The 72,089-nt window shown below is 34.5% G+C and overlaps 3 protein-coding genes across 3 annotated transcripts; all 3 read left to right on the forward strand.

Annotated features, from left to right (window-relative positions):
• The first annotated feature begins 19,711 nt into the window (after positions 1–19,711).
• Positions 19,712–22,018, forward strand: LOC127073495 (heptahelical transmembrane protein 1). The gene is made up of 4 exons (XM_051014652.1): positions 19,712–20,224; positions 20,305–20,394; positions 20,911–20,965; positions 21,042–22,018. Exons 1-4 carry the CDS (start codon positions 19,953–19,955, stop codon positions 21,720–21,722), a joined length of 1,098 nt encoding a protein of 365 aa, XP_050870609.1. The 5' UTR covers positions 19,712–19,952; the 3' UTR covers positions 21,723–22,018.
• A 19,858-nt stretch (positions 22,019–41,876) lies between these two features.
• LOC127073496 (probable glycosyltransferase At3g42180) lies at positions 41,877–43,825 on the forward strand. The gene is made up of 4 exons (XM_051014653.1): positions 41,877–42,166; positions 42,252–42,412; positions 42,576–42,942; positions 43,082–43,825. Exons 1-4 carry the CDS (start codon positions 41,939–41,941, stop codon positions 43,748–43,750), a joined length of 1,425 nt encoding a protein of 474 aa, XP_050870610.1. The 5' UTR covers positions 41,877–41,938; the 3' UTR covers positions 43,751–43,825.
• A 22,550-nt stretch (positions 43,826–66,375) lies between these two features.
• LOC127073497 (probable glycosyltransferase At5g20260) lies at positions 66,376–68,296 on the forward strand. The gene is made up of 4 exons (XM_051014654.1): positions 66,376–66,755; positions 66,833–67,002; positions 67,119–67,485; positions 67,596–68,296. The coding sequence occupies exons 1-4, from the start codon at positions 66,534–66,536 to the stop codon at positions 68,256–68,258; spliced, it is 1,422 nt and encodes a 473-aa protein (XP_050870611.1). The 5' UTR covers positions 66,376–66,533; the 3' UTR covers positions 68,259–68,296.
• Positions 68,297–72,089: the final 3,793 nt, after the last annotated feature.

Here is a 72,089-nt window from a genome sequence, read left to right on the forward strand (position 1 = left end):
ATAAATAGTAACCTCATCATTGTCCATGATGGAATCAACCCAATCATGGCTTCTCCTTTGATTAACTTTTTGGTGGAAAATTTTAGTGTTTATGTCCCCTTCCCTAAGCCAATGAACTTTTTCTCATTGAGTCCACCAAATTTCCTCATGGTGGAGGAGCTTATCCATTTTCCCTAGATACTAAAGATTTGCATGTAGTGTCTGTTTTAATGATTGGAGTCCTTCAGGGTTTTAAGGTCTTTATTGAGCTTGTTTATCTCTTTGGTAGGATTCCCAAATTTATAATTCCCCTAAATCTAGAGAGTATCCATGGTGAGTTTTAGTTTATCTTTTAGGCCAGGGTTTGAATTCTCATTCCATCACTGACTTATGGTATTATCAATATCAAAACATTCCATCCAAAGTTTCTTAAACCTCTTTGGCATGTCCTTGGTATTTCTTTTAGCTTTCTTAAGATTGCAGAGACTTAAAATAAGGCATATAGGACTGTGATCATATTTGATTCTAGGGAGATGATTGTTGGTGTAATGAGGGAAGAGGTTAATCCAACCCTTGGTACCCATAAACTGACAAAGTCTAACATATATACAATTACTGTTGTTGGTTGTTATTGTGGATCTATGTGCTTGCAAGTATGAAGATGATGATTCTGCTGATAACCTTCCTAAAGTTTTGATGACGACAATTGAACACCCCAAATTATTATTTAAACAATTTATTTAATTGTTTGTGTGATTTAGTTGTTATATGAGAATTGTGGTATTTTTGGAGTGTAGGAGTAATTTGGTAAATTACTAACTGTCTGGGTTAAAAGCCGTGAGAGCAAATAAATAAGTATTATTTTATTTATTACTTAAGTTTTCGATAATAAAATAAAATAATAGGAAGTGGAGAATTGTGATTAAATAATTATTTAATTGAATATTTATTTAACTTAAATATTTATTTGATTTACATATTTATTTAAAGGATTAATAAAAGAATGACCAATTTTGTGATTAATGGAAAGTAGAAGGTAGAAGGAGAGATAATTGGATTTATTTGGGAAAAAAGCATAATTTTGAAAAATGAGTTCATATAAATACTAAAAATTGTGACAAAATTAGGTGAGAATCCAATTTCGTTAGAACATAAAAGTGGCAGAAAGTTTCTGGGACCGTGAAGGATTTGGGAGCGAGGAATCAAAGGGGTTTTCAAGGAGTTCAACTTTACGATAAATTCGAGGTAAGAGGGAGATTGTCTACACTTAGGTGGTTCCAGGCTTGCAGGATAATAAGGGTTCCTTACCCTCCTATCAGCGTCCTTAGAGATTGTTATGGGTTTCCCTAATTTTCCTTTCTATGAATTATGAGCTAGGATGTTTTCTTGCATATTGGATTATGTTATTTTGAATTGTTGTTGTTCTGTGTTTGATCGTAGACCCAATTGGGGGATTTGGAATAAATCCCCTAAGGGCTCTATACCTCATTGTTGGAGGTAATAACCTTATGATATGATACAATTACATGATTATTTGGTTGTTTTGTTGATTTGGTTGTTATTGTGTTTGAACTTGTCCCACGGTTTCGAAACGACTTCGTTAGGGTCGTTTGATTTCCCATATTTGTGATTTTTGGATATGAACTGTGTTCCCAATTGTCTTTTTCTGAGTCGACCATTTTTTCCTGAGATTTCCTAAAAATTACAAAACTTATTTTTTAAAGCAGTTTTACGAAGAAAGTCACATTTTGGTGAAAACCTCAAACTATAAAAAAAAAACTTTTTTTTAAATAGGACTTTCGGAAAAATCAAAAATATGTTCAATATTAAGAAATACGCAAAAAATCGCAGGTAGCCATAGAAGGGAGTTGACTGCCTTATTTTAGGCATAACCTAAGTTTCGTAAGTCGGTTTGAGATGCCGTCAGTTGCATTGGAAAACTAAAGTGATCATCTTTCTTTTAAAGTATAGAAATTGGGTACTAGGATAAAATTTAAAGGGTCAAAATAAAATTGAAAAAAACTACGGGAATTAAACTAAATAAAACTTCATTCACTTTCAAACAACAACTTTGCAGCTATTTCTCTTCTCTTTTCTCTTTTTATTATTATTTTTCCAGAAGGAATATGTATCGCCATCCTTCTTTTCTTTATCCATTTTTTCTTTTTTCTACTTTCTGCCAACTTTTGATTGAAATATCACAACTATAATTGTTCAAACTCACACAACTCCAAACAAGACTCTTTCAACCCTTTGAATAAGGTGATAACATTGTTTTTCACTAATAGGCTTTTAACGAGTTATAAACAAAAAATGAGATAAATAGGCTCAAAGGGATTTTCAAACAAGTGGTGATATTGTTCAGGATTGACTTTTTGGCTAATTGTCTAAAAAATAAAACAGAAACAACTTGCATTTATCATATCAGTGTTGTCATATGGTGAACTGACTTTATGTGTTTTGCTTTGGAAAGCAAATGTCGCGGTTAGCAAGAGCCGCCACCGACTTTTCTTTTATCCAATAAGGAAAGGTGGAAAAGAACAGGAAAGACCTTAATTAGATTTTGGGTTCGGGAGGTACATTATACAAAGGGAAGGTGTTAGCACCCTTTGTATCCATGGTTATCCATGGGCTCTTAAATGCTTGATCACTTATGTTATTTTTTCTTGTCTGAAAAAGTGTTTGTGAATTGTTTAGAAAATGTTTTGAAAAAGAGAATTTAACTTTGTAATGATTCTCGTATGAATGTATACAAAGTGGTTATCTCGTTTAGTTTTGAAAGTTGTTTAGAAAAATATAACTCGGTAATGATTCTAGCATGAATGTATACCAAGTGGTGATTTTCTAAAAGATGTTTTGAAAAGGTGTGAGGTGTGAAAAGTATTTCGATTGGTGAGTAAGCAATTAAGAGTTATACCTACCCAAGGTCGTGATGGGCATTTCCTATCCTTGTGAGGGTAAAATCGTCCTTATTATTGAGAAATAAGTAGTTTTATCCTTTGGATGTAAAAGGGTCATCGTTGGGTCATCGATTGGTCATTGAAAGCAACGGTTGTAAGGATACCTTAGCATTCGAAGGGACTATCATCATTTAACCGTAGGCTACACCGAAGGGTCATCGAGGGACAAAATCATATATTCGAAGGCAACATCCGAGGGGCTATGATTTATTTTAGAGGGACATGATGATTTAATCGAAGGGTCTTGGCTAAGAGTATCCCTACATTCGCGGGACATGACCGTAATACCATAATATCGTAGGGTAACAAAGAGAGGTCCAAGATCACATATTCGAAGGCTATATTTTACCATCAGTTAGGTAATTAGGATGAATCTCCCCATTAAAATTAATACATTAAAATCAATGAAGTAATTTAGGGTGGATCTCCACATTAAAATCAATACATTAAAATCGATTAAGTAATTTAGGGTGAATCTCCACAAGGGTATCCCACAAATAAAGTGGAATACCTATCAAGCTACCTTTTCCTGGGATATGTGAACCTTTACAAAACTCAACAAAACATGTCAGAACACCAAATCAGGGTGCAATCGAGGATTACACCACAAAAAAAATCACAACAGTAAATAGGGTAATTCGAAGGCTATATTTTACCATCAGTTAGGTAATTAGGATGAATCTCCCCATTAAAATTAATACATTAAAATCAATGAAGTAATTTAGGGTGGATCTCCACATTAAAATCAATACATTAAAATCGATTAAGTAATTTAGGGTGAATCTCCACAAGGGTATCCCACAAATAAAGTGGAATACCTATCAAGCTACCTTTTCCTGGGATATGTGAACCTTTACAAAACTCAACAAAACATGTCAGAACACCAAATCAGGGTGCAATCGAGGATTACACCACAAAAAAAATCACAACAGTAAATAGGGTCGGGTAAATGATGCATGGCTATGATAAAACATGAGTGACAAATCAGAACAGAAAAGTCAGCTACTGTCACGTTCGCTCCTGCCTCGCCTAGCGAAGGCTTAGCGAATACTCGCTGCATGCTCGCTTAGCGATGTGCTAGCGAGCGGCTGCGGATTCTGGTTTTGATATCAGTACAATTTCAACCAATTTTATGCCTTATGGCTTTCATTACAGCAATTATATGGTTAATCATTTAAGGTATTCAAGTACACATTAAAATTCACATGCCAAACTTAAGATATTTTCATAAATTTAATCATAATGCCATATGCAAATTAAGAACATAAGGCAGTAATAGCAATGTAAACCTGTTTGCAATTGAATTGCGACTTTGAATCGGCAAATCGGATTGAATTGGGCAGAGGTAAACCTTGATGTCGACGAGTTCCTTCAGGGTTTGCCTCCCGTGAGTGTTAGAGTCTGCTTGCTAGGGTTCTCCTTTCTCCGTTTTCGTTCCCCTCTTCTGACTGAAGTTGGGGTATTTATAATACTCTTTTGTGACCTAATGGGCTCAGAATGAAGCCCAGAATTCTCTGTTATTCGCAGGTTTCGCTAGGCGAGCTGTATAGCGAAGGGTTCGCTAGGCGAAGGAATTGCTCGCCTAGCGAGCATGCCAGCTTGGGCCATTTTCTGGATTTGGCCATCTGTGAGCTGGGCCTTTGTTCTTTTGGGATCAATGCCTTGAAAAATAAGTTGGAGTGCCTAAGAAATGCCTTGTAATATTAATGGGCAAATTTTGGGGTATGACAAGTGTAAATAAGTAATCAACAGTTTCAAAAAGAGTCAGATCAAATTCTAGAGACTAACATACATGAGTGAAAACATACAAGAAAGAAAACTATGGATTTTTGGATGTTATCCATTATTAGGCTCAAAATATCAGATAGGTAAATGATCTACCATAAATTATGCATAATTTAGAACTTAGTCTTACTTAACATACTAAGAATCTAGAACATATCAGTCACATCACACCATAAGTCGTTTATCAAGAGAACTAATAAAATACTCACAGTTGTAACCCAAAAACCAAAGAAAAAGCATGCATTTATTTTAAAAAATATATTTAAGAAAACAAACAAAAACAATAAAAATAAAATGAAAGAAAACAAAGTAAATGGTTCCCTCTCCCATACTTAAGACACACATTGACCTCAACGAAAGAACATAAATATAAAATAAGAGTTAGATAAAGGAAGAAGGGCTCCCTGATCAAGTTACAGTGTAGGTGGGCTTTTCCAAGGAAATCTCTTATATGGTTGCATCTTCAGACACCAAATTTTCATGGAACATCTTCAAGCACTGCCTGTTAACTTTGAAAACCTTGTCAGTACCTGCACTTTTTATTTCTACTGCACCATGGGGCAAAACATTAGTAAGAACAAAAGGATCAATCCACTTGGATTGAAGTTTCCCAGCCATAACTTTTAGGAAGGAGTTAAACAGTAAAAAAAAATTGCCAACAGAGAATTCCTTCCTATAAATCATTGGAGAGATTTTAACCATAAAACAACGTGAGAAGAATGATGAGCGATATGATATTTCAAAATCATAATCAATGTAAGTTATTCTTTAAATATAACACAATTATTCATATAATTATTTTTCTAACCAATTTTTAGAAGTTCTATGTTCAGTAATAGGATTTAGTGAAATTAGAAATTCATATTAGATTTAATAAACTCAAAAATATTTTACCCCTCAGTTTTATGAGATAACCGAGGTAAAAATATAGTATATCCCATCGGTGAAATCACAAAATCGAGGAGACATGTGTTTTCGTCATTTCAGAATTCCAAAAAGGTCTCTCTGGGGATTGAACCCATGACCTTTTCACATACCCGTCGGTTTTTTTAAAATTAAGAGGTAAAGTTTATACTTTTCATGACGCCCTTCGTTACCTCTCCTATGTAACCGAGGTTAAATGTATTTTGCGTCCGAGGTTAAATGTGTTTTTTCTAGTAGTGTTGACTCAATTCCAATGCAAGTTTACTAAGCATAAGAAGGGAAGACTGCAATTGTTCTCCTCTCTTAGGGTTTCACTTCTTTTCTTATTGGTTATCGTTTACTTTATCGTTTTTAGTAATTGAGTCTCCTCTCAGTTAGATCATTGCACATCTCTTAGAATTGAACATTTTTTAATTAAAACACATTTTGCATGCTTAAATCAAACCATTTACTTAAATTCTATACAAAATGGTTCAAGGCAATAAGTTGAAAGGTTAAATGAAGAAGCTTATGAAATCATAGTACAAGTCAAACAAATTCTGTATTCAATCATGAGCGCTTTATTTTTTCTCAGAATTTAAAATTTTGGAAGTGTGATTCAAATCAAAATAATGCGTGACTCGAATCATGACATGAATGAGTAAAATATAATTTTCTTTGGGAAGTGTGATTTGAATCACAATATCCTCTGATTCGAATCAGGTAAGAGCTTAAATCAAATAACATGACATCCTGATTCAAATTATGGTCAAACTTCATAATTTGGAGTTCTTCTCTGGTTATGTGATTTGAATCAAGAATTTCTTTAATATGAATGACTCGAATCAAAGGTGTAAAATTTGGATTTTATGTTCTTGATTCAAATCATTCTCTTTTTTTACTTGAGTCACAACCTTTGCTCTTGACTCGAATAATGATAAATTTAGTCATTTTTAGTGTATTAACTCCAACACATATATAAATAAAATGTTTCCTCTCTAGCTCGTTACTTTTAAAAAATACTTTGAAAGAAATTTTGCAACTTAAAAAAAAACATTTTAAAATTTTGTCAATCACATAAAATCTCTCTCTCTCTCTCTCTCTCTCTCAAATCAAATTTTAAGAATAACAATTTCTTGTGTTGATTTTGTGAATTCTTGAGCAATGTTGTGTGAGATTTTATCTGAAACGATTCATCTTCATTTTCTAGAAAATAACCATTATTGTTTGTGTGCTTCTCAACTTTTTCAGAGTGTTAGATCTAGTGATAGTAAGGTCATTACGTATTAATGCTTTGTGAAGTTTGAGTTTCAGATTGCATAATCAAGTTTTGACAATGTACCAGGGATTGACAATTTAACAAAAGGAAAATAAGGATTTTCTTCTTCAAGGAAAACTTCAATAGGAATAAGTGAAGGTTCATGCACATGAAGTTTAGAGTTTCTGATTCCATCAGTGAGATCAAAGGCTCACACAAAGGACAAAGCGTTGGAGCAAACTTTGAATTCGAGAATGTGAACAAATTCAAAATCGAGTGAGAATGTGAACAAATTCAAAATCGAGTGAAAGATCTTGTGGAATTCAACCTCGTAAGCTACATACACCTAAAGAAGAAGAACGAGATTGAAGCAACTTATCTATTCATTTTAGTTTTCAGCATTATCAGACACTATGTAATTGTAGTAAAAAGACAAGAGTAAAATTGCCATATAATGGAAGATTAACAAATTTCCAATGATTTATCAATTGAGACTGGATTAGGTACTAGCGAGGACGAATGCACTCAATCAATATAAATCATACTTTTCTATATTCCTCTCTTAAAATTCATGTATAGATTTGTATGATCTTAATATTTAATTGTTTTCTAATTTTATATATGGATAGATTTATCGCTTATAGTGATTTTATGCAATAAGCATAGGGATGTGATAGATTAAGCCTACTAAACTATCTTTCTTCTAATTATAGTCGTAAAAACTTGTAGTATTATATTTCTATCAACTAATAAAGTTCAATTTTAACCAAACAATTTATACTACTGGATACTCCACCTGCATTAAATTTATATCTCACATGACCTTTAAATTATTTTAGATTAAACTAAAATTTTCAATTTTTAAAATTAAAATACAGCTTCAAAATCATTTGAGACTCTACAATTGAAGTTACTAAATAGATATAACTTTGATGAAATACAAAAATTGACTAATTATTTGTAATATAGACTCATTTTCCTTTGAAGTCCACTTTTCCCTTTCTCTTGGAGTTATGTAGGTGACATTTAAAAAGAATAAAATGTACTCAAATTCTCATTCCCATCATCCTTTCTCCTATATCTAGTATGGTTCAACTATATTACCAAATCAACAAAACCGACAAATTTTGTTTCATCACACGCATTCATTTAGTTCAGAGTGGTGGAATAATTCACAACCGTCCTTATCCTCCAAAATCGCATGTGTTTGGGTAATGTACAATTTCCTCCATTGGCGGTAGAGTTACAAGCAATCCCTACTTGCATTGTATTTTGCCATTAAATATCCCCTATTTGTGGTAATGTACAATATCTATATGTTGTAGTGTAGTAAAATCATATATTATGTCTAATTAATATTATAAGTAAAGATACATAATTTTACAATAATGATTGTAAAATTAGTTAAATGCTAGTATAATTAATTTTTTAAATTTTTATAAAATAAATATTAAATTTAGAATGAAGACCCATTTTAGTCCTCACAAAAATATGTAATATAAATTAATCTCGAGAAAAAAAACCTATTTAATCTCTTATAAAATTTAATCTGACCATGATATTTTTTTCAAATTAATTTTTTTCTACTTTTAAACCGTCATTGAATTGTCACGTTATTATTTATGCATATTAAATTATATTTTTTTTATGTTTTATTTTTAAATATTAAATTAATTTTTCTTTTTAACTTTAATTTTATTTTTAAACAATTCAAATTTAAAAATATAAAAAAAACAGAATTTGTTTGAAACTAAACCCAAAGACCTTTAAGACAACTCCTATGCTTTTATCACTAGACCAATATACATAAGTGACAAGATAATTTCCATGATTTCTAATAATATTAAATAATATTTTTTTAAAAAAATATATATAATTTGTATATATGGGATCTCAGTTAAATGATAGTCACTTTACAATTAGAATCAATCAATTTCTATTAATATTTTAATGATGAACACTTAATTTAATAATTTAAAATAAATATTTATTTATCTATTTATTTTAAATAACATATAAATAAATACTATTTTTTTTAAATAATACAAAAATATAAAAAAAGATTAATAAAATTTAAATCTTAAATATAATTAATCAAATAGAAATAAATCAATTAGTATTTAATTAAATTACTATTAAAATAATTGATTATTATTTAATAGGCTTTAATTAAATACTTTCAAAACTTAATTGATTATTTAACATGAATTAATTAAATATTTTAATAATTAATTGAATTATATTTAATTAATTGATTATTATTTAATTTGAATTAAGTTGAAATAAATACATATTTATTTGTGTGTTATTTAAAGTAAATAAATATTTATTCTGAATTATTAAGTGAAGTATTTATAATTAAAAATACTAACAGAAATATTTTATCTAGTTGTGAAGTGACTACTGAAGAGATTTGTCTTTACTCTTACATTTATTAAAGAACTTATTGATATTTAATGTCAAAATATTATTCAATTAACTTTATTAAATATTTTTAAATTACAAAAATGATATATTAATGATACTAATATTAAATAGTTTAAAAAATATAGTTTAAAGTCTATCTTTATCACTTTAATGTTATTATTATTATTATTATTATTATTATTATTATTATTATTATTATTATTATTATTATTATTATTATTTGTCCCGGTTATAGAAAACCATTAACCTGACAAGTGATTTATAATTGTAATGGCTATTATCTTTATTATTACGTGATCCCTTGTTATAGAAAAATGGCAACCCGTCAAGGGATTTATAACTAGAGTGATTATAATTGTTATTATTGTTTGTTAGAAAATTGAATTATAAATTGAATGGATCGAGGTTAGAATCGTGATACTTTCCTTATAAGTATTTTAAGTACTCTCAAATGTTTTAGAGTTGGAACACAAGAATACCCAAGATAACTCAGCATATACTCAAGTTTGCACAAGATCGATGAAAACTCGAATGTAGAGAAGCTGGAATCTGAAATTTTGTGTGAAGAAGATAGGTTTTTCTAATGTGTTTTTCTGAATCTGGAATGCTTAATTGATAGGTCAAACTGGTATTGTTTCATAACGTTGCAACCCTTGATGAAACACACACTTTCAACAACATATTTTCTAAGTGTTGCATTGTTTCGCCTATAGTAGCACTTTTCAAACGTTGCACTATTTCACCTACAACAACATTTTTACCAAATATTGCATTATTTTGCCCATAACAATAGTTTTTCAAAGGTTGTATTGTTTCGTATTCTGCAACACTTCACGAAGTGTTACCTGTTTCCGAATTTCAAACCTACTGTAACACTTCAAAGTGTTGCTTAATTCTGAATTCAAATCCACGGCAACACCTCACAAGTGTTTTCTATTTTTGAATTCAAAAATTAATCTTCACTTGAATATTTTTCTTGTCATTTTGGAATACACTCAATGTTATTAATTATTAATAATTTACAACAATCCCTCACTTGTTCTAACAATGACTAGACCAATTCATGAAAAAGAAAAACAAATAATATTAACACAGTTAAGTATCTTTCGATTTGAACTTAACCTTAGTAAGGATAATGCAAAGTCTAATTTGAATGTTAGGTAGAAATGCTTTAGACCATTGTCCCTTGTGATTAAGTCGGTGTTACCTTAAACTCACTCTTCAGTGGTTATTCGCCTACACCTCTCGCATAGCACTATTTATGGCCATGTGCTTTTCTTGTTTTCGTGAATTTTTCATGAGAGAAACTTTAACTCTCACTTTGAGACGACACCATCTCGAAATTCATATAGGTGAATTTCATTTTGTATCTATTTCTTGAGATACATATCCTCGATATAGAACTTCATTAAGAGTTTGAAAAAACTCAACCCTCAATATGTAATAGTCAACATTGTCACATTATGTTGCACAAACATCCAAATCAACGGCTTGTTGTTACCCATTGAATCTTAGGTTAAGTTTTGTTAACTTCAGATTGAGTTGCTAGCGTTGTCGGAACCCTTATTCAAGGAGTTTCAATCTCATACCTCTCAAGGTAGTCTTTACTAAATCTCTGGCCAATGGTTTAGTAAATGGATCAAGCAAATTATAGCTTGATTGTATATATGTGAATAAAATTATTACATCCTTAATCAATTTTCTCACAAAAGAATGTCTAGGTCCTACTTTCTTCGACTTTTTGTTATACATTTTTTGTATACTCTAGGTAAAGTAGCTCGACTACCGCAATGTATCAACATCTTTTGAAACATTTTCTTTAGAAAATATTCTTTAGAAATTGGAACTTCCAATAGAAGGTCCCTTAACCATTCAACTTCTTCACCAGCGGAAGCAAAAACCTCAAACTCTGATTTTATGGTTGAGAGAGTGATCCCCATTTGTTTCTTCCCCAAGGAAGTGCACCATTGGCCAGTATAAATATCCACATAAATGCAAATTTATGATATTTATCACTTGATATTAAACTTACATCGGTCTATCCTTTTGATATGGCAAGAAATCTACCATAATGAAGTCTTTTGAAGCTACTACTTTCTTAATTTCACAAATACACCAACAACTATGGTGAACTTTGAATCAAACCAATTCAAAAGAACTTTTTCCAATAATCACCACCACTATGATGATTATCACATACATTTAGAAAACACACCACTTTTTATTTACAAATAATTGTCACCACACACTTGATGATCAAGTTACAACAAAATGATATTTTTGAATAAAAAATATTTTGGACAATTTTCAAGAATAAATAATTATTCTTTTTCTTCAATATAGAATTGAACAAATAATATATATAAATCTCAAGTGTTTAGAATATATTATGAAACTTTTTAAATAACTTTAAAATTATGCACAAAATTAACATTTTTGACAAAATATACATAGAAAAAAGAAAATCACAATATTTTGAATTTATCATCAAAGACAACTATACTCTCTTCTATTATCTTTTGACCTATACCCCTTAAACAAATGCATAAATTAATAAATTAGTGTGATAGACAAAAAAATGTTATCCATTTTATGAGAACTTTGTCTCTTTGAGAGAATCTAGTCATTTTGAATTTGAAGCTATAAATTTGATGTATATCATAAACAAAATAAAACGTGGTTTAAAATTTGTCCAAATGTGATTTATGGTTTACTCATTTTGATTAATTTACGAAACCTATGGTTTAGTTGCATACTACAAGTTTATTTATTGATTTGGAAAAAAAAACATAGGTGTAGGTTGGTAGATTAGACAATACAGCAATGATATTAATAACTTTGTTTTGGTCACCGCTCAAACCGTGACACCTCACGAGCTATTGGAGTAACGTTTTTCTTTTCACACCATAATTTTTTAATTTTTTATATTTATTGATAATTATTATATGAAATTCAAGTGTTTTATTATTAAATTATGTCAGTTTAATTATGACAATGATACAAATATCTATGTTTTTTATGCACTTCAACTAGACATGGTTAATCACAATTTTTACTGTAAACTTTTTTTTGCTTATAATATCAGAAAGAGTAAAAACTAATGTATGCTATTTTAATTTGTCAACATTAATTAAAAGTATAAATTATTTTTCTTGGTCAACAAGATAAATAGCATCTTTGACGTATCGGATATTAACTACTACTTCCTCTATTTCAAATATTTGGTAACCTTATCAATTCATTTTTGCTTCAAAATAATAATAACTTTTCTTAAAGGTAACAAAGACCATTTTAAAAGTCAAGATATAATAATGAGTGATTGGATTAACTAAGAAAAAGGGAAAAGAAAAAATGAGGACATAAAATTAATCAAAAATGATAATTGAATATCTTAATTTATTTTTTAATTAAAAAAATTCAAAAACACAAATAAGAAGAGAATCCTACCAAATATCATAATAATAAAAAATCTACATTTACTAATTTATCTGTACATGTATTTCTCTTTTTAAAAATGTGAGATGTCTTCGATATAAAGAAATGTATAGTGTATAAGTTATTCTTCCATTTAATTAAAAGATATCAAGAGATAGTATTCACATTCGCAAATGCACGAATCACCAACATTGAGTCAATTTTAAGTCATAAATTTCTCCAATACCTCCTATTAGTATATTCGATAGCAAGCATGAATCCATACAATTCAGATTGAAAGGAGGTGTAAATTTCATCTTAGTTGAGAAAGCTCCCAAGAAAGTTTCTAAGTCATCCCTAAATATTTCACCACAAGATTTTAGAATTTCTTCTCGAAACTCCGTCATTGTTGCATTTAATCACTACGCCAAAAACTGGAATAGACAGCGCACCTTAGAGGGCGCTTTATTACAAAAGCGCTCTCTAAAGTGAAGCGAAAAAATAAGGAGCAATAGACAGCGCACTTTAGAGGGCGCTTTTGTAATAAAGCGCCCTCTAAGGTGAAGCGAAAAAATAAGGAGGAGATAGAGGGACAACAATACATGGCGCTTTTTAGAAAGCGCCCTCTAAGGTTACCCTTAGAGGGCGCTTTTAATAAAGCGCTGTTATAAGTCCATGTGCATTTCCAGTTTATAAAGCGCTTCTGGAAAGCCTTAGAGAGCGCTTTCATAAGCGCCCTCTTAGGCCCCCTTTAGAGGGCGCTTTTTTTCCACAAGCGCCCTCTAAGGTCCCCTTTAGTAAACATTAAAATTATAACATACTGCGCGTTTTGTTATTTCACTCTCTGTTATTTTCGTTCTTTTTCACGTTAGGGTTCTCACTGCTACGATTTTCGCTACTTCTAAGGCGTTCTCCTTCCACCTCTGTTAGATCTACGACGTTTCCTCCTTCTACCAATCAAAGGTACACGATGCAGCTTATGAGTGTATTTATTCTAGCATACATTATTACTTGCACTATTGCTTTGTTTTAGCTTTGCCCCATTTCAGTTTTATGTTATTGTTGTCTATGCTACGTTTGTTTCGACCTGTAAAGTTTCAATATTCATAGTCATTTAAATAGTTTGGGTTTATTAGGCAATTGACGGTTGGTTTTTAAATTGCTGAATTTGATATCGCTATGAATCACATTCAAAGACTGTTGTTAGGGTTCGGTTATGGTTGCATTATAGAGACATTAGAAACCTTTGATTCTAGTAACTTAGCGTACATAGCGTAGCTAGTAACTTAAGAAGTTTAGGTATGGATGTTATTTGATAGAGTAAATGGAGACATGAATGCCCTGCACAAAGACTAACTCAATAAAGAGAAATTGTTTTGTCTCATCCCATTTTTGGTTTCTCTTCTGAAATTGTTTTTTGTTTATTCTAATTAGTGATGGATAATACATGGATGTCTTCCAATCGATTGTCGAGAGAGTACGAGAATGGGGTATCAGAATTCGTTAAGTTTGCCGTTGCGCACGCCGAAGACCCCAGTAGAATGATATGTCCTTGCTTGGGTTGTTGTTATGGGAAACGGGTTGACGCAGTTCAGTTGACATCGCATCTAATGAGGCATGGAATTGATCGAAGTTATACATGTTGGAATTTGCATGGTGAGAAAAGTAACGAGAATGTTGAACCGGGGGATAGTACGACCTATGCCTCAAACTATAGTGGCGCAGATACATACGATTGTGATCGAGTTGAAGAGATTGCAGAAGCACTTGAAGGAGATCTTAAGGATTGTCCCGAAATGTTTGAGAGGTTGGTAAGTGATGCAGAGAAACCTTTGTATGATGGTTGCACTAAATTCACAAGATTGTCTGCGGTATTAAAGTTGTACAACTTAAAGGCGGGCAATGGATGGTCGGATAAAAGTTTCACAGAGTTATTAGCCCTTTTGAAAGATATGCTTCCTGAGGATAATGTTCTTCCCAATCGAACATATGAGACCAAAAAGATGTTGTGCTCTATTGGCATGAGCTATGATAAGATACATGCATGTCCAAACGATTGCGTTTTGTTTCGAAATGAGTATGCATCGTTAAATGAGTGTCCTAAATGCGGTGTCTCGCGATATAAGAACAAGTTGTCTCCAGCAAAAGTCTTGTGGTATTTTCCTGTTATTCCGAGATTTAGACGCATGTTTCGTAGTGAAACCGATTCAAGACACTTGACCTGGCATGCAGATGAAAGAATTATAGATGGAAAGTATCGACATCCGGCAGATTCACCACAGTGGTTGAAAATTGATAATGATTATCCTGAATTTGGAGAAGAATCAAGAAATCTTCGCTTGGCATTATCTACTGATGGAATGAACCCACACGGTATCCAGAGTATCTCACACAGTACATGGCCTGTGATTATTATGATTTATAACCTACCTCCATGGCTATGTATGAAGCGTAAGTACATGATGTTGGCTATGTTGATTTCTGGACCTAAACAACCAGGGAATGACATAGACGTGTACTTGAAGCCCTTAATCGAAGATTTAAAGATTTTGTGGGAGACCGGTGTGGAGGTTTATGATGGATATAAGAAAGAAAGTTTCAACTTGAGGGCGATGTTGTTTGGCACAATTAATGATTTTCCAGCATACGGAAATCTATCAGGGTATAGCATAAAAGGTCAATGTGCGTGTCCTATTTGTGAAGATAAAACAGATTGGAAGCGCTTGGAGTTTGGTCAGAAGAATGTCTTTCTCGGTCATCGGAGATTCTTAAATTCAAATCATCACTACCGTGGATGGAGAAAGGCGTTCAATGGAGAGACAGAACAAGGCAGAGCTCCACCTATATTGACGGGTGATCAAATTTTTGAAAAGGTGAAAGATTTGGATACTCAGTTTGGCAAGCCTTTTGCCCAGACACTTGTCAAAAGTGGGTGGAAGAAGAGGTCAGTTTTTTTTAATTGCCGTATTGGAAGTCCTTGTATGTGAGACATTTTCTTGATGTTATGCATATTGAAAAAAATGTATTTGAAAATGTTATTGGCACGTTACTCAATATACAAGGAAAGTCTAAGGATGGCCTTAAGGCAAGAAAGGACTTGATAGCGATGGGAATAAGAACTGAATTAGGACCCTTGAAGAAAGGAAAACGAACATATCTACCGCCTGCTGCTTATACTCTATCTAGAAAGGAGAAAAAAACATTGTGTAAGTTTCTAAGTGAAGTTAAAGTTCCAGAAGGGTACTCTTCAGATATTAGAAGACTTGTGTCTATGAAAGACCTCAAGTTAAAGAGTTTAAAGACCCATGATTGCCATGTTATAATGGAACATTTTCTCCCAATAGGTATACGTTCTATTCTTCCAGAAAAAGTAAGAAGCTTTATAACTAAGTTGTGTTCTTTCTTCAAGTCAATTTGCAGTAAGGTGATCAATCCTGCGATCTTACCAATGTTGCAAAAAGAAATCGTTATTACTTTGTGTGAGCTTGAAATGTTTTTTCCTCCATCATTTTTTGACATAATGGTACATCTAGTTGCTCATCTTGTGAAAGAGACACAATTGTGTGGACCAGCTTATATGAGATGGATGTACCCTGTTGAACGTTATATGAAAATATTAAAAGGGTACGTGAAGAACCGAAGTCGACCAGAAGGTTGTATGGTTGAAAGATACATTGTTGAAGAAGCGATTGAGTTTTGTATTGAATATTTGTCTAATGTTCAGTCAATCGGACTCCCCAAGTCTCAGCTTGTCGAAAAGAAAGAAGGAAAAAATCTAATTGGAAATAAAATCGTGGCAGTATCAAGGGTCGAACGGGATCAAGTGCATTTGTATGTTCTGCACAATGAGAATGAGGTTGAGCCGTATGTTGAAATTCACAAGGATGTTCTCCGAGGTTTAAATCCCAATAGAAATGAAAATTGGATAGTACGAGAGCACAATCGATGTTTTATACCTTGGTTTAAGGATCATATTTATTCAAAGTATTATTCAGATCCCGCTTCAATAACAGAAAGGTTGAGATGCTTAGCATATGGTCCAAGTTTCCATGTTTTTTCTTATAGCGCATACGCGATTAATGGATACACATTTTATACCAAAGAACAAGATGATAAAAGTACTATGCAGAATAGTGGTGTCACCGTGGTAGCTGAAGCAATGCACATATCAAGTGTGAAGGACTTAAACCCCAAATTTGCAAATCTGTCGTATTTTGGTGTTATCGAGCGCATTTGGGTGTTTGATTATGAGAAGTTTCAGATTCCTATATTTGGTTGCAAGTGGATTGAAAATAATAACGGCATTCGAATGGAAAAGTCTGGATTTTTGCAAGTGGATCTTAATAGGGTGGGATACAAAGATGAGTCTTTTATTCTAGCCTCTCAAGCTAGACAAGTGTTCTATGTCAATGATCCGAAAAGTACGAAATGGTTTATAGTTCTTTTTTCCAACAAAGTAATTGATGAAAACACTGGAGATCAAGGTGATATTGATGCTGAGATTGAATCGTTTACCAGAAATGATCAAGATGAGAATATTATATCAAATGATTCATATATTAGAAATGATCATAATGAGGGTATTTGGATCAATCCAACCGTCCGTGTTGTTAAGAGACATGTAGAACATATTCCAACCAAGAAAAGAAAGAGAACTTAGTGAAAAAGGTACAGGTCAAATGATTTTAATTGTTTTCTTTATTACAGGTAAAATGACTTTTATGATTTTAATTGTTTTTATATTTGTCATCTGATTTTAATTGTTTTCTTTATTACAGGTAAAATGGCTATTATGAAGTCAATCATTCGTGCAAGGGGCAAGGGATACTTGAAAGTATCAATTGATATTTGTTTAGATGGAGATGTTCCATTGTCGTCAAGCCTCATTCGCGTAGATGATGATGCTGGATATTTGAAAGTATCCCTCTACGACAATGGAACATGTCCATCTAAACAAATATCAATTCTATCTTCAAAAGATAAGGGACCAAAAATATAAGGGGATTACGCAGCAAATCGAGTCAGTTGCATAAAAAAAAAAGGTATAAACACAATTATATGATATTTATGCATAGAAAATGTTAATTCTTGATCTTATACTTCACTTAACTAATTTTATGATATTTTAGGTTCATGCTATTGATATTGAACAAAAAGAGGTTGTTGCTAAGAAGACTGCTGCTAGCAAAAAAAAACATACATCTCAGAGATGCTTTTGCTACTTAGTTTTATTTCTTTTTAAGTTATGAATTGGTTGTATATTTAGAATCTTTAGAAGTTAAACGATTATATATCAGTGGATTGTTGTATATGTATGGATTGTTGTATATAAGGCTTGTTGAATGCAATGTGTGAAAAAGGGCTTCAAATTATACAGTTTTGGGTGTACTGCTTCAATATACAGGTTGTCTAAAATAAATAAAAAAATATAGCGCTTTTTAAAAAAAAAAAATTAAATAACCACCCACTTTAGAGGGCGCTTCCCAAAATAAGCACCCTCTAAACCCTTTAAATTTCCACTTTAGAGGGCGCTTTCCAGTAAAAGCGCCCTCTAAACCCTTAAAAGTTTCCACTTTAGAGGGCGCTTTCCAGTAAAAGCGCCCTCTAAACCCTTAAATGTTTCCACTTTAGAGGACGCTTTCTTTAAAAAGCGCCCTCTAAAGTGGCCCTTAAAGGGCTTAAAGAGCCACTTTAGAGAGCGCTTTCACCAGGAAAAAAAGCGCTGTCTTTACCTATGCCAGCGCCAGATTAGAGGACGCTTTAAAGCGCTGTTATAGGCCAAAAAAACGCCCTCTTTTCCCTTATTTGGCATAGTGAATCCAATTATGACTAGAAAAAAACCAATTAATGTATGATTCTAAGTGTGGGAGAGATCGATATTTGATGTCAAAACATTAATAATTATAAACTTGTGAAAAATTGAAGAGTACATGAATCACTTGAAAGAAGTAAATGTCATATAGACCAACTGATTAACATGAGGAATGTCTATATCAAAGTCAATTTTACTAATCTAAAATCTAATAGCATTTCATGTGTATCAAATTTTCGAATGAATTATTAAGATGAGAGTCATGATCATATTCTAAATTTGAGAGCTCAAACTTCTACTAACAAGTTTGAATAAGCTTTCGTAATTAGTTTATGCTAAACAATCACTCCATTAAATGCCAAAAAAAAGTAAGGTGCACCTGCATCTAAGAAATAAGTGGTCAGTAGTTTTCACGTCATGATTGTAGAGAAAACACATTCAAACCATATGTATTCCCCTTTGAATCAGACTTCCTTCTATTGCAATAACATTATGCATTAACTTCCAAATCACTGATGACTTAGCATGTGGTATATATGGTTGCTAAATGAATTTTGTCAAAGAATGCTCAATGTGACTCCTCTTGATACATTCATAAGCATCTTTAAAAGATAGATCCCCATTTACAAATCTTAATCAAATAAAATTATCAACAGAAATATTATCAAACGACAAATTAATCTTCAAAATATCTTCAACAAAAATCAAAATAGATAAACCATAAAAAATATTTCAATTGATGTATTCGATAACTGAAGTAACCTTATCAATTTGCATATATCCAAATAAAATAAACTTTTAAATTCACTAATAAACCAACCAAACTTTTGAAATTGCAAGTCTAAAAATAAATTTATGACAAACTAAATACTTTAATTTTCTTAACGACCAAACTTAAGATTTGCAAAAACCTAACTCGGTCTACTCAATTCTTACCTTTAATTAATAATAACCTTTCTTTATATTAAAAAGTAAAAAAAAAAATGATAAAAAGATACTTCAATATAAACAATACTACTAATTAAATTATTTCTTAATCTACTTGAAAAATCATAATGATATAAAATCAAGGCAATATAGTCACATTTCTTTATTTTACCTTTCTCTAGCACCACACGTGTGGGATGATGATATATTTGAAATATAAATATGTATATATAAATGATGTGAGTCTCACATGAAAGCAAACGAAAACGAAACCTGTTTATTTGAGCTATCATAATTTAACAAACCCCACAAACATAGTGCCAAACCATACGGAAAGAGTATCCCTTAAATGCTTGCAGTTGGTGCAGTGCAGCCCTCATTACTCCATCCTCAACAATTAGCCACACAACAACTCACACAAATATATCTTCTAACATTTTTTCTTTTTTCTCCATCATCTTCTCTTTTCTTTAGCTAGCTAACAGAAATGAATTATTGTGCCACCAAAAGTGTTGTCAAGAGAAAAGGTAAAGAAACTGATGAAACGCTGTCGTTTACAAACAATAACAACAAGATGTCGCATCAACATGATCTTGATCGGAGCGGAGGAAAACGGCTTCCTCTTGTGTCGTTTTGGGACCTTCCCAATTATATGAAGGATAATGAATATATTTTACGTTATTATAGAGCTAATTGGCCTCTTAAAGAAGCTTTCTTCAGTCTCTTTCGTTGGCACAACGAAACTCTCAATGTTTGGACGTGAGTTTTGCTTTTTCTTTATCAAGATCTGTGAATTTTTGTCTCTTTTTTCATCTTCATTTCTTTTCATCGTGTTTCAGACATTTACTCGGGTTCATTCTGTTTCTCGGATTGACCTTGGCCAATTTGATGAAGCCTCATGTTGTTGATCTCTTACAACAATTTACAAGGTAATAATATATTATTGATTCTTTTTTATCATCGTGAAATGGAAGTTAGAGGATCCAATTCTCCTCAACATTTCTTGGAAAGCATATGCCACCTGTTACCAGCACTTGGTTGGTGCTGTGTAGAAATTTTCATGATAAACAATGCCACTAATACAAATTCTAATGTTAATCTATACATTTTAAATCCGCTAAACTTGCTTAATAAATTAGTTTAATTAACAATAACAACTGGATCTTGAGAATTCGTTTAAATTCAAGTTTAGGTAACCGTCCAGTTGACATATATACCAATTAACAAATTTTCTATGCTGTTGTTAGTTGTGGACAGGTAATTAACTTGAACAAGGATACTCAGAAAAAGTGCTTTTTTCAAAATCTGTTCCATGAATTAACAACTTAACTTTAGCTTCTACTTTCTGTTTGTCTTTTTTGTATTAGCTGAACTGTCTATAGCTCATAATAGTGTCTTTTACCAGATTTTTCAACTGATTTTTCTTATTATTATTTTCTGCATAGGTCTCTCTCTTCAGGTACTGAAAAAAATGTCTCTGATACCATCAAAGATTTCCTGGTAAGTCTGTTCATGCTAAAAAATGAATTACCGACGAAAAAATGAAATCGGCTTCTAACAGTGTAAGATTATGCAGGGCGCGGCGTTACTGTTTGATCTTAAACATCAAGTACCATTGAAAATGGAAGTTGAAGCTTTAGAATTTGTTATAGCAAGATGGCCATTCTTTGTTTTCTTAGGTGGTTCTATGTTCTGTCTCCTCTCAAGCAGTATCTGTCACCTTTTTTCTTGTCACTCCCATGACTTAAACCTGTTTCTGTTAAGACTCGACTACTGCGGAATCGCTGTCATGATCATAACTTCATTTTTCCCTCAGATTTACTATGTTTTCCTATGTCAACCTCATTGGCAACTCCTCTACCTGGCTGGTATTACAGCCATGGGACTATTCACTATAGTAACGTTGCTTTCTCCAACTCTTTCTACTGGAAAACATCGCGCGTTTCGTGCTATGTTGTTCTGCTCGATGGGACTTTTCGGTATTGTGCCTGCAGTTCATGCGTGTATTGTGAATTGGGGAAATCCTCGGCGCAATATTACACTAGCATATGAATGTGCCATGGCATTTTCTTACTTGATTGGAACATTGTTCTACGTGACGAGGATACCGGAACGATGGAAGCCTGGTTGGTTTGATTTAGCAGGACACAGTCATCAAATATTTCATGTTTTAGTTGTGGTTGGTGCATTGGCACATTATGCAGCTACTCTTAAATTGCTTGAATGGCGTGACAATTTTGGCTGTGACATGGTTTAGATTAAGGATCTATGTTTCAATACATATTTATATCTATGTATATGCACCATGATATGGATTCTCTACATTTGTTGGATTTGAAGCAACTGTGAAATAATTCACTAGTCCAATGCCAGAAGAGGCTTATGTTATTGTCATTCATTAAAATGTTAGATAATATTTGTCTTCTTTTTTGAATTTGTTATTCATTGTATTATTGTACCTAGAATTTATGACTCAATGTATTATTGTGTTGTTCCTTGAAAACATTGTTTGAAACTGATATGGATTCTTTAAGCATAAGGTCTTGAAATCAATCTTTGCATTCATGAGTATGGAAAGAATTTGGTGAGTTGGTAACTTTTTCTTTTTTCTTTGGAGATTGACTGTATTCTTATAGAAGATTGAGGAAATGACATTTGGAACATGCAACTCTGGAAGTTGGGATTGAATCCATGATGCTTCAATAGATATAATGAGTAAAAATCTTGAACTCCAAACACTAGATATGGCACTTCAATCCACAACAGAACCATTCAGTGAGTGTGGAAGAATGGATGAATTGTATTGAATGAATGAAAATAATTTATTCATAATTCACAATAAAAATAAATATCTAATTCATTCGCCATCGTTGAATAAAAATTAAATCAATCCTTTTGTAAGATACATCGTTAGATTTTCACCGTTTAGATTGTCGAAACAAAGTTTGAAAGAGATATCATGTTCGCACGACATCAATTTTTTTTGGAGATGCTCTGCTAGAGTGTGAAAGAAAATATACTCGGGTGGGCTTCTACGGGCAGACCATCGGCATGGAGACCTTCTATGATCGACTTTTATTCCTCGAACGACTCGTATGTCTCAATTCCAGTCCCAAACACAAAAGAAAATATTTACAAAAGCTCTTCAAAATGTGTAACATGTCAGTTTCTAATTTTGTCCAGCCTTGCCTCAAAGGTAACCGTCTCTCGATCAAAATACTTAAAGAGGCTTACAAAGCAAGACTCGAATGTTACATGAATAATTTACATGGGATATTGGTCACTAGTAAAGATAACATGCCAACGAAGGCATCTAAATTATGTGACAAACTCATGATATTATGAAGTCCAATTACAAATTAGAATTTAACTCCTTTAGGAGATGACTATTTTAAATTCTCATTCAAATCAAGGGATGATATCAATAAAGTTTGGAGTGTAGGGACATAGAATGTTAAGCCTTCGCTACTGTACTTCTCTATGTGGATGCCATATTTCAGAACTGAAAATTTGAATATTACATATATTGAAGTGTGGATGAGGATGCATGGTTTTTCTATTAGAGTATTGGAAACCAACAACTTTGTTTGTGAGAAACCTTATTTTGCAGGTCATTAATCAAAGAAGTTATCTTAAAGAAAAACATGCTTTTGATGATGATAATTAGTTCTTGATGACAACAATATAAGTCAAGTGTAAAGTGGTTAAACATGCAACAAGATCATAAGGGTTTGATGAACTTGACTATCCAATTATGGCACCTAAATGTAATATAACTCAAGAAAGTGTCTACAAGAATGAAGCATCTCACAAGTCTTGAAGTATATGAAAGTCTGCCTCAATACACATGAGTGAATATTACATATATTGAAGTGTGGATGAGGATGCATTGTTTTCCATTAGAGTATTGGGAACCAACTACTTTATTTGTGCGGAACCTTGTTTTGCAAATCATTAATCAAATAAGTTCTCTTAAAGAAAAACATGTTTTTTATGATGATAATTCATGACAACAATATAAGTCAAGTGTAAAGTGGTTAAAGATGCAACAAGATCATTAGGGTTTGATGAACTTGACTATCTAAATATGGAACCTAAATTTAATATAACTCAAGCCTCGTCTCAAATTAAGACTCAAGCAAGTGTCTACAAGAATAAAGCATCTGACAAGTCTTGAAATATATGAAAGCCTGGTATAATATCATAGATTCTTTGTTAGCATAGTATAAAACAAAGTTTCGGTTCAAGTTCAACCCGATACTAAAAGCTTGTTTCGGTTCGAGATCAACCTGACGGTAAAATCTTATAGGTTCTTGGTTAGCCCGATATAAAACCAAATTTCGGTTCCCGAGCTCAGTACGATGTTAAAAGCTCTCCAAGGTTCGTGCAAAATCTTCATGTGAAGCTTGAAGACTAACCACTCCAGGTTTCTTGTGGAAATGAGACCAACTGCTTCGATCCATCATTTGGAAGGAAGACTCACCGTTTCTCCATGTGTTTACTCTTTGATTGAAATTTAGCCACAAACTTCATTTTCCTTGTATAAGGGGGTTCTAGAGTTCAACCTACTAAAATCTCTTAAGTTTAACTGAAAATTCTCAATATCAAATCTTGGGGACACGACTAAGTCGTTTTTTACTGAACTTGTATAATTCATGGTGTTCTTATCTTTTCCCTTAAACTCTTAATATTTCCGTATTTTACCTTTTGCAATTTTATTTTTCATTGCTTGTTTTGAAAAGTCTTCTAACATATTTTCAAACTCTGATTTTGATCCAAAAAGTCTTTCAAAATTAAGTTTTTCTGAAACACATAACTCACCCTCTCCTCTTGTGTATGAAGTCGCATGTCTAATAATTTGAAATTGCTTCTGGTATTGGCATTCCTTTATGAATTGACGAGCTTATAATAAAAGAAACTTAAATAAGCGTGTAAGAAATCTCTATGATAAAGTGCAAAAGCAAAAAATAGTATTGGTTCAAGGTTGATGTTCCTTACATAATCTCCTGTCTTGTAACATAATAAATTATTTTTTGTAACTAATCTTTGTTAGTTTTATACCATAAACAACTGCATGCAAAGACATTGAGAATATATTCAATCCGGGTGTGCAACAAAACTTTACATTTGATCTCACCAAGGTTCATGTAATATTATATTTGTAAAGGACTTGGCTAGGGTGATGACTGTAGGTCGCTGATGGACTTAGCTAGCAAGTGTATCAGTCTTGTCGAAGTAATAAAATAATTTGTCTCCACAAGGATTGCAAAATAAAATAAGGAAACAACGGTGTGATTTAAACTAAATAGTTGAGGGGGAGGGGGGGGGGGTTCAATAACGATTTGTTGTAAAAACAAGAACGAGAAAATTAACATAATAAGATTCAATGAGGAAACACAATTAGTTATTTCTATCAAATCCCCTAACTATACTTGTTGATGAATTGTGTATCATGTGAATTTCAATTGAGCTATGATCTCACAACGAATTAATAAGACTATTGCACTTAATTCCTTGGTGTATAACTCACTAACTTATACAATAATTCCCTAGTTCCTTAGGCAAATTCAGAGTTAAACAAGGAGTTACTAAGTGCGTTATTTCAAAAGTCACAAATTATAATTACCTATTCCTAGTTAATTACTAAATTGAATAGTTTTTCTAGTTCAGATCGGTAGACTTAGGTCAATAATCCCTACTCATCTGATATCAATTTGCATGCTTGTCAAATCACAAAAATATAAAACATAGGAATAATTAAATAAAGATTATAACATAAAAGAGTTCAATTAATATCAAACAATAATATGATCCAACATAGTATAATTAGGTTCATCTTAACATGCTTAATTTAAGTAACTTAGATACTCATAGTGACAATAACAATTACCATGAGTTGATAAAATTCATCTTTGAAATTAATGGAAAAAATACTCTCCAAATTTGTGCTCCAAAAACTCTTGGCCATCACTTTGTATCTCAAATTTGAAACCCTAAGAAAAGTAGCGAAAATCCCTATAATTAGCCGCTAGTGTAACACCTCGAATTTAATTAAGTTATTTAATTAAATTTAGCTATATTTCATTTTATTATTTTAATGGTTTCATATGCTTTTTATTATTATTTGGTGAAACTATGTGGTATGTGGCATTATTGGGTATGTTGGTGGTAGTTAGGAAGACTAGAGGTAGAAATTAAAAAAATTTAATTAATTTTAAAATGGGTAGAATATAGAATAATAAATAAAATAATATAAATAGTGATATTTGGGTGAAAGTTAGAGTTTTTAGAAAAATTAGAGAAGGGAAGAGTAAAAGTGGAATAACCAGAATAGGGGAATTAGGTGTTATTGCATGAAGAGTAGAGATAGATCCTCAGTCTCCTCTAGATTTTTCATGTTTCTCCACCATTGTTGAGGGTTATGTGTTCTTGATGAGGATTTATAAAAAGTATGTTATGAATACTCTAAAATACATGAAATCTGTATTATGTTTGTGTTGGAATTTAAATATGATGTGATTGGATTCATTCTAAATGTTTTGTTGTTATCAATGTGTTGTTGTTTTTATGAACATAACCTTAATTCCATGATTGATTGATTGATGACTATTTGATGTTGGGTCTGTATAATTTGTGTTGTTTGTTGTATAATTGTTATATAATTATTGTGTGTCGAATTCTGAGTTTTTTACTTTTTACAGAATCAAAATCGGAGGTCCGAAAGGCATCTAATGGTGAAAAAAAGTAGAATTTTGCATTCTGTAGCAGTGACAATCGTCACCCTTGTAACGGGCCTCCCGTCATTGCTTCTAACAAGATGAAGGTCGTCACTTTTGTGACGGTCCACCCGTCACGACCAGTTTGACCTTGTTCAAATACGATTTTTATCATAATTTGAGTTTCGTGACTCTGTTTGTGGCGCGGTTTGAAACATTGTAAAGTTAACTGATAACATCATCTCACGGTGATGATCTGAGAGACTAAATATGAATTTAAGAGTGTTAATAAGTTGTTTTCCTTAAGGTTTAATATTATGTGATGGTTAATGATGATGAAATAACTTTTAATTATTGTGATCGATTGAATTGATGAATACCTCATGAGGAGTGATGTTAATGTTGATGTTAATGCTAATGCTGATGCATACATGATTGTTCAGAATTGCATGTATAATTATGTGAAGTTTTATAATTAATTGCATAATTATGAATGGTGAATTATAATTATGAGTTGTGATGTTGTGAATTATGATCATGTACTATTAAGGTAATTATAATTGATTGTGTTGAGGTGAGTAGTTAAGAAGTGGGGACTACTATGAATGATGTATTGCATGTTTCTTATGGTTATAAGTGGATCCATGAGTGTTTTTGTTGTTGCATTACTTGTATGTCATGCACCATATTGTGTTAGGGTGTTGAAAGAGGCGAGTCATTGGTTCAAAAGTGGGGACATGTGATCTTTTAGGGTTCAGATGTGGGGACTCGGGTTTCAGAAGTGGAGACCCAGTTCGAATGAGGAACCATTGTTGAGTGGACGATATCAATAACAAACCTCTGATGTCCAAATCGGTACCACATGCATAGAATCGAGTTGTGACTCATATTGCATACATAAAGGCTATGTGAATTGAATTATTGTTTTGTTGTGTAATTGATGTGTGTTGTTGATCGCGTGAATTAAGCTACCCTTGCATTCTTTTACACTATTAATATATTTGATAGTATTCTCACCCCTTTCTTGTTTTTTGTATGTTGCTCTATATTTTATTATACAAATACTCAGAAGGAGTAAGTGTTGTTGTCAGTTGGAAGATGTCTTTGGAGCTTTTCTTCTTTTATTTTATCGTTTATTTCTATTTAGTTGGTATGTTTTAGGAGTTTGGTTCCTTGTACCAAATCCCTAACATGCATTAACACCTATATTTTTATTGCCCGACCTCAGATAGTTGTGACTTCTACATAAGTCCAATTACGATTGTTTAACATTGAGATAAATTTGACCCTCAATGCATATCATTCTAGTAAGTGAGATTGTAAGCCTCTCATTCTTCATGACATCGTGTGGAAACTTTACCTTTTTTCCATTCATGAGAGCTAGTGGCATACTTGTTGATTTATCCAAGTTGGAGCCCGTCTCATGGATGATACCTTGGTTCATGGATTCATACTTGTGAATGAATGGTTGAGTGTGCTCCAAAGAATGACTTAAGTAATTAAAACTCTTCACTAACATTTTACTAACCATTAACTAACTTTTATTAGTGTTGCTTTACTTTCAAGTCACTTACTTAATGCAATTTAAATTTCAATACCTTTATCATTCATTGTCATTTACATTTCATGCAACTTGTTTATGTTTCAGTCATTTCCACTTTGCTCATTTGAGACAATATCTTATGATTGTATATATTATTTGCTTGTATTTTTTTATTGTGGTCTTAGGACCTTAAAATACCTAATAACAACAAAAAAACCTAAAAAGCATCTTGGTGGACTATTGGATTTGATCTGAACTTTTGGACTTAGAAGTAGGCAACATTCCCTATGCTTTGAGGACTTGGCCAATGTCACTATCTGAGACTGATCTATCTTTGATAGTGATCTTCATCTGATGCAAGACCTTGAGTGCTCTTGATTCATCTCTTACTTTGTCTCTATGCTTAATTGTTATTATTATTGATGTCTGATGATTTCTTTTGTGTTGATCAAGAAATATTTCATCTAATGCATTGAAGACTGCTAGCTATTGGAGTGCTTTCTCGGATATTATAGCTATATTTATTTGATGACTTGGTCTTCATATAATTGCTTGGATTGCTTGTGCTTGTTGCTTGCTAAAGCCCAAAAGAAAATGGGTTTCTATATGACATTCTTGTCTGTTGGATTGCATCCTCATTGGTCAGATATTTTTAACTCTTAACTTTTAATTTTTGTTTAGGATAATCGCTTCATCTCCTCCTACTTCTTTAATTTCAAAATTTCTCCCTCTTTTTCAAAAACTTTCCTTGCTTGTGATTTCAAACTTAGACATGTTTTAATGATTAAAAACGTTGGCCTTATGACAATGAATTTTCAAACTTTTTCTTAATCAAACTTGTAAATTAACTTAATCATATTGACTTAAATTTCAAAAAGACAAAAAGAACTAACAACCCCATTCAATCTTTGGCCCTTTGTTCCCTTTCACTTAAAGTTTTATAAAATCAATTCACCAACTTCTTTGAAATTATTACCATGAACTACGGGGTTTTGATCCCTCACTTTTATGTTGGTACGTAGACACAAGACTGGAGGTCTTGTCAAACACAAAAATATAATCAATGAATTCTTTTCTCATCTCCTCACTTTATATTTTTATCAAACATCATTTTGACCAAATCACTTGCACACAAAAAAGGGCTCCCTAGGAGTACCTAGGACACTTTGGGTGCTAACACCTTCTCTCTGTGTAACCAACCCCTTTACATGTAATCTTTGACATTTTATTAGTTTTGGTTTGAAAACTTCTTATCTTTGGATTTTGTTCGTACTTTTTCCCCTTTTCTTTGGAAACAATAAAAGTGTGGTGGCGAATCTGGTTTTATCAACGTCAAGTTTATCCATAGCTTGATGATCATGAATTTACCGCTACACTAACTGCTCTTTGGAGATATTTTCCTAATCTTTACGTGATCATCCCATACTAACTAGATCTTGAAGTGGCCTGCTCAACGGAGTTCTCAGATGTCTTCCCCCTTGGTGAGATCAATCTGAAAGGATGGCCTTTTCTCATCCGAGTCCTTAGGAAATTTGCCTCTTCGGGTGACTGAAACTTCTCAAGTCATGTTCGTTGTGAAAATGCTCTTGATATCAATGCTCAATCACAATTAAAACTATTTATTTTGAAGATGATAATTCTAATGTTATGTTTATGTCAGTTTTAAAATTCAAGTCTATTCACTGAAAAGATGACATATAGTGAATGGATCACTAGTTACAAATGTCATAGTGATACTAACAAAACAATTAGGAGTCAGTTTCAACACAAATTCTAATGCAATATGCTTTCAAAATAGACCTTGTTTCAATTAGGTCTTTTAAGGGTTGTAAGGTGTCCTGGTTCACGATTTGAGAAACAAATGATTTATGGCTCACAAATTTATTTAATCCGCCCATTCTCCTTAATGTTCTTCCATTCCTACGTTCAGCTAGTTTGACACAGACGTTCACCTTTCAAAAGGATTAGGCTTGTAACAACATGAATCCATGAAGTGTATCTTGTCTTGATACCATCGGTGCTGCTGTAGGCCTGAACAACGGTTCACCTTGATGGAATTGTGGAGTGGATCAGTTAAATGGGAAAAGATGAACGAGATCTTAATATGGTGAAGTATTAGTGATGAATTGATCAACACCGCTTTAAGGAGAAGACAGTGTATCTCTTGCAGCTTTAGCAGTAGTGACTCCCTCACATAGAGTATCAAAGCGAGTGTCTTTAGAACTCGCAATTGTTATAAGATCTAGAGGACAGAGATTTAAAAAGATGAGAATGGGAATAGAATTATGATCAAAGTAGATCAAGAACAAAAGAGTTGTGGATGGATTTAAGGATATCCAAATTTCTAGGTTGAAAAGCTCTAGTTCCGTGAATCGAGAAGTGAGTATTCAATTGTGGAAAATTGCGGGAATCAAATATTGATTCCCACTGAATACACCATTGTTCTGCTAGGGAACCAAAATTGATCAAATATCGGAGGTTACGGGTTGCAACGGTGGACTTGAGCTTCCGGTACACTAGGAGAGAGGCTGACCGACAAGGTTAGCACTCCAACGCTCAAGTCACTATGTGAGTAAGATGAGTGAATGAATTTTGAATTTTGTACCTGGAAAATGGAGCACTACCTCTTTATATATTAGAGTAGTTAAAAAACTTACTAATCTCCAGGCATAAGATGCAGGGAGCCATTGGATAGATCTTGGATTAGGACCACCTGCAATATAATCCAGGGAAATACTCTTACTCCTTGAGTGAATTGATGGATTGTTTCGATCTCTAGGCCATGAGAGTCGTTAGATGGATGTTGGATTAGGATCGCATATGCTCTAACCCAAGATAATACTTCTAATCCGCGAGTGACTTAGTGGTTGTTGCATTCTCTGGACCTCCGCTGTTGGGCCATCTAATCGGGCCAAAAAAATACATACTTGCACTCACGCACACACAGACATGTGTGTCCCCACGCTCTCTCTCTCTCTCTCTCTCTCTCTCTCTCTCTCTCACACACACACACACACACACACACACACACACACACACACACACATACACACACACACACACACACACATATATATATATATATATATATATATATATATGTGTGTGTGTGTGTGTGTGTGTGTATGTGTGTGTGTGTGTGTGTATCAATTCTAGCTTTGCATGTTGTTGTATGTCACAATTATTCTCTTGTAATGCTTTCTTTTGGCGATGCAACTCATATATATCGACTAGCATCTTTGCTATGGCAACTTAGTTTTATCTAGCCCCACGATGGGTGTCAAGTGTACTCGTAAAAATACATCAGTGATTACTCTACTAATGATGGACAATAAAGTCAATGTCGTCTCTTGATTGAATGTCTACTCTATGAATTATGTATCTTTTTTTCCTTGTGCCCTCTTATATAATAATTTTAAATCAAACTATACTAAGGCCTATCAAATTCCATTTAATATAGTTTTTCCTTATCAGTGTGATCTCTTAATGGTAATTGACAATCAAACTTGATTGTCAAACTCCGAGCCATAATACTCATATTGAGCCATAAATACATTATCTTTCGTATCTCAATTCAAATATTATTTCCATATTAGTTTTTAGCTGATATAATCAATCTGGTCTATCAATTGCCTTAGTTCGATCACTACTACAAATAATCCATCCCACCTCGAATAAGAAGAGGATATAACCTCCGTTACACAAGCGAGGTAACGAATGACGTCATGAAAACTCTTCCTTATACTCCTCGATTTTAGAATAACCGAGGAGATAGTTGAAATGATCATGAGTTCGATCCCCAAGATCAACATATTTATATTTTCAAAACTACCGTCACATACCTCTCAGTTTTTGTCAAAAACCGAAGACAAATTTGTTTTTAAAATATAAATTCAAATGTTTACACTAAATATTAAATTTCATTGTTTACAATAAATATTAAATCATTTTTTTAATAAGAATAATTAAATTATACATAATATTAAATTCAAAGTTTCTAATGTTACATTGTTTTGGTTTCAATCTGCAAGTACAAATTTTTGACAAATTTGATTCATCATCGTCACTTTGAATAAATCCAAATTTACTCAATGCTTTTCAGGCTGAATGGTTTGAATGCTTCCAGATTCTGATATAACATAAATAACGTTAGATATATAACATAAAATTCAAGTAAAAAGTTAAGATATTATGTAAGAACATCAACCTTACAACAAATTTTGTTGCACTTGCAATCCATCTCAGAGATCTATTCCAAGCTTTCATTTTTAATGTTTTCATGGAAAACGTTTTCATTATAAATGTTTGATTTTTACAAGATAGTGTCCAAGATATATAATGACGATGTTCGCGTTTTTATTGTATATAGAGGATTTCTGGTGGATTGATGTGTTGGCAATATCTTTGGCGTTGTTACATTATGAACGTTGGGCATAGATTCGTTGTTGGTTAACTGAGTAACTATACCCCTCTATTCTTTTTAAAAATCCATGAAAAATGTTATTTCAATATTAATTAAAAAATAAAACAAACTAGTTGGATTTTATATTAAAATCGAGGTAATACATTACTTGCAGAAAAAAATGGTAAATGGTGAAAAATTGAAAATAACATATAATATTTTTTTTCTTTCAATTTTTTACCACTCACCACTTTCTTTGTGTGAAATATACAGTATGTTTACGAATAAATTTCTCAATGTTATCAATTGAGGAAACCAATAAATCATGGATTGTTCTCTTTGATTGACAACATATGAAGGTTGTTCCAAAATATAACAATGACCTTGTAAGAGAGGTGAAAACAACAACAACAACAAACAACAATAACAACAACATAAAAACATCATTAATTCATTATGTAAGATGAATTGCAAAAGTTAAAAAAATGTTTTGTACAAGGATGGTGTTAGAAGTACAACATACAACACACAACCATGAAGATTTTTTCAGGTTTGCGATCCATCGTAAAGAATGATGTATACGAGATTGATGCGGTTAGGTTTAGGATAAAATTTAATTAAAGAATATTTTTATAAGAAAATCTAACCCCTTGATTATTAAAAAATTGAAGGAATAGATTAATTAATTAATAAATAAATAAAAAAGAAATAACACTTAAATTATTTTTGTTGGGATTCGAAGCATGTCTTGGATTATTTTTCATTTTGTTATATTCAATATCCGAGAGAATATATATTATTTTTAAAAAAAATCATGAAGCATTCTGAAAATATATACCAATTTTCTACTAAAATGGTGAAAAGGGTGTTATAAAATATATTATTTATAATACTCCCTCCGTTTCTTTTTAAGTGTCGTTTTAGAAGATTTTTTTTTGTTCCTATTTAAGTGTCGTTTTGATGTTTTAATGTTACAATTTGTCAATTATACCCTTACTATTTAAATAACTCAACTTTATATTTTCCATAATGAAAGCAGGCAGTAATGAAAATGCAAGCAATACGTATTCCTATAGCAAGCAATATTAATTCCAAAAATTTAGGAGTAGTTGAAAAATGCAACGGAAGAGAGAGAGTTATGTGGAGAAAATTATGGAATTAGTTATTTGAAGTAAATAATTTAATGAGTACTTATATTAATGAATTTTATTTAGAAAGAGAAAGTATATGGTGGATTAAAATGAGGGTACAATGGGAAAAAAATTATAACAATTCATTTATCTTGGTTGGAGAGCTTTATGCTAAAACGACACTTAAAAAGAAACGGAGGGAGTAGTAAATTCTATTTTATTAGACGAGATTTCTAACGAGACTAACTCGTAAGATTGTTTTTGACTCGTGATATTGTTACTTTCCTTTTAAAATAACAAGTACTCCTTCCTTATAATAGATGGAGTATTTACTATATACTAGTGTAGGGGGTACTTCAGTGCTAAACGTTTGCAAAATCAAATGATAAGATTTGACAACTACTATATCAAGATCATGGATCTCTTCACCATTCGAGGAGGTTGGATTTCAATGTTCAATGCTCACACGCCAATATAAATGTGTGATCCAAGAGATATTTGAATTTTGAACCCCATGCATTCATTACGCTTTTCTATTGCCGCATTCTACGTTGAGGCGTTGACATGTTTTGGCAGCTACAATGGATGCATTAACTTTTCTTTGTTTTGATATAAGGTGTATTCGTATTCACTCCCTTTTTCTTTTCTTTTTTGATGTAAGGTTCATTCACTCCTTGAAAGAAAGGAACAACAAGCTAGTACTTTGTGACTAATTGATTTTTAATTGGCTCATTCTGCCACTTTTAATGATTGAGTTAGTAATATTCGGGCATTTCAATACATATGTCCGTACATTGAATTTCCGCTTGGCTTCTTGACTTCTTATTATAGTATTTTCCACCCATTCTGCAAAATTGTGAGATATTGTTAAGATTTAGTTTCACTTGAAAAGTTCTTGAAAATATTTAACTGAAGGCGATTGAGTTTGGCATAATCTATTATTTAATTTATTTAAATTTTAAGGGTTAAATTCATCTTTCAATCTATAATTTTATAATCAAAATTGATTTGATTTATTTGTATCATCTGCACTATTTCAGAGTTTTGAGTGTTTTAAATTTTTTTTGATAATTTTATAATTAGCGGAATTTGAGAAAAATAAAATAAGATTTATTTAAATTACTAGGGATATTTAAATAATTTTGATTATTTAATAATAATTAAATAATATAAAATTATTAAAAATAATTCACATTTTAGAGAAAATTTATTAAAATTTTATTTAATTTAAAATTTTATTTATTTAAATAAATAAAATAGGAATTTTAAAAATTTGGATGGAAACTAAAAATATTGAAAATATAAAGTGAAGTGGTGGGATTAGGGAAAGTTAGGGTCATCGTGTAATATTTAAGAGTATAAAATTAGCTTAAATAAATAATGAGTTTTGGTGGAGGCTAGATTTTACCGTGCGTGAAATTAGAACATTTGGAGAGAAGAGGCAACCAAGAGATTGGAAGAGGGATAGTTAGGAGGAGAAGATATAGTCAAAAGCTTAAGAGATTATGCAATTCTAAGGTAAGGGGGAATTTCTTTGTTGATGGGTGATCATAGGCAACCAGGATGGTGAGGGATCATTACCCCCATCAGCGCCAGATTTTATACTATGTTTTCTTTCTGTAATATGTTTGGACAACTAGGGTTTGGGCAAAACCCTATTGACATCGAACGATAAATAACTTAGTTTCTTTATGTTACTCTTGGTGACCACAGGGGTTTAGGATAAATCTTCTATGATCACCGTAAATGATTTGTTATTAATGAGAATGTACATTGTTGTATTACTTATAACATGTGTTAACATGAGATGTAGTGTGTCAGAATTGTGGTAAGTTACTATGAAAATTAGGATATTTTGATGTCTATGTTTTTGGTCTATTCCTAGAAATTTCACTATCGATATTTTTCCCTGATTTTTCTAAAAGGTCAAAAACTTTTGTTTTTGAAAATTGGACTATTTCACGAAAATCGAAAAAATTGACATTTTTGAAAAAAAAACAAAAAATCAGATATTTTTTGGGTGGGGGGGGGGGGGGGGGGGGGGGGGGTCAAAGTCGCTTGCCGGAGAGCTGCGCCGACAACGAAATCGGGTCACAACAGTAAACGGAGACGTGCGGCGGATCAACGATGATGGCAAAGGTAAGTCGTGCGTTGGGTCAACATATGTGGTAGAGGTAAGTCGTGCGTTGGGTGTCGTAGCGGCGGGCCACCCCGAACGTCATCGGTGTGATCTACATTTGAGGGTCGCACCACGGGTCGACGTCTACGATGGTACTGCGGCGGCGGCGGTAAGAGGGTGGTCGGGGCAACAATTTTGAGCCCGGTGACAGGTCAAAGCATTTCAGGGAGATTTTCACTGATTTTTGAGAAAACTTTGACATTAATGACCTTTTGGGTAACCTTAGGGTCATTTTAGAATAATTACAGTTAAACTGCCATCCCTTAGAGTTAGTAGAGTTATCATCTATGAAGAGTTGCCCTAAGAGCACTTTTGAACATTTTAGAGTACTTTTGGACACTCTAAGGTCATGATGAGAGTTAAGAGATGTTGTTGGGTTGTTTTTGAGTTTTTTGTGAACTCTATTGAGTTACAAAGAATATAATAAAATTTTGAGATTTTTTTGAGTAATTTTGATGATTTTAGAGTTGTTGAGTAATAACATAACGTTACTCTATTTGAGGTGTAAAATGAATATTTTTAAACTACATTTTTTAGATAAGTAATCTGGTGGGATTATAGTGTGGCCAGTTTATTGATAAAATTATATTTTTGAGATAAGTAATCTGGTGGGATTACATTGAGGCTCGTTTCATTTGCATTATAAATTGAATTGTGATTCTGTTTTGTGATAAGATTATACTTATTGTTGTTGTCGTTTACGTTTACCATCCTACTATTAACTTTCACTGTTAATATTTGTAAGGTGTATTCTCACTCATCTTTATTGTTGTGGCATCTGTGTTCCTCTAGAGCACAGATAATCAGGTACTCAATAGGAGTAGTTGCTTGTGAGTTGAAAGATGGTCTTGGAGCTTTACTTCATTATTTTATGGCTTATATTTATTTAGTTGGTCTAATTGCTATGATCTCTACCATTGGGGAGGGGGCATATTATTTATTTTGAATTGATGTTAGAGTTTATTTCCTTTGAGTATTTTCCTTTAAACAATTATTTTAATGCTATGTGGTATTTTAAGATCCACTACAAAATTTACAAAATATTCATGAAGTTGCATGTTGTGTTTGGAGTAGCATCTTAAGTTGTGAATGTTCTCTTTTATCTTAAGCACCGAGGTTTAGGGTATTACATATTAGTATCAGATCCTGATTGGTCCGTCCGACCAGGTTTTGTGATTTTTTTATTTGTATCCTAGTATGCGACATGTGTGAAACACTGTCGGTACTCATTTATTTTCTAACCCTTGCCAGCAGAAGCGGGATTGAAACAATTGAGGGAGACACTTATGCTTCACTGAGATGCTTTAGGTGTGGATGGTTGGTTCGTTGATTGCAAGAGTGCATGTTTTTTGGACGAGGTTGTGTTGTTTCTCGAACCCTAGGAGGGTATGGATTCGAGATTCATGTATGTCGTTCAAGTTGAGATATCTTTGAGGGAGAATGATCAGGTACTTATGATGTTTGCTTCTTTAAGAGTGGAGAATGATGTCGGTGCTAGTGATATGTCGGTGATCTGTGAATTCCTGATGTTTTTCTAAAAGATATTGGTTACTGCCTCTGTGATGTGAGACTGAGTTCACCATAGATTTAGTAATTGGTACTAGACCAGTGTCAATTGCACCTTTTATAATGTCTCAAGCAGAATTGTGTGGACTGAAGAGTCAATTAGAAGATCTGCTTGAGAATAGATTTATCATACCAAGTGTATCTATGTGGGGGATAACTTGATTGTCGAGGCGTCCCCCATGAGGATTGAGAATCGAGAAGTGAAACAACTCATGAGTAAAGATATTTCTCTTGTGAAGCTTGTTTTAAAAGGGGTCCACTAGGGGTAGCATGATGTGGGAGCTGAAGAGTCAGATGAAGGAATCTTATCTGGATTTGTTTTCACCAGGTAATTTTTTAGGGGGGAAATATTTTTAAGTGGGGGAGAGTTATAACACCCCAATATTTAAATTAATACTTTATTTAATTATTAAAGTGTTTATTTGTGTTATATGCGCTATTTTGGGGTTTTGAGGATTTTATGAGTATTTTGGTCATTTTATAATTACTGGAATTATAGAGTTGAAAGAGGAAAAATAAAATAACATTTATTTAAATTATTAGAGATATTTAAATAATTTTAGTTAATTAAAATAATTAAAAAATAGGAATTTTAATAGTTTAGGTGGAAACTAAAAATTTTGAGAATATAAAGTGAAGTGGTGGCATTTGGGAAAGTTAGGGCCATAATGTAATATTTAAGAGTATAAAATTAGGTTGACTAAATAGTCAAGTTTGGTGGAGACTAGGTTTTATAGTACGTGAAATTAGAACATTTGGAGAGAAGAGGCAACCAAGGATTGGAAGAGGGATAACTAGGACGAGAAGCCAAAGTCAAAAGCTTAAGAAATTATGCAATTCTAAGTTAATGGGGGGGGGGGGTGTTTCGTTACTGATGGGTGATCGATCATAAGCAGCCAAGACGGTGAGGGGTCCTTACCCTCCCATCAGCGCCAGGGTTTATACTCTATTTTCTTTCTGTAATATATTTGGCCAAATAGGATTTGAGCAAAACCGAATTGGCATCGATCGATAAATAACTTAGTTTTTGTGGGTTACTCTAGGTGACCTAATGGGATTTAAGATAAATCCCCTATGGTCACCTTAAATCGTTGTGTTTCATTGTTATAACATGTGTTAACATGAGATGTATTGTAAGAGAGTGGTGAGTTACTGTGAAAATTGGGATATTTTGATGTATGTGTTTTTGGTCTATTCCCAAAAATTTAATGATCAATATTTTTCTTTGATTTTTCCAAAAGGTCAGAAACTTTTTTTTAAAAATTGGATTGTTTCACGAAAATTGAAAAATCGACATTTTTGGAAAAAAATCGGAAAATCAGATTTTTTTTGGGGGGGGGAGGCGGGGTCTGCGACGAATCGTAGCGACAACAACGATCAGAGGTGTAGGAGCCGTGCCGCGGGTCGGCTGCGGAGGATGGGAGTCGCAAATCGAAGGAGGAGGTCGGGCGGCGCCAAAAGTCACACTGCAGGTTGACGGTGGTGCGCTCGGCGATGGAGAACCACTCAGCGGGTGCTTCAGCGGCGGGTCGCGCCGCGAGGGCGACATTCGGAGCCATACCGCGGGTCAGCGGTTGCAGCGGAGTGGTCCATCGCAGAGGCAGCCGGATGATGGTCGACTTCGACGACTTCGGGCCTAACGATGTGTTCAGGCTGTTCGGGGCATTTTAAACAGTTTTCGAGTTCATGGAGTTTTTCGCTGATTTTTTTAGCAAACTTTAACATTAGAGAGCTTTTGGGTAACCTTTTGGTCATTTTGGAGTAATCAGAGTTAAACTGTCAGCCCTTAGAGCTAGTAGAGTTATCACTTGTGAAGAGTTACCCTTATAGTACTTTTGAACACTTTAGACTCCTTTTGGGTACTCTAAGGTCATGTTGATAGTTAAGAGATGTTGTTGAGCTGTTTTTGAGCTTTTTGTGAACTCTGTTGAACTACGAAGAATATAATAAATTTAGAGATTTTTTTGAGTAATTTTGATGATTTTAGAGTTGTTAAATGATTTTTTTTAGTAACCTTTTACTCTATTTGACATGTAAAATGATTATTTTTAAATTATATTTTTGAGATAAATAATCTGGTGGGATTACAGCGAAGCCTATTTATTGGCAAATTTATATTTTTTAGATAAGTAATCAGGTGGGATTAAAGCGAGGCTTGTTTATTGGTAAAATTATATTCTTGAAATTTGTACTTCGGTGAGAATACAATGAGGCATGTTTATTGAAAATTTTATATTTTTGAAATTAGTAATTTGGTGGGATTACATGGAGGCCTATTATTGGAAAACTTGGTTCAAGAGTGCAACCTATTTTTGATGATGATTTCTTTATGATGATTTTTTATGATGATTTTGATGATTGCTTGAGTTGTATGCCTGTTACTATACATGATCATGCATGCATATATTTTGCTTGAGTTGCATGAAGTTGCATGTTGTGTTTAGAATAGCAACCTAAGTTGTGAATTTTCTCTTTCACCTTAAGAGTCGGGATTTAGGGTGTTAAAATAGCCCTCTCAAAGAGCCAACTAGTAGACCAACTAATAAGTAGAGAAAACCATAGTCAACTCATATCCACAAAGAGGCAGCTGCTAAAGCCTAGTAACAAGGCTAAAAATATTTCAGGGTATAATCCTCGAAAAAGAAAGGTGATGACAAATTGCAACCCAAGTAAGAACTAAGACACTCAAAACCGCTATTGATTCAAATACATGATATGTTTCTCCATTTAACCAGAGAAAGGGTAAGAATAGTTCAAGAACTTCCCATGGTAATATTTCTGGGCCAGAATAATGCTCATGTCTTCCAAGGGCTTCTCATCAGCAGATGTACCTGAAAAAAACCAAAATTTTCGGGGACTTCCAAATAGACCATACCACTGCATGCCAAACTATAATCATGCCAACTTTAGGAAACACGTCTAAGGTATGAAATCTCAAAAAGAGACATAATATCATTTAGGATGACGAAAAACCAACCTAGCCACCTAAAAATCATATACCACAGGGTCAAAACCACCTGGCAAGTGATAAACAAATGAGATTCTGACTCTACTAAAGCCCCACAGAAACAACAACAAACCCCCATATGAATCCAAAAGGACCTCACGCTAAATAAATTCTCTCTATAATAAAACTTGTTAAGAAGGAGTTGACAAGAGAAGACTATCACCCTGGACAAAGCCCAACTAATTCAAATATGAGAGAGAACCCAATCTATCCTATTTAAAGGAAGAAAAGAATAAATTTTTGCCTTGATAATGGAGCTGTAGACCAAAGCTAATGAGTAGATCCCATCTTTAGCTACTATCCACCACTAACAATCACTCTCTTACAACAGAATAATATGTTGAAGGACATGGAAGAACATATCCACTAACTCAAACTCATAAACAGAGAAAGATATCCACTCCAACAAAAATTCTAGCTAACCAAACCACCCTCTAACACTACTACCTCACTGTTCCTTCTACCATGATGATGATTGCTAAGATAAAGTCTCTCAAATCCCTCTATAAGAAGAATAGTCCTCACCCAAGGATCATCCCAAAATGAAGTAAGACTTTCATACCTGACTAATCTTTGGAGTCCTTTAATAAACTAGTTAGTAGACTCTCCTACTTTAGATCCCTTTCCATCAAGATGGGACATAACGATGATTGGAAGACCTACCTCCCCTTAAAGAAGAAACCACTTGGTACTCATACCCAACAATAAGGATATCTATAATCCACTAGTTTGAGAAAAAAAAGCCTTTAATGCCACTTACCTAGCAAAATCAAATTAACCAAGCAAAAATCCCAAACTCCCAATCCGCGCCACCATTTAGGTTTACGAACACCAAACCAATAAACTTACGGTATCTTAGATTCACCTCACCCTCCCCACAAGAATCTCATCTAAATCCTCACAATCTTCTTCTAAACCTTATCAGGCATCTAAAGAAACAAGATATATAAAATCAGAATTGAATTAAGAACCGAATTTAGCAAAATAAATCTCCATTTAGGCTAACATACCTATTAAGTCAGGTAAATAACATTTTAGATATAACACTATTGAGAGGAAAACTCAAGGCAATGGTTAGCACTCATAGGAAGTCCTTGGTATTTTAATGAAAAGGTTTCAATCTTGCAATGGAAAAATTCACCCGCTAAATCTAAAGAAGAAGAGTCATCATTAATACCAATAAAACAATTCAACAAAATTGACGTGGAGTCTCGATACGAATTTAAAAATTTGAAGGATAACTTTTGATAAGGCAAAGATAATCTATCGACGCTTCAGACATAATTTAAAAGTTTAATAAAAAAAATATTTTTTTTTGTGATTGAAGCTAATGAGTTAAATTGAGTTACATTTAAATTAAAAAAAAAAGTTTTTATTAAACCAAGATTGAATTTTAAAATAAGGTAATGTTAACTTCTGTCTTTAGGGGCACAAGTTAACAAACTCACTTATAGAAAGTTTTTATTGGAAATATCAATTAAAAAATTAATTTTATACTTTCATTATAATCAATACACAATTTTCAAGATAATATTTCTTTATTTAATTCTTAATTTATATCCCTAAAATACAAATTAACATTATTCTTAAAATAGATATTTTTTTAACTATGTGTATTATATCCCTCTTTCTTGTATCTCAATTCTCAAGTGGTTAAAGTAGAATTTCCTTTTAAACCGGCACAAAAATAAATGTCCTAACTTCACATCCATGTGCAAGGTTGTAAATCTATTAACAACTACACAAGCTCTACTTTTGAGGATGATAATACATGCCTTCAACCTCACGAACACCTAATACTAAAACTTTGTTGAATAGTCTTACAACAATAGCTTAGGTTTGCAACTTCTTAGACATCCTCACATGACTTCATTACCTTAAATATGAAGGTACATATTCATTCAACCTGCACCATAGAAACTGTCATGCCATGGAAGCCTTTCGATTCTTCACAGCATCTTTGTTGTTGCTTCCATTCTTTTTCCTCATTCTTCTCCACAAAGGATACCATCTTAGCTCCTTCTTCGTTTTTCCTTTCTTTCTTCCTACCATAGAAGATACTAACAACATAACACAAGTAATAATTAAACCTCATCATCAGTTACTTGCAAACTCTGCATATAGAAGCTTTGAACATAAAACAAACGGTAGCATTAAGGTACTATTATTAATCATGAAGAAAAGTTTCAGCTCAAGTTTTTGTTTATCCAGCTTTTTTATTTCTTCATTTTTGTTGCATGCAGAAAATTATGACTAGCTTGGATAGAGTTGAAGAAAGTTTAGCAGAAGCTCGAGCCTCGATTCGAAACGCAATTCTGTCAAGGAATTACAGTAGTACTTCACAGAAGCATAATATCTTTGTCTCGAAAGAGTCCATCTACAGAAATCCATATGCTTTTCATCAGTTAAGTTCGAAAGATTCCGAAGTTAACTTTCATCTTCTTTACTCATCATAATCATGGTTTAAAATTGCGGTTACAGTGTAACCTCCAAATGCGGTTGAAATAACAGTTATATATTGCTAACAAGTCCTTGTTTTATTTTGTCCATAAAAATATGAAAATTAGAAGCCACGTGGAGATGGTGAAGAGACTAAAAATTTGGGTATACAAAGAAGGGGAACAACCAATAGTACATGATGGGCCAGTGAACAACATATATGCAATTGAAGGACAATTCATTGATGAAATAGACAATAGCAAAAAGAGTCCCTTTAAGGCTAAGAACCCTAATGATGCACACATTTTCTTTCTTCCCTTGAGTGTAGCAAATGTGGTTCAATATGTTTATAAGCCTATTGTTTCCAAAAAGGATTTCAAACGCGACCGGCTTCAAAGATTGGTGGAGGATTATATAAATGTTGTTGCAGATAAGTATCCTTATTGGAACAGAAGCAATGGTGCTGATCATTTTCTTCTTTCTTGCCATGATTGGGTAATGTATCCATGCAAATTTTCTTGTCACTTCATTTAACCTCTAAGCACCGATATCACTGAAAAAAGATGTGTCCATGTCGGTGTCTGTGTATGAAAGTGACACTGACATTTTATTCATTTTTTAAAATTTCATGCAGGCACCAGAAATTTCAGATGCAAATCCAGATCTCTTCAAAAGCTTCACAAGAGTCCTATGCAATGCCAACACTTCTGAAGGATTCAAGCCCAAAAGAGATGTTTCCATTCCTGAAGTGTACTTACCTGCTGGAAAACTAGGCCCACCAAATCTGGGCCAAAGCCCAATAAACCGAACTATATTAGCCTTCTTTTCTGGTGGAGCCCATGGTGACATTAGAAAACTGTTACTAAACCATTGGAAAGACAAAGATACACAAATTCAAGTTCATGAGTATCTTCCAAAGGGTCAAAACTATACACAGTTAATGGGACTAAGCAAATTTTGTTTGTGTCCAAGTGGATATGAAGTGGCTAGTCCAAGAATTGTGGAAGCAATTAATGCTGGTTGTGTGCCTGTCATTATTTCTAAGAATTATTCTTTGCCTTTCAATGATGTGTTGAATTGGAGTGAGTTTTCAGTAGAGATTTCTGTGGAGAAAATATCAGAGATTAAGACTATATTACAAAGTGTTTCAAAAAATAAGTACATGAAGTTGCATATGAATGTTAAGAAAGTTCAAAAGCATTTTGTTATGAATAGGCCTGCTAAGCCTTTTGATGTGATGCATATGATACTTCATTCAATTTGGCTTAGAAGGCTTAATTTCAGACTCATAGATTCACCATAAAAAATGTTGTTTCTACATAGAAGTGCTTAAGAAGTTGTTAACTATTTTTGGTTGTGTAACTCGAAGCCTCCCATGTTTTTCTAATAGTAATTGTTAGTGGTTAATATGTTATAAAAATGAGAAAATTGATAGGAGATATCTGATCTAGATGTTCCCTCTTTGTAATACTCATCACATAAATGAAATATTGAATTGAATTTCTTTAATTTTGAGTGATTTTATTTATAGAAATTTACAGTTATAAAGACTCTAAAGAAGGTAAAGAAATATTTGTTTGAGGAGTGTCAGAAATATCAATGGATTAAACTTAATTTAAGAGATCTGATACCACATATCCACCTAAAACCATAAGGTATTAGGGTTATGGGTCATTTCTCTTGTAAATCCAATATTTTCTTCTATTTCTAGTCGATGTGTGACTTAACCACTCACACTTTGAATCACAACAATCTTTCCTAAAAGTGCGAGTCAGTCACATCATTAGTCTTGATCCACACTAGGATCCACTTCCGCTTCTCCACTGAGTCTCACCAGGCTCTGATACCACTTGTTGGGGAGTCTGAGGAGCGAAACGCCAGAAGTATCAATGGGCTAAACGTTCAGGATCCAAGAGATATTTACATCACATATCCACCCAAAAACTTAAGACATTAGGAGTATGGGTCCTTTATCTTATAAACTCAACACTTCCTCCATTTCTAGTCGATGTGGGACTTAACCACTCACAATTGAATCTCAACAATCTCTCCCACAAGTTTTTGTATTTCTTGTCTTCTTTTATCTTCTTCTGTCAAGTTAAATCAATGTCTTATTGCATTGAAGACTTATTTTTGCTAAAGGGCATTTATTTTAGTTGTCATTGTTCTTTGTCCCCACACATCAAATTCCTTGGTGTGAATTAAACTTAAGAATTTTACAACAAGTGGTCGTGCGATTATATAAGTCTGTCGGATTACTAACTGCAGGTGCACAATCTATCGTGTAGTTTTAAAAGATATCGAACTCACAAGGACTAATAATCAAACTAATGTTATCTATCGGTGCTATGTAAAACTAAGGCGAATGATTTCTTTGATTAAACGAATAAAAATTGAAACTAAAGTTAACTTAGAAAATATGATATGAGAGAGAGAGAGAGAGAGATACCGGAATGTGGATTCTGTAACACCCTTCTAAAATACCCCAAATATTTAATTAAAACAACAAATATATATCAGAGTAGATATGCAATTAAGGGTGTCACACAATCACTTCACACCATTCACCAAAATAAATGTCATGCTCTTTTATTAATTCAAAACATAAGCATTTGCATAATACGCAGTGGATAGAAATCTCATCAATCATTGTAAAACATGTAACACATTACATGTAAAATGGTTCAACAACCAACAATAAAACAATTAAAAACATCCCATCCCGATGTTACATCTATCAGAGCATGACCCACTAAGGAACTACACTAGACTCCAAGCACTAGCTCCTACTCAATCATTGCTCGTTACCTGAAACATAGTTGTAAGGGTGAGTTCCTCAATCGATGTAATAAGCATTATAAAATATCATGTAATGCTAAGTAATTTAACACATATCACCACCCTAATCAGATCTCACATATTCAGCAACGGCAATATCAACTCATAATCATCATCATCATCATACTCAAACTCATCACAACCATAAAACACACGTATAATATTGGAATACATCCATTCATATTATACGTCATACATACATACATTATGCAATGAGACTCCATGCATGTGGTACCGACTATTCGTGAACATATAGTTCAACCTCACCGATCAAATCCAGATACGGCTACCAAGCTCACTAGTCCCACTCATTTGAGACCTAGTGACTCACTCACTAATTCCTCACCATGGGAATTAGCTACCACCCCAAGGGCTATGATATGCACGCTAATCACCTAGCATGCAAACATCAACAACAATCCACAATACTAACTCACTAATTCCTCACCATGGGAATTAGCTACCACCATAAAGGCCACAATATGCAAGCTAAATCACTTAGTCATGCAAACACCAACAATCATCCACAATGGACATATGCTCACACTCTAAGCCATAAACAGTCCATTCATAATTTCATACATGATAGATACATTCACAACATTATGCATATCATCATACATCATCAACATATTCACCACATAATCATATCATGTCATACCACATAATCAATCACAGCATTAGCACACTCTACTAATACCTATACTACTCAAAACAACGGGAAATGATCCCTACTCTATCATACATCAGCTAAATTACATTACTCAGCTGAACAACCAAAAACTGCACAACAACAGCACAGAAAAATCACAATCCTGCCCATACGCGTATTGCCTAGTCCCATACGCGTATGGCCCAATTCTCAGCCAATCCCATACGCGTATTGACTGTCTCATACGCGTATGCTACGCGTACCACCTTCTCGTACGCGTACCAACAGAGACAAAACTACGTTAAAATCATCATCTTCCTCATCCATACGCGTATTGCCTAGTGCCATACGCGTACCAGACCATCTCATACGCGTATTGCCTAGTGCCATACGCGTATGACCAGAAACCAGAATTCCAGATCTGCTATGGTTTTCTCTGCTACGAGATCTCCCAAATCCAACCTCCTACAATCCAATTTTACACAGTAATCGTTCATATCATCTAACACGAATCATACCTTATTCGATTTCACAATTGCTAACATTATTACATCTAATTCCTACGAATTCCTCCAATTAAAACCCATATTTCGTTCATCCAATATTTTCACAATTTTTTCAGCATACATCATTCTAATCAGGGTCAAATCAATGGTTTATCACTACCCACTACATGTTATCCCATAATACCCATTAATCGACGATAAACCCCCCTTACCTTAGTTAATCCGGCAATCCTTTAGCTTCGAGCTCTTCCTCTCTTCAACCCTTGTTCTCTGGCTCTTTTCCCTTTTTCCACTTTAGAGTCGTTTTTCTGTATTCACGTGAAAACTCTCTTTTACCAAATGGGACCTTTTCTAATTCCAACTTTTATTCCATTAATAATAATAATAATAATAATCCAATAATAATAATCCAATTATTTAATTAAATTAATAAATATTATATTAATTTAAATTAAATAATTATCCTTATTTCATCGGGGTGTTACAACTCTCCCCCACTAAAAGAGTTTTCGTCCTCGAAAACATACCTCAAGCGAATAACTCAGGATAAGACTCCTTCATCTGACTCTCAAGTTCCCAAGTCACATTGCCACCTGCTGGTCCTCCCCAAGCTACCTTTACCAAAACAATCTCTTTACCCCGCAACCTCTTCAACTCTCGATCCTCTATCCTCATAGGTGATGTTTCAACAGTCAGGTTATCTCTCACCTGGACATCATCTACTTGGACCACATGCGACGGATCATGAATGTATCTCCTCAACTGAGACACATGAAAAACCTCATGCAAATTCGCAAGTGACGGCGGTAAAGCGATACGATAGGCTACCTCCCCTATCCTCTCCAAAATCTGATAAGGACCAATAAGTCGAGGTGTCAACTTCTTCGACTTCAAAGCTCGACCAACCCCAGTTATCGGAGTAACACGAAGAAACACATGATCTCCCTCTTGAAACTCAAGTGACTTCCTCCTCTTGTCGTGATAACTCTTCTGACGACTCTGAGCAATTCTCATCTTCTCCTGAATCATCTTAATCTTTTCCGTAGTCTGTTGAACAATCTCCGGTCCAACCACAGCACTCTCACCGGACTCATACCAACATAAAGGCGTCCGACATCTCCTACCATACAAAGCTTCAAACGGTGCCATACCAATGCTCGAATGAAAACTATTGTTGTAGGTAAACTCAATCAAAGGCAAATAACAATCCCAAGCACCTCCTTTTTCCAAAACACAAGCCCTCAAAAGATCTTCCAATGACTGAATCGTCCTCTCAGTCTGACCATCAGTCTGCGGATGATATGCAGAACTCAATCTCAGCTTAGTTCCCAAAGCCTTCTGCAAACCTTCCCAAAACTTCGATGTAAATCTAGGATCTCTGTCCGAAACAATACTCGACGGAATACCATGCAAACTTACAATTTTCTCAATATACAACTCAGCTAATCTCTCCAATGGATAGTCCATTCTGATCGGAATAAAATGAGCCGATTTCGTCAATCTGTCGACAATCACCCAAATAGCTTCAAAATTCTTAATTGTCCTCGGTAAACCAGAAACAAAATCCATACTGATACTATCCCACTTCCACTCTGGAATAGCCAACGGTTGCATTAGCCCTGACGGCTTCTGATGCTCAATCTTGGACTTCTGACAAGTCAAACAAGAATAAACAAAACTCGCAATTTCTCTTTTCATTCCCGGCCACCAAAATAACTTTTTCAAATCATGATACATCTTCGTAGCCCCAGGATGAATACTCAGGCCACTACGATGTCCTTCCTCAAGAATACTCTTCTTAAGCTCGGTAACATCCGGAATACACACCCGATTACCAAATTTCAAAACACCATTCTTATCAACTCTGAATTCACCACCTTGACCTTGGTTCACTAGAGTCAACTTATCAACCAAAAGCACATCGGATTTCTGACCCTCTCTAATATCATCCAGAATACCACTCGTTAACTTCAACATTCCCAATTTAACACTATTGTGAGTACTCTCACACACCAAACTCAAGTCTCTAAACTGCTCAATTAAATCCAATTCCTTAACCATTAACATAGACATATGCAATGATTTCCGACTCAATGCATCAGCCACTACGTTTGCTTTACCCGGATGGTAATTCAAACCAAAGTCATAATCCTTCAGAAACTCTAACCATCTCCTCTGTCTCATATTCAGCTCTTTCTGATCAAACAAATACTTTAAACTTTTATGGTCACTAAAAACCTCGAATCTTGACCCGTACAAGTAATGCCTCCATAACTTCAGAACAAATACCACAGCTGCCAACTCTAAATCGTGTGTCGGATAGTTCCTCTCATGAACCCTCAGTTGTCTCGAAGCATAAGCTACAACCTGCTTGTTCTGCATCAACACACCACCCAAACCCAACAGTGAAGCATCACAGTAAACCTCAAATGGTTCCGACGAACTCGGTAATATCAGAATAGGAGCAGTAGTTAACCTTCTCTTTAACTCTTGGAAACCTTCTTCACACTTTGAGTCCCAAACAAACGCTTGCCCCTTTCTAGTCAACATCGTTAACGGTAACGCCAACTTAGAAAATCCCTCAATGAACTTCCTATAATATCCTGCAAGCCCAAGAAAACTCCTTATCTCAGAAACTGACTTCGGAGCTTCCCACTTAGATACCGCTTCTATCTTAGAAGGATCAACAGCAACACCACCTCTTGAAATCACATGACCAAGAAAACTAACCTCTTCTAACCAAAATTCACACTTGGACAGTTTAGAAAATAACTTCTTTTCTCGTAGAACTCCTAAAACCATTCTCAAATGCTCAGCATGCTCTTCTTCAGATTTCAAATACACCAAAATATCGTCAATAAACACCACAACAAACTTGTCTAGGTACGGATGGAAAATCCTATTCATATACTCCATAAATACTCCAGGCGCATTAGTCACACCAAAAGGCATCACAGAATACTCATAATGTCCATACCTTGTTCTGAAAGCAGTCTTCTGAATATCCTCAGTTTTCACACGTATCTGATGATACCCAGATCTCAAATCTATTTTGCTGAACACACTCGCACCAACCAACTGATCCATCAAATCATCAATCCTCGGCAAAGGATATCGATTCTTGATCGTCACTTTATTCAGTTGCCTGTAGTCCACACACAACCTCATAGTACCTTCTTTCTTCTTAACCAATAACACTGGTGCACCCCACGGTGACACACTCGGACGAATAAATTTCTTATCCAACAGATCTTCCAGCTGACTCTTCAATTCAGTTAACTCAACAGCAGACATACGGTACGGAGCCATCGATATCGGCCTAGTACCAGGTACCAAATCAATCGAGAACTCAACTTCACGCTCTGGCGGTAATTCATTCACTTCTTCAGGAAACACATCAGGAAAATCACACACCACGGCTAGATCGCAAATCACCAGTTTATCTTTAGCCTCCAAAGTCGCTAACAGCATAAACAACTCTGCCCCATCTGCTACTGCCTCATTCACCTGCCTTGCTGATAGAAACAAACTCTTTCCTTCCTCAATCTCAGGAAAGATCACAGTCTTATCAAAACAATTGATATAGACTCGGTTAAACACCAACCAGTTCATACCCAGAATAACATCAATCTGCACTAGTGGAAGACACACTAGGTCCATCCCAAAGTCTCTACCAAAAATACTCAAAGGACAATTTAAACAAACTGAAGTAGTAGTCACTGAACCCTTCGCAGGAGTATCAATCACCATACTTCCAAGCATCTCAGATATCTCTAACTTAAGTTTCACAGCACAATCCAAAGATATAAAGGAATGAGTTGCACCTGTGTCAATAATAGCTACAAGAGGAAAGCCATTAATATAACACGTACCTCGGATCAAACGATCATCTGCAGAAGTCTCAGAACCCGATAAAGCAAAGACCTTGCCTCCCGACTGGTTCTCTCTCTTCGGCTTAGGACACTGTGGACTGATATGACCCACCTCTCCACAGTTGAAACAAGTCACAGTCTTCGACCGGCACTCTGCAGCCAAATGACCACCTTTTCCACACTTGTAACACTTCTTCTCAGTACTGGTACACTCATGGATACGATGTCCAGCCTGACCACATCTGTAACACTTAGCAGGGGCACTGGAGTCTCCCCCACTAGGCCTCTTCATCCCACTCTGTCTCTGGAAACCTTTGCCAACTGCATACGGCTTCCCACGATCATTCTGATTCTTGCCTTTCCTATCAACCCTTTGCTGATAGCTCTCTGCTCTAGCCTTGGTATCCTGTTCAAAAATCCTGCAACAGTCAACCAAATCGGAAAACACTCTAATCCGTTGATACCCAATAGCCTGCTTGATCTCGGGACGTAACCCGTTCTCAAACTTCACACATTTCGAAAATTCCCCAGTAGCCTCATTATAGGGAGTGTAATACTTCGACAGCTCTATGAACTTAGCAGCATACTCAGTAACAGACCGATTGCCCTGCTTCAATTCTAAGAACTTTATCTCTTTCTTTCCTCTGACATCCTCTGGAAAGTACTTCCTCAGGAATCTCTCTCTGAACACAACCCAAGTGATCTCAGCATTCCCAGCAGATTCCAACTCAGTGCGGGTAGTAACCCACCAATCATCTGCTTCCTCTGACAGCATATGCGTACCGAACCTGACCTTCTGGTTATCGGCACACTCAGTCACTCGGAAGATCCTCTCGATCTCCTTCAACCACTTCTGAGCACCCTCTGGATCGTATGCTCCCTTAAACATTGGAGGATTGTTCTTCTGGAACTCACTCAGTTGACGAGCAGCTCCCATTCCCACAACATTCGGATTCCCTCCAAGTACTCCAGCTAGCATACCCAGAGCCTCAGCAATCGCAGCATCATCTCTACCTCTTCCAGCCATCTCTATTCTGAAAACCCAACAAGCTAAACAATAAGTACTGATAGGGTTACACAACACCTATCCCGTACAGGGGAAACAGAATAATTACGACTCGACTCGACCGACTATGCTCTGATACCACTAATGTAACACCCTTCTAAAATACCCCAAATATTTAATTAAAACAACAAATATATATCAGAGTAGATATGCAATTAAGGGTGTCACACAATCACTTCACACCATTCACCAAAATAAATGTCATGCTCTTTTATTAATTCAAAACATAAGCATTTGCATAATACGCAGTGGATAGAAATCTCATCAATCATTGTAAAACATGTAACACATTACATGTAAAATGGTTCAACAACCAACAATAAAACAATTAAAAACATCCCATCCCGATGTTACATCTATCAGAGCATGACCCACTAAGGAACTACACTAGACTCCAAGCACTAGCTCCTACTCAATCATTGCTCGTTACCTGAAACATAGTTGTAAGGGTGAGTTCCTCAATCGATGTAATAAGCATTATAAAATATCATGTAATGCTAAGTAATTTAACACATATCACCACCCTAATCAGATCTCACATATTCAGCAACGGCAATATCAACTCATAATCATCATCATCATCATACTCAAACTCATCACAACCATAAAACACACGTATAATATTGGAATACATCCATTCATATTATACGTCATACATACATACATTATGCAATGAGACTCCATGCATGCGGTACCGACTATTCGTGAACATATAGTTCAACCTCACCGATCAAATCCAGATACGGCTACCAAGCTCACTAGTCCCACTCATTTGAGACCTAGTGACTCACTCACTAATTCCTCACCATGGGAATTAGATACCACCCCAAGGGCTATGATATGCACGCTAATCACCTAGCATGCAAACATCAACAACAATCCACAATACTAACTCACTAATTCCTCACCATGGGAATTAGCTACCACCATAAAGGCCACAATATGCAAGCTAAATCACTTAGTCATGCAAACATCAACAATCATCCACAATGGACATATGCTCACACTCTAAGCCATAAACAGTCCATTCATAATTTCATACATGATAGATACATTCACAACATTATGCATATCATCATACATCATCAACATATTCACCACATAATCATATCATGTCATACCACATAATCAATCATAGCATTAGCACACTCTACTAATACCTATACTACTCAAAACAACGGGAAATGATCCCTACTCTATCATACATCAACTAAATTACATTACTCAGCTGAACAACCAAAAACTGCACAACAACAGCACAGAAAAATCACAATCCTGCCCATACGCGTATTGCCTAGTCCCATACGCGTATGGCCCAATTCTCAGCCAATCCCATACGCGTATTGCCTGCCTCATACGCGTATGCTACGCGTACCACCTTCTCGTACGCGTACCAACAGAGACAAAACTACGTTAAAATCATCATCTTCCTCATCCATACGCGTATTGCCTAGTGCCATACGCGTACCAGACCATCTCATACGCGTATTGCCTAGTGCCATACGCGTATGACCAGAAACCAGAATTCCAGATCTGCTATGGTTTTCTCTGCTACGAGATCTCCCAAATCCAACCTCCTACAATCCAATTTTACACAGTAATCGTTCATATCATCTAACACGAATCATACCTTATTCGATTTCACAATTGCTAACATTATTACATCTAATTCCTACGAATTCCTCCAATTAAAACCCATATTTCGTTCATCCAATATTTTCACAATTTTTTTCAGCATACATCATTCTAATCAGGGTCAAATCAATGGTTTATCACTACCCACTACATGTTATCCCATAATACCCATTAATCGACGATAAACCCCCCTTACCTTAGTTAATCCGGCAATCCTTTAGCTTCGAGCTCTTCCTCTCTTCAACCCTTGTTCTCTGGCTCTTTTCCCTTTTTCCACTTTAGAGTCGTTTTTCTGTATTCACGTGAAAACTCTCTTTTACCAAATGGGACCTTTTCTAATTCCAACTTTTATTCCATTAATAATAATAATAATAATAATCCAATAATAATAATCCAATTATTTAATTAAATTAATAAATATTATATTAATTTAAATTAAATAATTATCCTTATTTCATCGGGGTGTTACAGATTCCGTGCACCTCAGGGACTCTGCAACAGATTGACTCAGACTTACGGTTAAATCGTGCTTAGTAGAAAATACCAGTTTAAAGACTAAACCTCACACTCTCGCGCTATTGAATAAAGTCACCCTCCCTAAACATGAGATTTTGCTCTCGCTCGCCCATTTTAATTAAGAAACGTATTTTGAAAACTGGACAAGTCCTAATCGATGCCTAAAACGCTCTCGCCCTCTTTAGGATCGATGCCCCATTCCTACCATCTGGTTCGACCCCCAAGGTCTCGCAGTGCTGGCTCGAACCTTAATTGATTCTCACTCTTGTGACAAATTGTATTAATTTAACTTAGAAACAAAGACCAAAACAAAATTTAATAAAGACCTTAAACCAAATTCATTATCGAGTCTCGTCGGAAACGACAGTCCTCACAAACCGGACTCAAAACTGTTTAACTAGACATGAACTTAATTGAAAACAACTTAAACATAGTAATTGCAATTGAAAACAACATACTTAAATGATTACAGAATACGATACCAATAATAATAAAGCGATATGATAAAGAACCTGTAAATGCGGGAAAATAAATGCGGGACTAGAAGTAAAAGCGGAACTGGAATAAACTTCAATTATAATAGTAAGATTGTTGATCCAAGAGTACAAGTAAATCCTAAGACTAGTTCATGGTAATCGCTCAATCGAGTGACTACCACTTGAAAATATAATTTGTGCTCGAACTAAAATGGAAGTGCTTTGCCTGTATCTCCGGATGTCGAAAACTAGGTACAAAAGCGTCTTATATAGGGCTACAACATTGTAAAACTTCCTTATTTACGATCCAAGGTAGTTGAGGAAAAGTAGGGAAGCGGGAAGGAGTGAGTCTAACCCACTTCCACGTATTTTGTTTCTGAAGGCAAATGGCGGTTGCCACAAGGCTCATAGCGGTCGCCATGAGCTTTAATGAGGAGGTTGACGTGTTCTGGTGCCATGGCGAACGCCATGCACCAGAATGCTACATTTTTGCACTTTTCTTCACCATTTCGCTCCCTTTTCCACTTTGTACACGGATATGCTCCATAATTAACAAGTACCTGAAACACTGACAAAACAAGACGTAACAGTAAGAAAACATAGTAAAATAACGATAAATAACATGTGAAATGAGTATAAAAACATGATGCATTTTCACGCTATCACGTCCACCATGGGGGTAAAGGGGTATTGTTTGCAAGTGAGCACCATGATTAAATGGGAGATCAATAAATTTTCTAGAAACAACAATTTTGGATTGTGAAAAGTGAAGATACAAGCAATCTTAACTCAAGAGAAGTGTATTAAAGCTTTGAAGGGTGTGTAATCTATGTTTGCACGCCTAATAAAAGTAGAGAAGACCAAGATGATGGATAAGGCCAAGAGTGCCACTATCTTATGCCTCGAGGATAAAGTTCTATGGGAAGTCGCCAGGGAGGAGACTGTGGCATCGATATGGGAAAAACTCAAATCATTGTATATGACCAAGTCTTTGGCTCACAGGTTGTATTTGAAATAAAAGCTCCACTCGTTCTGAAAAATAGAGAACAAATCAATAGTTGAGTAATTAACAAAATTTCACAAGATTATTGATGTTAAGAATATTGAGGATGAGGACAAAGTTATACTCTTGTTGAGCTCATTACCTAGATCTTTTAAGCAAGGATGTCCTTCTTTATGGTAAGGAATATATTATTACTCTGGATGAAGTTCAAACAACTGTGAGATCCAAAGAATTTTCAAAGGTGAATGATTTGAAGATTGATGATAATGGTGAAGGTTTGAGTGTATCAAGAGAAGGAAGTGAGCATAGATGGATGTCCATATCAAAGAGGTTTGACCAGTCAAAAGTAAAATGCTTTTATTGTTAGAAAATCGACCACTTCATGAGGGATTGTCCCGATAGGAGGGGAAATGATGAGTTTGTTCAGGTTGCAGTTGCCTCATATGAGGATAATTATGAGAGTGTTGGTGAACTAGTGGTGTCGATTATGGAGACTTAAGTTATGGACTCAGATTTCTCTTATCACATGTGTCCAAAAAAACAATACTTTGAGACTTTGAAGCTGGATCCATGTTGGGTAGTTCTCCTTGGTGATAATAAGACTTGCAAGGTTCATGGTATTGGTACAGTTAGACTTAAAATGTTCGATAATCGTGAGTTTCTTCTTCACAGCATGAGGTATGTTCCAGAACTCAATAAGACTTTATTATCTATAAGCATGCTTGATGATCTAGGCTATTTCACTAGAGTTGAACATGTGGTGTTGAAGATTTTGAATGGTGACGTGATCATAGCTAAAGAGTCTAAAATATGTGGTGTATATATTTTAGAAGAATCAAATGTTATTGTTCATTAATCATTAGCCAATGAAGACTTTCATGATAAGAATAAGCTATGGAATTTGAATTCAAGGCATGATGAGTGCCTAGAGGTTGTTTAAGAGACCTTTAATAAATTTTGCAAAAGAAAATGGATAAAAACGCATGTGACTGCTGAATTGTCATTGAGTTCCTAGGGTAAGGCTTCTACCAAAGCAACTTACCTGGTTGATATGTATTCATTTATATGAGTAGATTTTCAAACAACCATGGTACTTTGTAGTAGGAGACCTGAAGGAAGGAAGATTTATGAGCTTTTGAGAGTGAAACATGGATGATCGAAGTTCATCAACTGTAGATTTATTACATTTAGAGAGTGTGGTCAAGAGAAGAAGAGTAAATACACGAGGATGAAACTTTTAGAAACTATAGCGGAGAAAACTCAAATTTGATGTGAAGTTTCCTTACTATGGGTACTAGTAGAAGTGAGAGAACATACACATAGGCCTCTGCTTATCATTTGACTCGTGACTCCCCGGATTTCCCGAATCCAAGTACAAACGCGAAAAGAGGGGCGAGGACAAAGAATATAGTCGCCAGCTATGTACTTTTATCCCAAGAAAAGGGAAAGGTAGTACTGCATAACCGAGAGGGAACGGATAAAACAAAGTCTCGAACCAAAGAAAACTGAGTAAGGGGGCCGGTTACGTGAAGGGAAGGTTATCACACCCCATCACGTCTGTGGTACTCCACAGGATCCACGCTTGCTATTTATGTCTAAAGTGTGTGTATAAAAAGTCCTATATGCGATGCGAAAGAGAGAAAATCAAAGTAGGGAAAAGAAAGAGTTATTGCTCGCACAGGCCCTACCCTGCTGCATACGTATCTCAAGAAGGATTGAGAATCAGAGCACCGTAGCTCGACTAACCTATTTTTGTTTGTTTTGTGTTTTTTAGATGAACGACGTTACTACGCAATCTACCGGATGCTCGACCTTTGGAGACTTACTCACCTGTAGTAGAAGGAGTTAATGTGTTCTTAGGAGAAGAAAAATCAATGAGTTTGTTTGTGTTTTAGGAATTCTCATGCAAAAAGGAAGTCCTAGACGAAGGAACCGTGCTACCTAATTGACATGCAAACGAGAGACTATACGAAGCCTAGCAGTCCTATGGGTGAGAAGATCACACCACACAAAAATATATAGCATAAGATAAACACACCAACAAGGGGGTTCAAACATACATGGGTAGGGCTTTAGTCAAGAGGGGTCATAAGATAAGAAGGGAGATTGTAGTATCTTAAAGGTACGGTTCTGCAAGTCTTGGGTGTTATGCTTTAAATATGGCTGAAGGATTACAAAACTAAAAAATAAGGACCTTTAAGGAGGCATCGAAAGCGGGTGGAGTAAAAGATGGTTGAAGAATTATGCTTGTGGGCTTGTTAGACTATCAAAACAGAAAAAGGTGGTTAGATATAGCTGGATGCAAGTGGCGAGATCAAGATTCAAGGTGGCTTGAACTTGATCAAGTTTGTCGAATAATGTTTCAACTTGGTAGAGAGAAGTAAGGTGGTTGATGGATATATTAACATCACCATAGTTTTAAGTCAATGTGGAGATTATTGTAATATGTTTTAAAACCTAGAGTGATAAAAGAGAAGGAAAAAATACATATTTTGGTATTGACATGTTTTTGGGCTTGTTCGTAAATCTGTTTGTTAATGGGTCATATTTTGGATTCGTTAATGTTTTGTTGGTTATAAATATTATTTTTATCTCATTTGTTAGACACAAGTTACATGAGGTAGAAATCCTAGTGAAAAAAGCAAAGGGTAAAATTTTTAAGAATTATATTCTAGAGACTTGGAAGCCTTTGGGGATTATCAAATGGATTAAAAAACACTTTAAACATCTTGAGTTTTTATGATTCTTATAAAGAGAGTTTGAGAGATTGGGAAATCCTTGGGTAGAAAATAGGGATTGTTCTTGGGAACTTGGAAGGCTATTTTCTTGTAACTCATTTGTAATCTCTTGTAACAACTTTTGATGTATAGTGAATTGGAGAGCTTCTCTTTCCCACATAATAGATCGTTTGAACAAACTGGATAAAAAAAAATCATGTGTTCTCATTTTTTTTTTCTTAGGGACATTTACCTAGTTGTCATTGTTCTTTGTCTCACGCATCAAATCTCTTGGTGTAATTTAACTCTGAATAATTCTTTAGAAGTGGTTTTAATTATTCTATCAATTTCATAACAAATATAATTCATCAATTATCAATAAGTAGAACTATGAGTGCTCTATAGTATGATATGTAAGCATACATGGTCGAATTTCATAATTAAATATGGTATTTCATTGTTTACACTTTATTGTTTCTTTAATATTCTATTACGATTTATTCTACCAATTAGTATCAAATGTCTCTTAATCCTCGTTAAAAAATCAAAGTAGCAAGGTTTGAAGGAAAATAGAATTTTGATTTATGGAAAAGGAGGGTTAAACACATATTGTTTTAACAAAATCTACATAATTCAGTCCATTAGATGAAACCAACAGACATGGAGAAAAACCATGAAATGAAGAAGAAAGGTACAAGATTGATGCGCCTATGTGCATGAGATATAGTAGTGTATCATATTATGAATGGAAATCTCTGAAGGAGGTTTGAGATAAACTAAAGAGTCAATATATGTCTAAAATGCTAAATAAAAAACTCTTCGTGAAGATGTGATTATACGAGTTGAAGATGCGGAAAGGACCTGATTTGCAACAACATGTCAATACCTTCAAAAAACTAACCAATCAATTTGTTGGGATCGCTGCCAATTCTTACTACCACTTGGTAATCATTACTACATATAGAAAGGACATTATCATCCTTGATGGGGTGACTACTAGACTCTTGTATCATTGTTAGAGGAAACATATAATACATATGAAGATATGTAAGGCGAAGGTTTGTATGTGAATGGGCAGTAGTTATGTATCAAAATCCTGAAATTTCCCTAAGCCCTGAAGTGTATCCCTTTTGGTTAGGCTCTACTATTTCCACCCCTGGAAAAATATATTTGTTGCACCCCATCTCTCTAGTTTTTGTATTCTCTTCATGTTTATTAGATGGTGAACTTTGGTGTTTAAAATACCTATTTATTGGGAGAGACACCCCCTGAAGTGGATGATTCTAAATTTGGGGTCTCTACTCAAGCAAGGAGAGTAATTCCATTTCATAAGAGGTAGGCTTTTGTTTATACATCTTAGTTCTCAGAGTCTTCTAGCCCAGATTTTCCAGATTCTTTGGAGCTACACCATCATCATATTAAAGGGTGGTTTCTTCATCCACTAGTTGTGATCATGAGTCTATTACTCTTATGGAGTTTTCTTAGTGGATATGTTTGGCCTCTTTTGTCACTCCTTTAGGAGGTTTAATCTTGTTCTTGATTAGTGCACCCCATTTTGTCTCTTGTTTTGGGTTTGGTTCCCCCTAGAAGGCAGATGATTGACATGGTGATCGGGCCTATTCTGGATCAATTCTTATAACCCATATCCTCTCAACTGATGGATATAGGTATATCTTGTTCTCTTCTTTCTTTTGGTTTTCATAGGTTGGGTAATGTTCCTCGACCTTTGCTGGAAAAAAATGCTCGAGTCCCCATGAGATTTCTCGGTCTGTTCTCTTAAATGGTGTTTATTTTCTCTATTTTTATCGTGTGGAACGACCTATGTTGATATCGTCTGGGATTTCCATTGACCTTGATGATAGGGTGGAAACTAAGGTTTTTTGTTTGGCCAAATAATTAGAGTTTTCTTTTGATCGAAGTGATGAGTTTGAAGTGGCTAAATTAGGAGGGTTATAGAAACAATATCGACAAATCATGTCTTCTAGGAGGTATAAGACAATTATTTGATGTTATTTTGTTCTTTTCATTTTCGTGGGTTGGGCGGTAGGATTAGGAAACAAAAAGTGAAATAGCTTATTGTTTCTAAATCGCTTGACTTCTTTATTATTCAGGAGACTAAGTTAAGTGTTGTTTTGACCTCTCTTGTTCATTCTTTATGGGCTAATTCATTATGTGAGTGGAGCTTCTCTCTGTCTGTTGAGAGTAGGAACGGTCTCCTCTCAATCTGGTGTAGCTTTAAGGGTTCTTACCTTTTCTTATTTTTCTGTCATGGGTACCTTAGTATTTATTTTTACGAGGAGCTTCTAGATCTGCATGTTTCAAAGTTAATATGTATTTTAATAAGATGGTTATGTCGGAGGACCTAATATCGAGGAGGTCTACCCTTGGGGTGCAGCGTGGTGTGTATTAGGAGATTTTAATTATGTATGGGTCATTAGTGATAAAGTGAAAGGTTTTGGTTTCTCTAGTAATTCTAATAGTGTATATTATAATGCCTTCAATAATTTCAATGCCCATATGGAGTTGGTTGACCTGCCACTTTTAGGTAGGAACTTTACTTGGTTCTAACCCAATGACATAGTTTCTAGTAGGGTGGGTAGGATTCTTATGTCTAATGGCTTGTGATATTTTTGGGGTGTGGTTTCCTAGGGGAATTTTCCTAGATATGTCTCAAACTATTGTCTGATCACACTTAGATATTACAATCAATTACTGGGTTATAAATCTTTTAGATTCAACAATCATTAACTTGGGCATGATGACTTTGCAGTGATAGTTCACTCTAGTTGGAATAAACTTATATCCTCTGGTTATAAAGTTTTTAACTTGAAAATGGTGGGTAAAGTTTGGAATAAAAATGTCTTTTGGAATATTGGCTCCCAAATTGAATCCTTAAGAAAGAAGGCGAGTTCTCTTGATTCTAGAGCTAATCTAGGTGTTTTTTTTCTATGGGTGAGGTTACGTCTAGACTCATGGCTATTAGAAATATATGGTCCTTACTTAAGATTAGATATTCTCAATGGTTCCAAGGGTCTAAAGTTAAGTGGATTAAGGAGGGTGATACAAACGCTACTTTCTTTCTTGCTCGTGTGAAGAGTAGAAGTAAGTGAAATGTAATTCGTACTCTTAAGGTGGGTGAGACTTGGGTTGAGGGGATAGTTCAGTGATGACATTTTTCATCATGTAATTTTTATAGGAATTTGTTGTTGTTTTTGACATACTTTAAGTTATTTTAATCAAAATAGACCAAGAAATAAGAAAGAATTAAAGAAGTGAAGAAAAGAGAAACAAAGATGAAAATATAAGGAATTAGAAAGCAAAATCCCCTAGAAAATTTGTGTGCATGCTAACCTATATCGTGTGTGCAATGTTGAGGTTTGAACGCATTGCGTGTGAGAAAAAAAAGCATCGTGTGTGCGATGTTGTATTGGACACAAATACGCATGCGCGAGGAAAGCAAATTGTGTACGTGATGATGACATATTTTGACGCAATTTGAGATGTTTCAAAGGCAGAAAGGCATTTTTTTAGGTTAACAATTTTGTAGGTTGAAAGTAACGATAAGGAGATTTAGAAACAAGGAAAATTGAGTTTTCAGTCATTGGAGACCTCATTCTTCCTTGAATTTCATGTAATTTCTTTCTAAACTCATGGTATTGACTTGTATTACTATGAGTAGCGAATTTACTTTTGCTTAGCTTTTATTGGATGAAGCTGATTTGATATGTTGAACTATATAACTGGCTTGGTACTATTTTTCACGAATTGGTATTCTAGTTATTATACAGTTATTCACGATCTTAATGTTATTTGTGTGTTGACGTGCATATGATACAGGTTCGTAGCGATTAATGACTCTAACGTTATCAACCCGAAATAGGATAATTATTCAAACTTAGTAATTGGTTTATGAATAAATAATTTTAAGTTTGCGATTTAGAAATTAACGAGCATTGTTGCCTATTTTTACTTCAAATCCACCTAAGGAAATAGGAAACTGACTTAAAATGAGTGAGTTATACACCAAAGAATTGGGTATAATGATTACGTTAATTTATCATAATTCTAAAAGATCATTTCAAAAAAATAGATTCAGTTACCAACAATGATAATCAGTGGACTCAAAATGAAACATGGTTGCTTTATTAATCTCGTATTATCCAACAACTTTATTCTCGTTTTTTTTTGTTTGCAAATTAGACTTGAAACCCCCCTTTTTTACTTGCATAAAACACTAATCACCTTGTTAAAATAACTCAATCCCTGTGAATACGAACTTAGAATTTTATTATTTTGATACAATTAGGACACTTGCTAATTTGTCATCATGTATTTGGCATCGTTGTCGAAGATTGTTGAATAATTTCAACAAGGCAATTTTTGTGTTTTTTTTTCAATTTTCAGTTTTATTTTCTTGAGTTAATTTCATTATATTTTCTTATTCTTTATTTAAAATCTTATTCAGTTTATGATGGTACAGTGCTACTGAGGTATTGCTTGTTTGTTTATGAGAGGTTCAAGTTCGACACTGTTACCCTTAGATTTAAAAATCAAAAGAACTACACGAGCAATTCGAAAAGAGAGAAGAGAAGCAGAAAAAGATAAAAAGGAACTAGTAGAAGAAAGATAAGAAACAGATAATCCATTGAGACAAACAATGGGGGATTATTGCAGAATGATTGATATTGGATAGATTTCCTTAGTTCAACTTACTAGCCATGTTACCTTTTATATTACAGATGAATCACAAACCAAAAGTCAGATGAAAATGGAAAAGGAAGAGTAAATATTGGGGTATGAAAATATGAAAATGCATATATCAACTCCCTCTAATGTTGCTATGGAAATGCATCTCCAGAATAAATTTTAATAAAATAAGAGTGTCTCGACGGTTTAGACTAATGAATATCCTTAAAATGATATATTCGGATATACATCTTTGAACGGTAGAGATATTTATAAATTTTAATGGTGGTGAAGAAGCACATCATAGGATTTAAAGAGAAACTCTCTTGATTGAATTAACAATCACAGTGCAATCGAGGCCCATGGGCCTAATAAAGTTTTACATGTTAGATTAGTTAGTGGTCATACCTATCATATGATTAATTTATATCCATTAGTAGAGAATTTAACTTGACACACCCAGTTGAGAAAGGAACCCCAATTGCGTATGAAAAGACAACATTTCCCTTGCAAAATCGTTTCACTCATTTTCCACTTTAAAATTTTTTCCTTCTTTTGCAGTGAAATATAGAGACAGGGACGACACTAGTGCAGGCAGAGCTATTGATATAGCGGTAGACCAAACTAGGATTGTTAGGGCTGCTGAGGATGAGTCTTCCCAAATATGGGTTGGGCGAGTGATTCCAACCAGTTCACATTGTAAACGGTTGGCTGAGAAGGGTCATTTATGTGCACCTCGTAGCACTCGACACCGACAGGTACGATCAGTTGAGCAACCCAGAGATGAGGTGGGAGTGCTAGATGTTTTTGTTGTAGATGTGATTATTTCTAAGAAGGTTGTTAAAGAGGTTGTTGTGGAGGTTGTTATTGATGAGGTGGTTGTTGATAAGGTGGACATTGAGGTTATCCAGTCAGATTTTATTGTTGTTGATCTGGTCCCATCTGTTACTACTGACACAGAGGTTACAACTCCTTCCACTGAGCCCTATGTGCACACTGACAGAGGATTCCCTGGAGGACTCATTGACCGATCGATGCTTACTGAGCATGTTGACCATGTGGCGTTACGACTATGGCGGGGAGAGGTATACGTCTTTTATGTTTAACTTTAATTTTTTTATTATTGTGCCATGAAGCTAACTGCTAATTTTTTTATATTTGTTTGTCACAGGACCGTCCTACACTGAAGGTGACATCACACGAGTCGAAGCTGAAGGACTTCCCAGAGATTTCGATGCCTGAGCAGGTTAACTGGATTGTACGGGAGTTCGAGCTCCTTGATTCTGCCTACTGTTCCCTCACCATACTCGACGCTCCACTACTTATTGCATTTTTTGATAGATGGCACAAGGAGACACATTCATTTCATCTTTCATTTAGGGAGATGACTATCACTCTGTATGATGTCTCCTCATTGTTCCATCTCCCAATCGGCGGCAGATTTTGGACGACTCATGTTCTTAGCATGCCATTTGGATGTATGCCTACTGCACAAGATTTGGGAGTTTCTGAGGCATCCATGTAAAAGGAGTTTGGAATAAACAGGGGCACTAACCTTTGTATGTCTTGGCTTCAGAAGACGTACGACGAGCTTGTAGCGACTAAGAGTTATGAGGATGCCACTAGGGTGTACATGATGCATCTAGTAGCATGTACTCTCTTTGCGGACAAGTCAGGTGTTTATATCGACACCCGGTACGTGTGCCTTTTCAGTAACCTCGAGGTTACTAGTTGGGCTTGGGGTGTGCTGTGTTGACCGTTATGTATACAACACTTAGAGTGGCGACAATATTTGAGACCAGACAACTTGCTGGTTATTTGAGTATGTCACAAGTATACTTGAAATTACTATTTATTGTTGATTTCTTATTTAATTTTTACGAATAATATTTATTATTTATTATTTGTTGTGTCTGTGTTTTGATATTAGTGTTGGATATACGAGCATTTCCCCCACCATTTGTGACAGGACGGTGCAACATTCCTCAGTGGGGGCTCCACGGACGAGGAGATTGAGGGGAAAGTAGTCACATCCCAGTGATGTTGTTCAGTAAAAGACGAGGTTCGATCTCCTGACTGTAGATTATGTCACATGGATACCATACACTGATCATAGAGTCCACTATGAGTTTGAGGAGTCTTCATTATATTCAGGTTATATATGGTGGGAGACCACTGTTGCTAGACACTTGCCAAAGAGGTGTCTCCGACGGTATGGTTATGTTCAAAGTATCCCAGGATCAGTTCCGGATGTACCATCTATGGCCATTGATTAGTGGTTTTATAGTAATTTCATCAGCTTTGGTCGTGCCATTGGAGATCAAGCAGTTACGATTCAACTTCACTCGCAGTGTGATGATGGTTACTTAAAGTGGTACCTCACTGTATCACACCCTCACATCATCCCACTTGTTGAGGATATAGGTGATGTTAGGCCTTCTAATGTTAGGGCTACCTATTAATGATGTATCGCCGCCTCCTATAGCTGATGTCGATGATCAGTAGCGCCTTCAAGTGATTGCAGTTATTATGTATAACTTCATGGGTTTGGTAAACCCAAATTGTAAGATTTATACTGGATTATTTCGGGCTACACACATAACCCATTGGGGGGATTTCTAGACATATTTTGTATATTATGTATTATTTGTATATTACTCAGACATCTTCATCAGAAACTTTTTTATTAGATAATATTTTTGATCTTTCATTCATGCAACATCAACATAAACTAACATTTGATAATCGATTACATAACTTAAACATAACTTTTAAAAAACAATGATAAATAGAAAACCTAGACACTACCAGATGATTCTGGACGTTTCATCATCTTCATTATGTCGTCGACAAACCTTGAAATCTTCACATCTAATTCGACCGACCCCTTTGTTATCCTATGACGAAATGAGGTTGTATTTCACCCTCTTGTCAGTATCAATCCAATATTCACGAAACTCGGTCTTTCTCGCCTTTTTGTTTTCGGTATCAGGAAACAATTCATTCAACTTGGACGTTAGACCAGTAGTAAGAGATGTGGTGTCATCCGGAAGCCAGAACTCTAGGGGAGGTAAAAAGCTTCATCGAAATACATTTTTCCCTTAATCAAACAACAAGTGATCCTCCTGTTTATACAACTGTGTATTTACTCTTGACCACACAAAATTATCGGTGCAATCATAACCACCCAAAACTGTCAGCAAAATCCCGAACATTTAAAATTTCAAACAAATAACAATACTGAAAATTTCACTTTGGTTGAAATTTTCAATATCAACTGATAAATTTCAAATTTTCAAAATTCATTAGAACTTATTGAAAATTTTGAAATTCCGATATATAAGAACTTTTTTGTATCAGAAATTTTATTATTATCTATCAAAAATTTAAAACAAAAATTCATTCGATTTTCAATCTAAGAATAATTTTGACAATTTAAAAAATACAGAGGATACCTGATATAATTGGGGTGGAAGTTGAAATCTCTCATTAATTAACTATTAATTACGTTTGTCAATATTATTAACTAGTAAAATGTTATTTTCCAAAGTTTAATACTAGTAGATGCTTAATTTCATTTGGTGGGTCCCACCATGGATATGATCAGTGAGCATCTATATAGGTGGGCCCTAGCTAGCGCATAATTTAACCTAGAAAATGTAGTGGATTTATTTTATCGACAAAATTGATTAACTTTTGTTTTGTTTTGAATAAGATAAGATTATTTGTTAGAGTTAGGTAAACAAGTGTATAACTCTGCCTTTATGGTTCCGTCTTTTGATACGCAATCTCGTCTCTCAATACAACACTATCATCTTATTAGTAAAATACAGTTACTCCGTCCGTTTCTTTGTGAGTGTTAAACCGTTACTTTAACCTATAATTCCTCTTTTATATATAACTTGAAATGAGACATATTTTGGAATATTTTTTATTCAAATAGATTATTTATTGTGAGAAGGAGGGAGTAATATTTATTTAATATTAAGTGAAGTCCTCACTATTATTAAACAACATCAATAAAAAATCCATTATTAAAGTAACAACTCAAGTTATTTTAATACAAAGTGGTTGGTGATGCCGATGCATCTTGTCTTGGGACAGATTTTCATGTTTTGAATGAAAGTAATGAAAGTTTTCAAATCTTCAATATCCACTTGGATCTTTCTACTATTCTTCCTCAACTTCTTCCTTGTTTTTTTCACTCCTTCAAATGATGAAGATCATAAGATTCATCCTATTCATTCAACTTCCTTACCACAAGAGAATTCACCTCATGAATTTCTCTTGATCTCTTCAAATAATGGAAGCTACACTAATACAATTAAACCATGGATTAAGGTATTTGTTATTCACTAACTATTCAACCTTGACAATCTTTGAGCTTAACATGTTTTTTGAACTTCTGTTTTTTTCAGTTTAACCATGGCAGAAAGAATAAAACTAGTTTGGAGAAGATTGAACAAGGTTTAGCACAGGCACGAGCATCAATTCATCAAGCAATTCGATCCAAGAAATACACAAGCACCATCAAACAAAGTTTTGTCCCAAAAGGATCCATTTACTTGAATCCACATTCTTTTCACCAGTTAAGTACAACTATAACAAATTTTTATCGGCGTTGATTGTGCGTGTCTGTGTCCATGTTTCATAGACTAGTAGTCATTATTTACAGAAGACTAATAATGTTTCTCCCTAAAACAGAAGCCACATAGAAATGGTGAAGAGATTCAAGGTATGGGTGTACAATGAAGGAGAACAACCATTGGTGCATGATGGACCTGTAAACAACAAATATTCCATAGAAGGCCAATTCATTGATGAAATAGACACAAGTAACAAAAGTCCATTCAAAGCTACTCATCCTGATCAGGCCCATGTCTTCTTTCTTCCCATCAGTGTCTCTAAGGTCATTCGCTATGTTTACAAGCCTAGAAGATCAAGATTAGATTACGATCCTCAACGATTACAGGTTTTGGTCGAAGATTATATCGACATTGTCGCAAACAAGTATCCTTATTGGAATAGAAGCCAAGGTGCTGACCATTTTCTTCTTTCATGCCATGATTGGGTAAGTTAAGTTCACACTTTCATCTTTCACGGTGAAACTCTAACTCTAATATGGTATCAGAGTCAGGTTTAGGTTTAAGATCCGCTGAATCATCTGGTATCATTTTATAGGGACCAAGAGTTTCTGATGCTAATCCGAAACTCTTCAAGTACTTCATTCGAGCACTCTGCAATGCGAACACTTCAGAAGGATTTCGGCCTAACCGAGACGTATCCATCCCTCAACTAAATTTACCTGTCGGAAAGCTTGGCCCGCCTAAAACATCCGAACATCCCGATAATCGAACGATATTAGCTTTTTTCGCTGGCGGGGCACACGGTAAGATTAGAAAGAAATTGTTGAAGCAATGGAAGGAAAAGGATCAAGAAGTTCAAGTGAATGAGTATCTTCCAAAAGGCAAAGACTATACGAAGTTGATGGGCCTAAGCAAGTTCTGTTTGTGTCCTAGTGGACATGAAGTGGCAAGTCCAAGAGTGGTGGAAGCAATTTATGCAGGGTGTGTGCCTGTGATAATCTGTGAGAGTTACTCATTGCCTTTTAGTGATGTGCTTAATTGGAGTCAATTTTCTATGGAAATTGAAGTTGATAGAATACCAGAAATTAAGACTATTTTACAGAATGTTTCAGAAGCTAAGTATAGATTGTTGTATTCAAATGTGAAAAGTGTGAGAAAGCATTTTGAGATGAATAGACCTGCAAAGCCATTTGATTTGATACATATGATACTTCACTCTGTCTGGCTTAGAAGATTAAATTTTAAGTTAATAATTTAGTCATAAATGACTATACATGAGCTCATTTTAGATTTCCATTATAAGACTGCAATACACTAACATACACTTGAACTTTATATAGATATGTATATGAATAAGTATTTAGGTTTTGAATTTATAATCAATTACTGCTACATTCTTATTTTGATTATCGTCCATTAAATCAACAAGTTTTTGTTTTCACATTAAAAAGACTAGAGGTGCTAAACATCATAACTCATTAGTTTAAACATAATTATTTTATATTACAATTCAAGATGTGTGATTGCTTTAACCCGGTTTTTCAGTTGTTCATATAAAAATGTGACAATTTTTTTTAATCGGTGTTAAAAATAATTTTATTTTTTCATCGAGTGAATATTTTATGGTATTTTTCGGTATCTTGTATCGGCCATATTTAATTTGCAAATACATACTGTTTTGAATGTGTATATAGTTATTTGGCATGCCTGATAATGTTTATGTGTTCATAGTTATTGCATGTTCAAAATTTGTTGCTCAAACTAACTTTATCTCTATAATGACTGAGATGAACTTCAAGTTCGAGAAAGAATATTTGGAGATCATTATTGGATGCATGGACTTAGACTTATCTCTGAGAGGGGAATGTCTGACCGTCAATGTTGAGAACGTAAATGAAACTAAAATAGAAAAATGGTACCGATCCAACTGGATATGCCTCATGATTGTTGGAGAGAGAGAGAGAGAGAGAGAGAGAGAGAGAGAGAGAGAGAGAGAGAGAGAGAGAGAGAGAGAGAGAGATTTGTAACTAACTTTTCAGATGCAATTATGGTACAAACTGAAATTGGTTACACAATTTATAGCATCAGAACCTACTAAATGAAATTCAAATTAACTATAAATACAAGTAATGTGAATTTGGATTACACTTCAACACCATCCCTTAATCCATATTCAAGACTGAAATCAACAACACCAATTTCACCCCTCAAATGGATAAAATGTTCAGTCTTGATTGTTTTGATCAACACATCTGCAAGTTGCTTTTGAATGCTACATTGAGCAATTTCAAGCACTTCATTCTAAATCTGATTGCGCAGAAAATGAAACTTTGTGTCAATGTGCTTGCTCTTTCCATGCAGCACTGGATTCTTGGCAAGGTTTATAGTTGGTTTGTTGTTAATCATCAACTTCACGGGCTTGCTCAACTTGATCTTCAGATCCTGCAATAAGTTCAGAATTCAAACAGCCTGACACACACACAAAGCACATGCAATGTACTCAGTATCATAGGTTAACAATGTAATCACTGGTTGCTTCTTGGAGCACCAAGAAATTGGACCTCTCAGATACTTGAATAAATATCCAAAAGTACTTATTCTGTCAACTATGTCTCCACACCAATCAGCGCCTGAATAACATATCAACTCTGAATCAGGTTTAGCACTAGAAGGGAACAAAACTCCATAGTTCAGAGTCCTCTTAATATACCTAAGTATCCTGACAGTAACTTGGTAATGTGACCACTTTTGTTTGTTTATAAACGTACTCATCATTCCAACTGCATAACAGATGTCAGGTCTGGTGTTACAGAGATGTCTCAATAAGTCTGCCAGCTGTTTAAAAGTTGTAGCATTTAAATCATCACCCTTAACATCAGAATATAACTTGTGATTTGTTTCTGCAAGTGTGATTGCAGACTTGCAATTTATTAGCTCAAATCTCTTCAGAAGCTCAAGTTCATACTTTAGCTGATGCAAAATTATACCCCTATCAGAGTACATAAGCTTCATCCCTAGAAAAATATATCATATTTCCTATATCAGCCACCTCAAACTCATTCATTAGCACCTTCTTGAACTTAACTATCTCATATGAACAACTCCTTATTAGCAATATGTCATCAACATAGAGGCACACCATAATCATATTGCTATCAGATGTATGTTGAACGTAAACACCATACTCCAAGCTCTAGGAGCTTATTTCAGTCCATACAAGGCTTTACGCAACTTGTACACCACCATTTCCTGATTCTTTTTCACAAATCTAGGAGATTCTGACACATAAACTTTATCTTGTAAAAGACCATTCAGAAATTCATATTTCACATCTAAATACATTAGAGGTCAATTTCTATTAGTAGTTATATCAATCACCAATCTGATTGTTGCATGCCTAGCTACAGGTGTAAACACATCAAAGTAATCTAATCTAGATTTCTATAGAAATCCTCTAGCTACTAACCTTGCTTTGTGTTTGCTAATTGATCTATCTAACTTCAGTTTCAACTTGTAAACCCATCTCACACTGATGGCTTTCTTGTTCTTTGGAAGCTCAGTCAACTTCTAAGTTTTGTTTCTTTCTATAGCCTCAAGCTCTTCTTTCATGGCCTTCAGCCACACTTTCTTCTTGAGAGCTTCTTCAGATTCAGATTCTCCTACAGAGTCTGAACTATCTTCAGAAGTTAACTCAAGTGTTAACATTGCACCAGAGTTGGATTGAGACTTGTTCCAATCTCATGCTTATGTTTCCTTCACAATGACATCTCTGTTGAATTCCACCTTGTTAGTGAATGGATAATAAAGATTATAAGTACGTGTATTGTGGTACCCAATCCGTAATATTACTTTTCTTCTATCATCTAGCTTATTTCTAATACACATGGAACATTTTTGTAACAAACAGAATCAAATACTCTAAAATGACTCACACTTTGCTTATCTCCACTCCACTTCTCAAAAGGAACAGTTTCCTTCAGCTTCTTGGTTGGACATCTATTGAGCAGATAGGCTGCAGTGGCAATAACTTCTCCCCACAAGGTGCGAAAGAGCTTCTTCTCCTTTAGCATGCTCATTGCCATATCAAGCAAAGTCTCGTTTTTTCTTTCAGTAAAACCATTGTGTTGTGGAGTATATGGAGTAGTCACCTCATGTTCAACTCGATTTTCTTCATAGAACCTTCTGAACTCTGATGAGTTCTACTCACCTCCACCATCAGTTTTGATAATTTTCAGCTTCTAACCACTCTGTTTTTCAGTCTTCGCCTTGAACTTCTTAAACTCAGCAAACACCCCATGCTTAAACTTGATGAGTGTTACCCATATCGTTCTTGTGAACTCATCCACAAGTGACACAAATTACTTATTTCCTCCAAGTGAATGTACTTCAAATGGTCCACATACATCAGAATGCACTACTCCTAAAGCATGTTTTGGTCTTGAAGCCACTTTTGACCTAAATGGTAATCTAGGTTTCTTGCCTTTCATGCATATCTCAAATGACTTATCAGCCTTCACAATCTTAGGAATTCTATGTACCAACTTCTTAGAACTCAGATGCCCCAAGCTTTTGAAATTCATATGCCTCAATCTCTTGTGTCATAGCTCACTGTCACCTACAATACCTTATGCATTAAGGTATTTAGTTTCAGTTGTTTCCACATTCACTTTGAATATTATGTTGCTTCCATGTTCATATTGCGTAATCAGCTTCTGATCAGAATCATACAACTTCAAGAGATTATCCTTTATAGTAACTAAGAAACCTTTCTCAATTAGCTGACCTACACTCATCAAATTGCTCTTCATGCCAGGAACATACCAAACATCCTTGATTAGAACAATTTTTCCATTCTTCATTCTGACTTTGACATTTCCCATTCCTTCAGCATTAAGATGCTTATCATTAACACATATGATCTTTTTCCTCTTTCTAGAGTTAAAATCAATCAACCGTTGTTTGTTTACAGTTAGGTAATTTGAGCAGCCAGTGTCCATGTACCACCAATCTACCAAGTATCCACCATCATATTCAGAAGCCATCAATAGCACAAGTTCATCATCAGAATATCCTCTGGTTATGTTTGCTT

This window comes from Lathyrus oleraceus, chromosome 4, assembly GCF_024323335.1.
Source record: "Lathyrus oleraceus cultivar Zhongwan6 chromosome 4, CAAS_Psat_ZW6_1.0, whole genome shotgun sequence".
Lineage (NCBI taxonomy): Eukaryota > Viridiplantae > Streptophyta > Magnoliopsida > Fabales > Fabaceae > Lathyrus > Lathyrus oleraceus.

Bases quoted from the DNA above. Each gene is read 5' to 3' on its own strand.
- LOC127073497 (XM_051014654.1), top strand. From the start codon at position 66,534: ATGAAAGTAATGAAAGTTTTCAAATCTTCAATATCCACTTGGATCTTT. The intron at 66,756-66,832 runs GTATTTGTTATT...TGTTTTTTTCAG, and splicing joins CAATTAAACCATGGATTAAG to TTTAACCATGGCAGAAAGAA. The intron at 67,486-67,595 runs GTAAGTTAAGTT...ATCATTTTATAG, and splicing joins TTCTTTCATGCCATGATTGG to GGACCAAGAGTTTCTGATGC.
- LOC127073496 (XM_051014653.1), top strand. From the start codon at position 41,939: ATGGAAGCCTTTCGATTCTTCACAGCATCTTTGTTGTTGCTTCCATTC. The intron at 42,167-42,251 runs GTACTATTATTA...TGTTGCATGCAG, and splicing joins AAACAAACGGTAGCATTAAG to AAAATTATGACTAGCTTGGA. The intron at 42,413-42,575 runs GTTAAGTTCGAA...TATGAAAATTAG, and splicing joins AATCCATATGCTTTTCATCA to AAGCCACGTGGAGATGGTGA.
- LOC127073495 (XM_051014652.1), top strand. From the start codon at position 19,953: ATGAATTATTGTGCCACCAAAAGTGTTGTCAAGAGAAAAGGTAAAGAA. The intron at 20,225-20,304 runs GTGAGTTTTGCT...ATCGTGTTTCAG, and splicing joins GAAACTCTCAATGTTTGGAC to ACATTTACTCGGGTTCATTC. The intron at 20,395-20,910 runs GTAATAATATAT...TTTTCTGCATAG, and splicing joins CTCTTACAACAATTTACAAG to GTCTCTCTCTTCAGGTACTG.